General features: G+C 35.1%; 4 protein-coding genes and 1 non-coding gene across 5 annotated transcripts; 1 reads left to right on the top strand and 4 right to left on the bottom strand.

Moving 5' to 3' along the window:
- Positions 1 to 26285: 26285 nt before the first annotated feature.
- Positions 26286 to 29037, bottom strand: LOC107619686 (rho GDP-dissociation inhibitor 1-like). The gene is made up of 5 exons (XM_016321983.3): positions 28198 to 29037; positions 28038 to 28104; positions 27506 to 27724; positions 27295 to 27419; positions 26286 to 26614 (listed from the first exon to the last, which is right to left on the bottom strand). The coding sequence occupies exons 1-5, from the start codon at positions 28462 to 28464 to the stop codon at positions 26543 to 26545; spliced, it is 750 nt and encodes a 249-aa protein (XP_016177469.1). The 5' UTR covers positions 28465 to 29037; the 3' UTR covers positions 26286 to 26542.
- A 1295-nt stretch (positions 29038 to 30332) lies between these two features.
- Positions 30333 to 31984, bottom strand: LOC107636624 (sulfate adenylyltransferase subunit). Its single transcript, XM_016340124.3, has 3 exons — positions 31695 to 31984; positions 30869 to 31090; positions 30333 to 30764 (listed from the first exon to the last, which is right to left on the bottom strand). The coding sequence occupies exons 1-3, from the start codon at positions 31863 to 31865 to the stop codon at positions 30543 to 30545; spliced, it is 615 nt and encodes a 204-aa protein (XP_016195610.1). The 5' UTR covers positions 31866 to 31984; the 3' UTR covers positions 30333 to 30542.
- Positions 31985 to 41516: 9532 nt separating this feature from the next.
- On the top strand, positions 41517 to 45195 carry LOC107636634 (SWIB complex BAF60b domain-containing protein). Its single transcript, XM_016340133.3, has 6 exons — positions 41517 to 42390; positions 43321 to 43432; positions 43572 to 43743; positions 43851 to 44044; positions 44289 to 44448; positions 44833 to 45195. Exons 1-5 carry the CDS (start codon positions 41918 to 41920, stop codon positions 44421 to 44423), a joined length of 1086 nt encoding a protein of 361 aa, XP_016195619.1. The 5' UTR covers positions 41517 to 41917; the 3' UTR covers positions 44424 to 44448; positions 44833 to 45195.
- Positions 45196 to 58253: 13058 nt separating this feature from the next.
- On the bottom strand, positions 58254 to 61711 carry LOC148578603 (uncharacterized). The gene is made up of 3 exons (XM_088503119.1): positions 61049 to 61711; positions 59969 to 60042; positions 58254 to 58455 (listed from the first exon to the last, which is right to left on the bottom strand). Exons 1-3 carry the CDS (start codon positions 61709 to 61711, stop codon positions 58254 to 58256), a joined length of 939 nt encoding a protein of 312 aa, XP_088359245.1.
- An 8727-nt stretch (positions 61712 to 70438) lies between these two features.
- On the bottom strand, positions 70439 to 70546 carry LOC148578602 (small nucleolar RNA R71). Its single transcript, XR_015903030.1, has one exon. It is a non-coding gene; the product is annotated as a small nucleolar RNA R71 (small nucleolar RNA).
- Between the last annotated feature and the right edge of the window lie 1543 nt (positions 70547 to 72089).

The raw sequence follows: 72089 nt of genomic DNA, 5'->3' as shown, positions 1-72089 counted from the left end.
GAACAATCTCCGGCAACGGCGCCAAAAACTTGGTATGCGAAATTGTTACTCTGAGGTTGTAAAATTTGTTGTTCGTTCTCTCCCTGGCAATGGCGCCAACAACTGGTGCACAATACCATGGTCCAAACATAACTTCACAACTTTGCACAACTAACCAGCAAGTGCACTGGGTCGTCCAAGTAATAAAACCTTACGTGAGTAAGGGTCGATCCCACGGAGATTATTGGTATGAAGCAAGCTATGGTCATCTTGTAAATCTCAATCAGGCGGATATTAAATGGTTATGGAGTTTTCGAATAATAATAATAAATAAACAGAAAATAAAGATAAAGATACTTATGTATATCATAGGTGAGAATTTCAGATAAGCGTATAGAGATGCTTTCATTCCTCTGAACTTCTGCTTTCCTGTTGTCTTCATCCAATCAGTCTTACTCCTTTCCATGGCAAGCTTTATGTAGGGCATCACCGTTGTCAATGGCTACATCCCATCCTCTCTGTGAAAATGGTCCAAATGCTCTGTCACGGCACGGCTAATCATCTGGAGGTTCTCGATCATACTGGAATAGGATTCACCCTCCTTTTGCGTCTGTCACTACGCCCAGCACTCGCGAGTTTGAAGTTCGTCACAACCATCCCTTCCTAGATCCTACTCGGAATACCACAGACAAGGTTTAGACTTTCCGGATCTCAGGAATGGCCATCCATGGGTTCTAACTTATACCACGAAGATTCTAATATCTCGGACTCGGTCCTCTGTATTAGATATCTAAGAGATATTCATTCTAGCTTGTTTGCATGTAGAACGGAATTGTTTGTCAGGCACGCGTTCATAAGTGAGAATGATGATGAGCGTCACATAATCATCACATTCATCATGTTCTTGGGAACGAATGGATATCTTAGAAGCGGAATAAGTTGAATTGAATAGAAAAACAGTAGTACTTTGCATTAAATCATGAGGAACAGCAGAGCTCCACACCTTAATCTATGGTGTGTAGAAACTCTACCGTTGAAAATACATAAGTGATGAAGGTCCAGGCATGGCCGAATGGCCAGCCCCCGACGTGATCAAAGGATCAAAAGATAATCCAAAGATGATTCCAAAGATGTACAAAAGATGTAAATACAATAGTAAAAAGTCCTATTTATACTAAACTAGTTACTAGGGTTTACAGAAGTAAGTAATTGATGCATAAATCCACTTCCGGGGCCCACTTGGTGTGTGCTTGGGCTGAGCTTGAAGTTTACACGTGCAGAGGCTTCTTCTGGAGTTGAACGCCAAGTTGTAACGTGTTTTTGGCGTTCAACTCTGGTTCGTGATGTGTTTCTGGCGTTTAACTCCAGACTGCAGCGTAGAACTGGCGTTCAACGCCCTTTTTGCGTCATTTAAACTCAGGGAAAGTATGAACTATTATATATTGCTGGAAAGCTCTGGACGTCTACTTTCCAACACAATTGAAAGCGCGCCATTTGAAGTTCTGTAGCTCCAGAAAATCCACTTTGAGTGCAGGGAGATCAGAATCCAACAGCATCAGCAGTCCTTCTTTAACCTCTGAATCTGATTTTTGCTCAAGTCCCTCAATTTCAGCCAGAAAATACCTGAAATCACAGAAAAACACACAAACTCATAGTAAAGTCCAGAAATGTGAATTTAACATAAAAACTAATAAAAACATCCCTAAAAGTAACTAGATCCTACTAAAAACATACTAAAAATAATGCCAAAAAGCGTATAAATTATCCGCTCATCACTAGGGTTCTTTGTGGATCAACCTGCCTTTACGGATCTTCATTGGGTATACTTCAGTTTCTTCTTGTGCTTGCATTTAGAAAATTTTTTGATGAGTAGTACTAGTGTGCAGTGCTGAAGTAGGAATTTCAAAGGAATACAGTGTGTATTGTAAGATCAAAGCATATTGTGCTTCTACTAAAGTTTTGTTATTGAAATTCTTGTGTAGGGAACGTTTGTGCCTGCTATCAAAGGATCAAGCACTGATGAATAGCAACAGAAATGGTTGCCTTTGGCTTATAAGATGCAAATAATTGGTTGTTATGCCCAAACAGAACTTGGTCATGGATCTAATGTTCAAGGGCTTGATACAAATGCAACTTTTGATCCCAATACCGAAGAATATTATTTTGATCCCAACTTGTGATGGCTCTTGGGATATTCATAAACCTTTAAAGTTGTATTTTTTTTTTTGTTATTTGGCATTGTATTTGTACAATGAATTATGACAAACAATAGCATAAGAGTTCTATTGGTATAGTTTTAGGGAATACACAATTGTTTGTTGGATCCTTTACTTGTAATGAAATTGTATGAATTGAAAATTGAATGAAAAGTGATTTCTTTGAAATTTATTTTGGCTTGTTGTTTGTTTTCAGCTAATAGTATTTGGAGTATATTTTGTTTGCTTTGCACAAATATGTAAGTATAGGAATTAAGAACTCAAGCTGTAAACATCATGTAGGAAACAACACAGGAAGTGCATTATTTTAGAAAGCAAAATTTGATTCGAATTTCGCAGAAGTGCACAATTTTGTTATTCAAAATTACACTGCACAATTAAAATTCAACTGTACTTAAGTGCAGAAAATTAACATAGATTAAGCAGAATTCAATAGAATTTTACAGGAATGCACAATTTTAAGTGTAAAATTGCACAATACAATTGAAATTTATATGATGGATAACTTAGTTGTATAATAGCAGAAAATCAATAGAGAAAAGAATTACAATATAGCAAGTGCACTTTATTTGTATAACATAACAAAAAATAACATAGCACTGAGAAGTCTAATAAGTTTATCAAAAGACTCTAGTAAGTTTACCAATATACCCTAATAAGTTAACAACTAAGACCAACTACACCGACAATAGCTAAAATTTGTCCATAATATCTCATGCGAATGCTGCCTTTTTCTCGTCTAAACTCCAAAAGGTTGCCTTCAATTATGGATTCTGCACAAATTTCTTTGCAATTTGCACGATTTCTATTGTGTCAAAATCAAGACTCTTCAACGTTCGGCCAAGATTCACTTGCTCATTAACCCCAGACATTACATTGGCTAGTGCTTGCACATGCTTTCCTTGATCCTGAACCATAGCCTTAAAATTTTTAGCCAAGTTTGATAGGATTGCAGCATCATTGCTTTTTTTAGTTGCAGTTTGACGTCCTTGATTTATCTCACTTGATGAAGCAAAAGAGGTTGAAAAAGTATTTGGGTAATTCGCTGTCAGCAGCTGCTAAATTCTCCATGTCAACATCCTCTTTGTCCAAACCTAAGCCACCAGCTGTGGCTGCAGCAAATGTAGAGCCCAGAGTGACATCTTCTTCAGCATCTTTTCCACTGCATGCTTCAAGACCGGTAGCTTTATCCTTGCCGAAAATGTTCCCAAGATGTTCAAACAACAAAAATGGCTTGCCTGGAGTGTAAAGCATCACATTGTGACCCTATACCATATAACAGAGTATACATTAACAAATGCATATACGTACACTTACGTGAAAATTAAAATGTACTTGTAAGAACAATGATTAAAAGTGCAAAAAAACACACATTTCCCCAAGCTTCCAAAACTTATTTACTAACCACTTCAACACACATCTTTTGAGAATTCCATCCAAAGCCACTACGACCCAACATATCAGCCACATACATATGTTTTTCTTTCAAGCGCTTGCGTTTATTTCTAATGTGCTTCACAGTGAGACCACATCCAAGAAACTTTTCATTCATCTTATCTGCTAGCTTTTGAAATTCCCCTGGTTTAAATTGACCAGTATCGGCCCCCTTGCCTTCAACAATCAATTCTTCCATTAGGACCACAAATTGTTCAGTTTTTTGTTCAGTCCACTGGCATGTGTGGAGGCCATTTGCTGCTAGATAATCTATATGAACAATAACAAAAAAGAGCACCATATAGTAGAATTATTTTCAGGATTACACAAGAATTGCTATGACAATGACAACAAATTTACTAGCACAATTATAGTAGAATTTTCATCAACTTAATAGCAGATTTACAGCAAATTATTACTCACAGCAAACTAATACCTACTAACATGTTTACAGCAGAAAAGTACTACTTACATATGGGGTAGGACTATTAAAATAAATAATTACCAGCACAATATCAACATACTTCAACATTTTCAATAAAATTATAGACGTTTAACATCTTTTGAAATAATTAAAACAAACCCTTGTCTAGTTGTATCTTTAATTAGAATACAAGTCATCAAACCGAATTGGCAAATACATATGCCACAAGGGAAAAAACTCAAATGAATTCAAATATAATAATAGCCTAGGACAATTGCATACATAGTAAAACTAGCAAAGATAAAAACTCTATGTGCCACGTTCTCCTCTCTATATTTCCCACATTTTGGTTGCTAGATCCTCACGCTATTGAGTCTGCTCGTGGCTACTTTCCACAACATCAATTATATCGGCTTCATCAACTAAAGTATCATCTCCTTTGGGTATCTGTTCCAGTAAAAGAGTAGCATCTTCTTCGGAATCAACATCCATGTTCATACGAATAATATTTTGTAACAAACAATAAGCGATAATAATGTGGCTTGAATCTTAATAGGGTAGAACGACGGACTTTGTAGAATTGCCCATCATTTCTTAAGCAATCCAAAGCACTCTCAATCACATTCCTAGCTGAAGAGTGCTTCTTTTCAAATAACTCTAGACGATTTTATGGTGCACGGTGACCTTGAACCCACTCATTCACATGATAGCGAACATTTCTATAAGGAAATAAAAAACTCTACCATTGGTATAGCCAGCATCCACTAAATAATAAGACCCTAAAACAGAAGGATGGAAAAAAAAAAAGAAATACATTGTAAACTCATATTCCGATTGCAAACTCCTAAGACATTTGTGGATATTCTAGATTTCCTTATCCGATATCTAGATTTATCATTCTTCGGGACCGTGACATCTATGTAAGTTCTATCTAATGCTCTTAGACAACCTTATCAAATGTTAAAAAAAATAGTTATTACACACTAGATAAACTTGACCAGCAAAAATTTGAGCTATATACAAGACCTACCTTAAACCATTTCCTTCTGGGATCTACACAATATTTCGGTACAGAATCTGCCGTTGCAAATAATATACTTTGAACACGCAAAATCGAACACAATACCTTGTGAAAATACCTACTTATAGTTTCACCATACCTATAGAACCTAACATGTACGCTGCGATTTCTGGTATGGTGAGCTAATATGATTAAGAAAGTAGCTACTTGCTCGCCTATGCCAACATGACCATCTTCGTCCAACCCACCCTGAACTTGTGGCAATTCACACAAATTGGCAAATGCATTCAAATTCATTCTAAACTCCTATATGCAATTTTTACCTCCACCCGTCCCAATGATATTATCTAATGTATCTCGTCTTAATGGCAATGTGTTCACTCTTCGACCAATCGAAGAATGACTCTGCATTTTATTCCTCATATACATATATAAAGTAACTAAAAAAATAACATTAACGTGTCAAATTGCATTCTCATAATCCAGTAATATCCAACACATAGTTTAATTTGCTCGGAATGATCCATCATCACTTCCTAACAAACAATAAAAAGTAAATATATAAAAATAAATAATAATAAATATCCAGCACCAAAACATTCAAATAAGCTTTATATAGTGACCATAACAAATCCAAAAGAAGCAGAGCTAGCAACACTAAAGTAGGCTGGAATCAAACCGACATCTAAGAAGTTTAATATCTACTACCCTACAGTTACCATCAAAGACTTTTTCCACAAACTAATACTCTAAATTATAAAAAACAAAATTAAAAACTTGAATTCAATTATTTAAACTTCCAACTCCACAAAATAAAATATCCATGGCCCACAACGAATTCCATACTTATATAAAAGCCTCTGAATTTTCTCATTAATATCTCAAAACTTTCAAATTCATAAAAAATAACTTAAAATTCAAATCTAATGCAGTTTTAATTAGAAACTCATAAATTCTCTTGGTAAAGATGAAAGAAACCTAAACTATGTGCTTTTCATAAAACAATACGTTCCAAAATTGCTTGCCCCGCGTACAACATAAATAGCTTCCTTGCTGTTTGAAAATACAAGAAAGGCAACCAGACCATGACAAATATTATTGAGTTTAGTTAATATTCCTCATACCAACCCTTACAATAGTCAGATAATAGCTATAAATATTAACTAAACAACAATAAAGCCCACGATACTTCTAATTCGCTCATCATCCCGCTTTAATCCCAAAACAAAATTCAGCATTCACAATACTTCTATTCCCTTATTTGATTCACAGTCTAGCAATATTAGTTGTTCCTCTATTCACACACCACTATTTTTTCAAAACAAAATGTATTAAAGTTCATGGTAACAGAGCAAGGGAAGACAAAAGTTGAAAACTTGAGATAATAATAGAGAAATATAGCATAATCTCAAACTTTCAGTGGAGTTTTCAAGAACAGAAAAAAGGATAAAGAAGCTCCACAAAAGTAGCCGGCAATGAGGAAGTTCCACAAAAGATTTTGAGACTTGTTAGGTTTTGTCAAAGGTAGAAGAAATAGCCTAGAAGTTGAAATTTTAATAAGGGTAAATTAGTAAAAAAATAATTCAGATCAGTGTCCATCACTCTTTGTCTGTGTCTCATCATTTCATTGAGACATGAAATACGTGTATTATGTGTATCCCTGTGTGTAATCATGTCTTTCATTTTTTGTGTCTTACAAACCAAACAAGAGACACGTTCCACTGTGTTTATGTCTTGACCTGACATACACACAAACCAAACGGAGTGGTAAGAATTAGTGACCTGTGCATTTTGTGATGTAATGAATTGTGTACCATTTTGTGTTTGTGAATGTGATGTGGCGCTATGTATAGGTGGTTGATTATGAATGGAATGATGTAAATCAGAATCAATTGTGAATATATCATAATTGGTGACATGAGAAGGTATTGTGGGTATGTGATTGTGAGAGTTAGAAATATCAACTTGTTGTTTGTATAGAAATTTTTCATAAAATTGGACATTTCTTGAAATGAAGATTTCTTTAGAATTTAAATCAAATAGAATGTATCATTTGGTCCCTGATTTAAATTCTAAGAAAATATATTTTTTAGTTCTACTATCCAACTTTCTTTTATTTGCAATTAAAATAGTAGTATATGCAAGATAACCAAATAGTTTTCAAGTTTTCCAAATCAGGAGGTTCATTAAATAAAATTTAAAAAGAAGATTTTTCATTTAATTTTTTGTTAGGTACCCGATTGACGAGATGTACATGGCTGAAAACAAAGTGCCAAAAAAGTTTTAGAATATTCGATTGGAATATGAGAACTCTAGTTGTGTTGAGAATGGTTTGATACTTCTTCTCCATAACTCCATTTTGTTGTGAAGTCTCAACACAACTAGTTCGGTATTGTATTCCTTTTAAATCAAAAAAGATTTTTAGTCTAAATTCAGACCCATTATCACTTCTAATGCATTTAATTATTTTGTTGATTTGTGTTTGAATGAAATTGACAAAATTATGTAAAAGAGTTGCTGCCTTGGATTTGAGTTCCATGAAAAATAACTAGATAAATATACTTTTCTCATCCACAATAGCAAGAAAGTATTTATATCCATGTATAGAAGGAGTGGCAATAGGACCCCATATATCGACATGTATGAGATCAAAACTACAATCTATTTTTGTAACACTTTCGAAAAAGGTAACTTCTTTTGTCTAGAAAAATGACAAGAATCACATGGTGTGATAGTATTTTTACAATGAATGAATGGATTCAACTTTTGAATGCTATGTATTCTATCATGTGGTATGTAACTTAGTCTAAAATACCATATGTCTTCTTTATTATCTAATGCATGTATCATGCTTATTCTAGCAATGTGTGATATTACTTGAATTGGAAATGGAACCAATTCCTAATTTGTAGACAGTTTGATCATGTAAGGACCTTAATCCACTTTAGCTAAGTCAATCATCTTCCTGGTACTAAAGCTCTGAATCTCACACCTTGAGTCAGTTATAGAATACTTACAGTGCAAATTTTTAGTTAATTATGAAACAGAAATGATGTTAAAATTGAATGATGATGTATACAAGACATTCGTTAAAAATAAATCTTTGGTAAAAAAAAATGGTGCCAATGATTTGGGTTATGATTTGAGAGCCATTAGGCAGTTTAACTAAAATTGGCTTGATATGTCTATAACTGGCAAAGTTAGATAATGTGTGAGTGACATGATCAGTGGTTCCCGTCTCCATGATCCATTAATTTGAAAAAAGAAATTTCATTGTCAGCAGATAAGAAATATGTGTGCTCATTGACAAAATGAAAATGTTACCTCCTGAGTTGCTAGATGAACTGTTGGGATGAAGATTGGTGGAGCTGGCACCTTGAGGGCGTGTGTCATCCACAAAGCCAAGCTTATTCTTAGTCTTCAACGCAATTAACATTGCTCTTGATCATTCATTGTAGTTCTTAGTGTCCAATTTCTCAAAAATAATCAGAGTCCCTAGGGTTTTCCTATGGTGAAGAAAAACACACTAAAAGGATTGGAAAAATTCATACTAGAGTAATTGAGCAAGAGTATGAACATCAAATCCAGAGAAGCCACCATCCCTCAACGTTGGATCTGTCATGGAGTCACCAGAGAAATGTACAAATCAAATTCTTTCCTTTGCCTACTCGTTGATCGGAGTCATTGTCTCGCACCAAAGAAAAATATGGAGACGACACACTCTCATCAAACTCTATCATGTGAGTTGAGCGAAGGAAGGAGAAGAAGAAATAGGAAAAAAGGCTCACCACACCATGAAAAGAGCTTTGAAGTTATGTGCGTGATGGAAGTAAGAAAGAGAAACAAAAATGAGAGAGAGACTCTTTTGGTTAGTGACTGAATGGTAAAAATCACTTAATGAGGTGTTATTACAACTATATATACAACACTTTATCAATGTTTATCTACCTATAACAACCTATGCTAATTAAGTTAACTCTACTACTAATTATCCAAAATAGTAAGGTGATATTTTAAAAATTCCAAAATCATTTTAAAAATTACTAATAAAAAGAAAATTTAAAATATAACAAAAAGAAACATCCAAAACCTAACAAAAATGAGACATCCAAAATCTTTTTAAAATTCTAAAACCTAATAAAACGAGACATCCAACAAAATATTAGAAAAAGAATATCTAAAACTATTAAAAAATTATCCAAAATAAAAAATCTAAAATATAAGAAAAAGAAACATCTGATACTTAGGAGAAAGAAACATAAAAAAATAACAAACATCTAAAATCATTATAAAATTATTTTAAAATTTCAAAAAATATTTAAAAAAAATTATTTTAAAAATTCTAAAATTCATTTTAAAAATTTCAAAATTATTTTACAAATTTCTAATAAAAAGAAACATCTGAACCGTAACAAAAAGAAATATTCAAAACCTTACAAAATCGAGATATCCAAAATCTTCTTAAAATTCTAAAACCTAACAAAACAAGACATCTAATAAAATATTAGAAAAAAGACATCCAAAATCTGAGAAAAGAAACATCTAAAACTATTTAAAAAATCATCCAAAATAATAATAAAAAAAACACCTAAAATATAAGTAAAAGAAACGTTTGAAACTTAGAAAAAAGAAACATCCAAAACTAATAAAAAGAATCATCCAAAACTATGAAGAAGAAGAACAATGCGGCCAGAAGACCTTGGTGCATTTGGATGTGGAGTGGCATCGCTTCATTCGCAAGGGAGCGCAGAGTGCGACGGAGCACATCTAGGACAGATGTGTGGCGGTCTCAGTTGCTGGTATGAGGCGACGTCTCGGTGCGTGATGCACAATCTTCTTTCGGTTTCGACTGAGTGTGGCATCATGGCTTCGTGGTGGATGATGTGTGATGGTCGGTGGTGCAGAGGACGGCTACATTGGAGTTCACAATGGGCAGTCTCGGTCCCTGATCTGTGGCGGCATCGCGGTGGCTTGTCCTCATCCTTCTTCCGCTTCCAAACAAGTGCGCGTTGCGGCTCGTCGAGTGGGTGAGTTGCGGCGGCCAGTGGTGGAAGGTTGGCCAGCGGCATGTGCAGCAGTGCAAGTGGTACGTACTTGGTGGCTGTAGGTATGGAGAGAGTGAGAGTGAAAAAAGTTTATGTGGCTGTTTTTTTATTTGTAAATGTGACGAAAAGTAAAATTAGGGTAACTTTTTTGGGTGTTATTTTAAATTTAATTTTTTTTCTAGTTGACAGCACCACTAGTTGGTCCCTTATACTTTTGCAATAAAAATTAATAGTACTTATGGATTTATTTAAGAATAATGTACAAGTTAAAAATAATTTAAGCTAAGAGTATTTAAAAAAAAAAGTCTATCAATATTTTAGCTAAGACTTAATGTTATTCTTTTATGTGTTTCTTACATTGTTACTACATTTTTGTATTTATATGTTTTTGTAATTAATTTTTTTGAAGTTAGTTGATATATATATATATAGAGGACGGTTTCAATATTTTCCATACGCAATTCTTTGTATAGACGTTGGGGTGGACGTACACTAAGATGGAAAAGGCCCGCCAATATGCCCAATGTCCCTGCTACAATATGATGAGAGGCTATTCCCCCCGGAACAAAAGGATCAAAACCTTATAAAGATCCCCATTAGTACGTAAACCGATTGTATACCACCACTGATAAACACCAGAATAGGCAATATTCACTGGACCAAGAGCACCCCACGAGTAAAAGCTTCTACAGCCGGTTGACCAAAATGAGGATCCCAAATTGCATGAGCAATAGGTCTTACATGTAAAGGATCCGGACCGCCCAGATCCCACACGAGTGAATAGAAAGTTAGATCTACATTGGATCTCACCTGAATCGCCCCATCTATCCTCCTGAGGAGAAGTTTGGTTTCAAACCCCGGTTCGAACAGGAGAAGTACGCCATGCTAATGTGCCTTGGATGATCCACATCCGACCCTCGAGTGCAAAGGCAGAAGGGAGCTTGACTGCAAGACCCACCCGTCGAGCAGGGACGAAAGTCGGCCTTAGTGATCCGACGGTGCCGAGTGGAAGGGCCGTCGCTCAACGGATAAAAGTTACTCTAGGGATAACAGGCTGATCTTCCCCAAGAGCTCACATCGACGGGAAGGTTTGGCACCTCGATGTCGACTCTTCGCCACCTGCAATATATATATATGTAAAGGATCCGGACCGCCCAGATCCCACACGAGTGAATAGAAAGTTAGATCTACATTGGATCTCACCTGAATCGCCCCATCTATCCTCCTGAGGAGAAGTTTGGTTTCAAACCCCGGTTCGAACAGGAGAAGTACGCCATGCTAATGTGCCTTGGATGATCCACATCCGACCCTCGAGTGCAAAGGCAGAAGGGAGCTTGACTGCAAGACCCACCCGTCGAGCAGGGACGAAAGTCGGCCTTAGTGATCCGACGGTGCCGAGTGGAAGGGCCGTCGCTCAACGGATAAAAGTTACTCTAGGGATAACAGGCTGATCTTCCCCAAGAGCTCACATCGACGGGAAGGTTTGGCACCTCGATGTCGACTCTTCGCCACCTGCAATATATATATATATATATATATATATATATATATATATATATATATATATATATATATATATATATATATATATATATATATATATATATATATATATATATATATATATATATATATATATATATATATACGGCGTTTTTTTTTGTTAGACTAAATTCAATGAGTAAATAATTTAATTAAATTTAAAAAAAAAACTTAAAATATAAGAATTTATATTAAAAATAATTTATAAATAAGTTATTTTGTATTTAGATTTTTAGTTATAGAAATACTTGTTTAATAAATGAGAGTAATAAAATAGCTTCTAAAAAAGAAAAAAATATTTTTTATTTTTTAAAAAATTCTTAAATAACTTTTTAAAAAGATAAAAATATATTTTAAAAACGGTATTAAACAAAATTAATATGACTCATAATTCAAAATTTTAAAAAATAGTTTTTGTCACTTTCTAACCTAATTCTAAAAAATGTTAAACCTAACTCTTTTTTTCTAAGAGAAAAAGAAAAAAATATATGATGCATCAAATTTTTTTAGTTTTTAGTTTTTTGTTTGTTTGTATACTTTTTAGAATTTCATTGAGCAACTTATTAAACAATCTATTGATGACATTAAAATTAAATTGCTTAAAAATTCAATTTAAACACAATTATTGAGATTTTAGTTCTCGTGAACTATTGTCGAGCACATTTTAAAGTATCAATATTTCAAAAAAATTATCTTGAGTCTTGTTATTATATTATGTTTTTATTTTATTTTATATAATATTTAATTTTAATATACTCATAATATAATTTATTTTATACCATTACTTAATTATGTTTTTTAAAATAATTATAAAATGAAACTATTTTTATTGTAGTAATACATAATTAGATATATGAAATGTATGAAATTCTTTTAGGTGAATCAAAATAAAAAACTTTTTTGTGGTCTTCTTATTCAATTAGGTGCATATTAAAATTAATTATTAATATAAAATATATATTTAAAATGTAAAATATATTTTAAAAATCAATTATTCTATATTCATATATAAATATTTGTATAATTTAATTTATTTTTAATATATATTTTATTTTAAAAGTTGTAGAAGGCTTAGAGAAGTGGGTTGAATCTATAACATTTTTTTACTTTAATGAAATAAGCCTTTAATTACTGACTTTGACTTAGAATCTGTTTGAACTGTACAGCGAAAATTTTATGAGACAATTTCATTTTGTCTCATAAATATCAAAAAACAGAACTCAGAGAAAGAGAAGAAGAATGACACCAGCATGTATCCTGGTTCAGTTGCCTTGTGCAATGCAACCTACATCCAGTCTCCACCACAACAGTGGTGGAATTTCCACTATAGTCAAAGTATTACATAACCAATTTCACAGGATTGACACAATCCTTTCCCTCTCAAGTTCTATCCTAACTTGACTTGGTTATGCTAATACCTAACTCTCCACTCTTAGTGCTAACCTAACTAAGAAAGGGGTACCTCACAGGTACAAGATACAAGACTATAGAAACAACCTAAAAAAATATGAAATCACTCTAGGTTTTTCTCTCAAGTGTATCACTTTTTGGCTTTTTCTTAAGCTCTCTCTTTCAGCCTTTTACCTCTCAAGAAATTACAGAAAGATATACATTGAAAATAAAATAACAATTTGTAAAATATGAAGGAGATTAATACTTCAACAATCTCTGTTGCTATAAGATGAACCGGATTGAGCTAACACTGATCGAGTTCTTCTTGGCGGAATGCTTCTTTCTCTAGAACGCACTGTCCAAAATGCTAAACTTTCTCAGGAAGCTCTCTTTGAAACTCAGACTCTGGTTCTTTCTCCTTACTTCAGAACAATGAAATTTTTCTTATTTGTACCTCTTTCAAAATTTCTATCTTGGTTGCTTTTGAGTCAATTCCTTGAGCTGTGTGCTTCCCAAGCTTGTCATTTCACTTTCTTCAATTAACCCCCAAATTAGGGGTTTCAAATTTGGTTCATTTTACTTGACCGAAGACATCAGAGTAGCAAAGAGAAAGTTGTTTAGTGGTAAACCCAAATCTGAACCATTGATAATGTGCTTTGACTCCAAGAAACTTTGTGAACCATTGATTTACATCAGCAGAGATCAAAGACTTCTTTTTTCATTTAACCAAAAATGGTATCGCAGAAAGTTGGAGAAGGAGTGAAGAAATTAACATGCATGCAAATGGAAATAAATCACCTTTAACTTTTGACTTAGCTTACTGTGGTTTGATTTGGGTGATTAGACATTTGCTTTCTTTGATTAAGCTTTCTCTTTCTTTCTTCTTTGATGAAATGAGCAAGTGGAACGAAGCTCTCTCTCTCTCTCTCTCTCTCTCTCTCTCTCTCTTTTCTTTCTGGTTCTTTTACTAAAACAAACATGTGAACTTTGGATTTGGAGATCTTCATCTTGATGGAGTCTTCATGGGCTTGGGTTAGATTTGTTTTATTTAGCCCAGCTATTTTCTTTGCATTATTTTCTATGGGCTTCGTTGGTTAGAAAGACCCACCAGCAATGATTATGATTCCTTGCATTTGGGCTTCTGTTTCTTTATATGTTTGGCTTGCAATACTAAATAAGACCATCAAAACTAATTGGGTGTTTAACCCAATAAAATAATGTTTGTCATCATCAAATTAAAATTAGTTATATACATAACTCAACAATCTCCCCCTTGATGACAAACATAATTGTAACAATGATCAATGGGATTGATTTTGATTAAGGTTAAAGAACTTCTCTTTAAGTGATGTCACTTGCTTTTGTGTTGCTCCCCCTTTCCTTTTCAAGAGTTGATCCCCCTAGATTTATGCTCTTCTCTTCTTTCCTGTTTGCATGTACTCATAGGAAACACAATAATAGACTACATACACTATATTGACCATGGATGAAACAATCAGCAAGGTTTTCAAACAATTTAACTTCTCATGAACCTGAATCAAGGGATTGTGCAAACAACAAAATATCTATCCCAAAATTGAACAAAACATATCAGCAATAATAACAAATATCCAGCCCAAAACTACTCAAAAATTGAACAATACAGAGCATCAAGACTAGCAATGACAAAACAAAGCAACAAATCATGTAAAGCAAATTCACAGCAGCAAATTCACATGCTACTACTCCCCCTTTTGTCATCAAGGGTGGAAAGGCAGAAAACATCTAACTTGGAAGATGTTAAGACCTGCAACAAAGTGTCAAATTAAAGTTCAAATAAAACAAAAAAAACTAAAATTAAGAGCAGTTGTTTAACAGTTTACAATCATCCAAATAAAAAACTTAGAGTAGTTAAAGTAAACAAAAATAGTGTTTATGAGACAAAAGTGAACAGAAGGTTGTAGCAACATGAGACAATTTCAGGCATCCGAACCATCCTCTTTAGAATCAGTGTCTTCTTCAGGATCAGTGGCAGCATTGTCATCCTCTTGGAAATTATCAATAAATTTTAAGAAAACGGCCACTCTATCTCTAGATTTCCTGAGGAAGTTTTCATTCTTGGTGGCTAGTTTCCTTTGCTCCTTACTCATAGCAATCAAATGGTTTGACTGAGAGATAAACTCTTGCACCACATCCTTAACAACCCCATATAAAGCAGATTTGTGTCCAGTGGAGGCTGAAGTACCCGTGGTAAAAGGGGAGGAGATTCTTCTCGTTCATAGTCATCATCATCATCATCAAGAACCACCCTTTTAGAACGAGTGGGTCCCTTTTTTTGCTGTTTCACTGAACCACCAAAATATGCAAAAGGAAATTCTATTTTTGTGATAATAGCATACAAAACTAGAGTATCAGTATAAGACACCCTTTGATATGAGCCACTCTGAGGAAGGATGATATGGTTCACTATGCGGTGCAACTGAGCACGAGTGTAACCCAGGGATTTGTGAGTTGGAGTGATGCCATCAATCGAAGAAATATGTTTACATATATAGGCCAGAGCATCATTGAAAGAGAGACCTACCCCTTCATCCCACTTACCAGATGTATAGGCACATGTACCAACATCAGTGTATTTCAAAGAATCACTGATGGTTTCATTATTTAGAATTATGTCACGGCCTTTTACATAGGAATGAATACTCCCCTCATGGTAAGTCATGTTTGCATAAAATTCCTTGACTAAAATAGGGTAAACTGGTTTTTTTATTTTAAAAATATGGTTCCAGTCAAGAAAAATAAGATTACCAACAAACTTAAAACCTTTCTTTTTCAGATTTGGTAAATCAACCAAAAAGGTGGGACATAAGGTACGTGAGCAATGACACCCTCATAGAAATCATTATTCATGGTAGATCAAAAACGGTGAGGATTGTAGTTTGAGTGGGAGGTCATGAAGTGAGCTTTGTGTGTAAAAGGGTCTATGGAAGGCTCTTTAACAGATTTGAGAAGGATTCGAGTTTTACCTCTCTAAGGACGAGTAGGAACAGACCTAGGCTTAGGTCGAGATGGTTCAGGATCATGTTCCTCAGTGGCGGGACGCTTCCCTTTTGAGGTGCTGGGCTTGGAAGGTGCGCTGGTTGGAGCGGTTGGCTTGGAAGAAGGAGGCGTCCTTAAAGGGTTCTTTGTTCGAGCCATGGGGTCTGTGTGAGGAGGAGATGTAGGAGGAGAAGGTGAAGGTGTAAAGGTTTGGTCTTGGGAGCGTGTAGAGGGTTTCGATTTCGTTGGAAGCTTGAGAACCTTTTCACGAGGAGGCTTTTGAAGAATGGTTTTCTTCCTCATTAGGTTGAACCTTAGTTTTGAACGAGGAGAAGCACTAATGGTAGTGGGGGAAGAAACCAAAAGATTAGTGGAAGGTTTTGTGAGGAGAGAGATTTAGTAACTGCCAAAAAATAAGAGGTTTCTTGTACCCATGCATCTGCATCACTTTGACTAAACATATGAAAAGACTTGACATCACAAAAAGTGATTTAATTTTTTATTAAAAAAATAAAATTGATTTAAAATTGAAACCTTTTTTATTAAAATACAAAATAAAATGACAAGTGGACAATGTAACACTCATTTGGGCCCAGAGGTGGTTTAGTTTAAGGAAACATATTGGACCACACAGAATCTGAATTTTAAGGTTGGCCTAGATGATTCAGCATATGCTTAAAGCCCAGAAATTGAAGGTCAGAAAGATGGTTCTTCATTTGTCCAGAATTGTCTCATCCCAACATGTGAGACAAAAACTTCAACAAACACATCAGCAATGTGCAAACAATGAATCATGACCTAAAATTCCTGGATTAGTCCTAAGCTTGCAAAATATGTCTTCAACTAGAGGTTTGGTGAAAATATCTGCTAATTGGTCCTCTGATTTAACAAATTGAATGATAATATTTTCCTTTTGAACATGTTCCCTTATTGAGTGAAATCTCACTTCAATATGTTTAGTTCTAGAATGCAAGACAGGATTTTTAGAAATATTAATGGTACTCATATTATCACATAACAAAGGAATATTTTCAGCATTTAATTTATAATCAGCAAGTTGCGTTTTCAACCAAATAAGCTTAGAACAACAAGAAGAAGCAGTAATATACTCAGCCTCTGCAATGAATAAGGCTACTGTGGACTGCTTCTTACTTGACCAAACGTTTAGGGACTTCCCAAGAAAGCATCATATGCCTGATGTGCTCCTTCTATCCACTCTATCTCCAGTAAAATCTGCATCATAGTAATCAATTGCAGAAAAATTATCAATTTTAGGGTACCATAAGCCAAAACTGGATGTGCCATGAACATATCTAATGTTCCTCTTAACTGCTGAAAAATGTGACTCTTTTGGTTTTGATTGGAATCTTGAACACATTCCAACACTTTGTACAATATCAGGTTAGAAGAAGTTAAGTACATAAGAGAGCCAATCATTCCTCTATATCTAGTCTCATCTACATCTTTCTCAGTTTCACCCTTTTCTAATTTTAGTTAGGGTGCATGGGAGTTCCCATGGGTTTGGCATTTTCCATACCAAATTTCTTAACTAGTTCCTTGGCATACTTCTCTTGATGAATAAAAATACCATTTTCTGTTTGCTTAATTTGAAGCCCAAGAAAAAAATTAAGTTCACCCATCATACTCATGTCAAATTCACTTGTCATGAGTTTTACAAATTCAGTATAAAAGGATTTATTTGCTGATCCAAAAATAATGTCATCAACATAAATTTGGACTAGAATGAAAGAATCGTTAGAATTCTTAATAAATAGAGTAGTGTCTCTGATGCCTCTTTGAAAACTATTTTTCAAAAAAAATGAACTAAGTCTCTCATACCAAGCCCTAGGAGCTTGTCTTAATCCATAGAGAGCTTTAGAAAGTTTGAAAACATGGTTAGAAAATTTTTTATTTTCAAAACCAAGTGACTGTGCCACATGCACTTTTCTATCTATCACACCATTCAAGAATGCACATTTCACATTCATTTGATACAATTTGAAACCACAATAAGCAGCATAAGCAAGAAGAAGTCTTATGGCTTCCATTTGGGCAACAGGGACAAAGGATTCATCAAAATCTATTCCCTCTTCTTAGTCATATTCTTATGCCACCAATCTTGCTTTATTTCTAGCAATGCTTCCATCTTCACCCAACTTATTCCTGAATATCCACTTGGTGCCTATCACTTTCTTATCTCTTGGCTTTGGAACTAATGTCCAAACTTGGTTCTTTTCAAACTCATGAAGCTCTTCCTCCATTGCCTTTAACCAAGAGGGGTCATCAAGAGCTTCCTTGATGTTTTGAGGCTTTATTTGAGAGAGAAAAGTAATGTTTGTTTCTTCATTTATTTTTCTAGTGGAGGAACGAGTTTTGACACCTTGACAAACTCCTGAGGATAGTTCTTGAGGAAGCTCCATTCACGAGGTCTTGCGGACTTAGAAGCAGATTTGGTCACTGAGGGATTCAATGAACTAGTAGTTTCAGGATGTTCACCTGATTCATGAGACAAAACAGAATTGTCTCCTGCAGGATTTTCTACAGCTGCAGTTTCAGATTCATTTCATTCAAAAATTTTACTCTCATGATTTTGCCCTTTTTCATCATCCTTTTGAACTGATTACCTGCATCACAATCTTCCAAAATGCTTTGAACCAAGTTAGTGTCACAAAATGTAACATGTATGTACTTCTCAATTATTCTAGCATCTTGATGATAAGCTTTATATGCTTTACTATTTGTGGAGTATCCTACAAATAAACACTCATACGTCTTTGGATCAAATTTTTTCAAATTATCTTTTTTATTTAGGACAAAACATTTGCATCCAAAGATATGCAAGTAATTTAAATTTGGTAGGTGACCTTTCCAAAGTTCATAAGGTATTTTCTTCAAAAATTTTCTTATGATAGTTCTATTCAAAATATGGCAAGTTGTATTAACCGCTTCAGCTCAAAGGAATTTTGGAACATTACTTTCACAAAGCATGGCTCTTGTCATTTCTTGAATACTTCTTTTTCTTCTTTCCACAACACCATTTTGTTGTGGTGTCCTTGGACAAGAGAAGTTTTGTGATATTCCAAATTCTTCGCAAAAGGATTCAAATAATTGGTTTTCAAATTCAGTTCCATGATCACTTCTTATTGAGGAGATCTTTAAATCCTTTTCATTTTGAATTTTCTTGATAAAAATTTCAAAAGCCGAAAAGGCTTCATTTTTGTGTGCAAGAAATAAAATCCAACCAAACCTAGAGTAGTCATCCACAATTACTAAGCCATAGTGTTTACCACCTAAGCTTTGAGTTCTTGTTGGACCAAACAAATCAATATGTAGCAATTCAAGTGGTCTTTTAGTAGAGATGTCTTCCTTTGATTTAAATGAACTCTTTGTTTGTTTTTCCATTTGACAAGCATCACAAGTGATGTCTTTGTCAAATTTTATCAAAGGAAGACCTCTCACTAATCCTTTCTTGACAAGCTTGTTTATTTGAAACATGCTAGCATGGCCCAATCTCTTGTGTCATAGCCACTTTTCAGATTTTTTAGAGTGAAAACACACAACATTTTGATCCTTTAGTTCATCAAGAGTAAGTCCATACACATTATCACAATGCTTAGCGATGAACAATACATCATTAGTCTTTTCATTCACAACACAGCACTCCAATCTTTTGAAAGTCACCAAATAACCCAACTCACACAATTGACTTATACTCAAAAGATTATGCCTTAAACCATTGACTAAAAAGACATCATCAATGAAAGTAGAGTGATCATTACCTACTTTTCTAACAGCAACAATTTTACCTTTTTCATCATCTCCAAAGGTCACAAAACCTCCATCATACTTGTTTAGTTTGATGAATAAAGTTGACCTTCCAGTCATGTGCCTAGAGCACCCACTATCCAAATACTACATATCTTTCTTTTTCTTGGATGCTAGGCAAATCTGCATATGATTTCAATCAACCTTAGGTATCCAAATTAATTTGGATCCTTTGAAGTTAATCCACCTTGGTTGTCCAAGTGCATTAAGGTCACAAACAATATTGTAAATTTGGTTTTCTACTTTTCTTTTCTCAATGAAGCATTGTAAGTAAGAGTGACCAGTTTTCTTACAATTAAAATAATGATTTCTTGATGCATGTTGCTGAAATTGATTTGAATTTCGATGCTGAAATTCATTAAGGACCTGAGTTTTTCTGGTTTTTGGAAGATGTGCATTTCTTTTGATAAAGTAATTTTTGTTGTTATTGTTCTTTTTGTAAAAGCATTCAAACCAGAATTTTTGAAAGCATTTGGGCCTTTTGAAGATGAGGTTCTGTTTTAAAAAGATGGATTTTTAAACGTAACCTCATTTGTTGAAATATAGCTCAGACCCACCTTGTTTGATATCAGATCAGTTCTTGAAGATGATTCAGTTTTCTCAAAACAATAATTTTCAAATTCCTCTTCATAGGTGGGAATAAGTCCCAGACCAGATTTGTTGATAATTGATTTTGTTTTTGAGGAAGAGGCCATGAATTTTGTGGAAGAGTTATCAAAAACTGCATCGTCTTTTGTCACATATCCTAAACCATATTTTTTAAATAATGGTCTTTGATTTGCAAGTAGTTTGTCCAAGTTTCTTGAACCATGAGCAAACTTTGCTAAATCACTATTCAATCTCTTGATCATTTTATTTAATCTTTCGTTTTCAGTAATGAGCTCTTGAGAAGGATCCACAATGTGCTTTCCTTTTAGTTTTTCAAGTTCGGATTTCAGAAATCTACTTTCTTCAATAATATCCAAAGCACATTCAGTTTTCTTCACCTTTTCTTTCAAAAAATTATTTTCAGCTTTCAGCATTTCTTTTTCAGATTTGCAATTATTGTATTTGTTCAACAGTTTTTCAGAATTTAAAGTGAGATCATCTATGATAACATGTTGGTCATCAATGGACAAGTCATAGTAATTTACCTCATCAAGTTGATCTTCACCAGCCATGTAACATATTTGAGCTTCGCATTCGGAGTCTTCTTCCTCATCCGAATTGTTCTCATGATCCTCCCAAGATGTCATGAGCACTCTCTTCTCTTCTTTTCTTTCTTTTCTTTATCCTCCTTTTTGAGTTTTAGACAGTTGTACTTGAGATGTCCAGCCTCCTTGAAATGGTGGCAAATCACTTTACTCATGTCCTTCTTGTACTCCTTTGAGCTTGAACCCTTGTACTTGCCTTTGTTCTTTATTAGCCTTCTAAGTCTCCTAGCAAAAAACACAAGTTCATCATCTGAAAAACTGTCACTGGACTCACTTTCTTTTGATTCAACTCTTAACTTAAGGGCTATTCCCTTTTTCTTTGAGTCTTGGTTTGTGTTTGTGGTTTCATAGGCAAGGGGTTTCCCTCTCAGCTCATCATAGGTTATGGGACTTAGGTTATAACTCTCGGCTAGGACAGTGGCCTTTGTTTCCCATTCCTTTGTGAGGCTTCTAAGGATTTTTCTCACTAGGGTTTGTTCTAAGTAGGTTGTACCTATAGCATCGAGGTTGTTGATTATGATTGAGAAGCTCTCAAATATTTCATCAATACTTTCTCCATTCTTCATGTTAAACATCTCGTATTCTTTTCGCAGCATATCAATCGTCGTTTCTTTGACTTGCTTGGTGCCTCCGTGTGTAACCTGGAGTTTCTCCCAGATTTCTTTGGCTATCTTGCATCTTGACACCTTTCAATACTCCTCAAAGCTGATAGCACAGTGTAGAAGGTTGATGGCTTTAGCGTTCAGCTCGACTTTCTTCTTGTCATCTTCATTCCATTCAGTTTCTTATTTTGGAGTCACCACTCCATCAGCACTTGTCTTCGTTGGAATCTTGGGACTGCTCACAACAATCTTCCATATGTTGTAATCAATGAATTGGATGAAGATCTGCATCCTCTCTTTCCACTAGGCATAGTTCTTCCCATTGAAGAAGCGAGGCCTGTTGTTTGACTTGCCTTCTATTAGAGTGTAGGCAACTGTGGTTGTACCCAAGTTACTCGCCATTGGACCTTTGCTTCAAGCAGTGAAGCTTGATTCTTGAGACCTTGGCTCTGATTACCAATTGAAGGTTGTATAAGGCTTAGAGAAGTGGGATTAAATCTATGACCTTCTTTTACTTTAATGAAATAAGCCTTTAATTACTGACTTTGACTTAGAATCTGTTTGAACTGTGCAGTGGAAACTTTATGAGACAATTTCGTTTTGTCTCATAAATATCAAAAAACAAAACTCAGAGAAAGAGAAGAAGAATGACACCAGCATGTATCCTAGTTCAGTTGCCTTGTGCAATGCAACCTACATCCAGTCTCCACCACAACAGTGGTGGAATTTTCACTATAGTTAAAGTATTACATACACCAATTTCACAGGATTGACACAATCATTTTTCTCTCAAGTTCTATCCTAACTTGACTTGGTTATGCTAATACCTAACTCTCCACTCTTAGTGCTAACCTAAATAAGAAAGGGGTATCTCACAGGTACAAAATACAAGACTATAGAAACAATCTAAAAAAATCTGAAATCACTCTAGGCTTTTCTCTCAAGTGTATCACTCAGCCTTTTATCACTCTTTGGATTTTTCTTAAGCTCTCTCTTTCAGCCTTTTACCTCTCAAAAAATTACAAAAAGATATATATTGAAAATAAAATAATAATCTGTAAAATATGAAGGAGATTAATGCTTCAACAACCTCTGTTGCTATAAGATGAACTGGATTGAGCTAACACTAATCGAGTTCTTTATCTTGGGGGAATGATTCTTTCTCTAGAAAGCACTATCCAAAACATTGAACTTTCTCAGGAAGCTCTCTTTGAAACTCAGACTCTGGTTCTTTCTCCTTACTTCAGAATAATGAAAATTTTCTTATTTGTACCTCTTTCAAAATTTTTGTCTTGCTTGCTTCTGAGTCAACTCCTTAAGCTGTGTGCTTCCCAATCTTGTCATTTTACTTTCTTCAATTAACCCCAAATTAGGGATTTCAAATCTTGTTCATTTTACTTGACCGAAGACATCAGAGTAGCAAAGAGAAAGTTGTTCAGTGGTAAACCCAAATCCGAACCATTTATAATGTGCTTTGACTCCAAGAAACTTTGTGAACCATTGATTTACAGCAGCAGAGATCAAAGACTTCTTTCTTCATTTAACCAAAATGGTATCGCAGAAAGTTAGAGGAGTGAAGAAATTAACATGCATGCAAATGAAAATAAATCACCTTTAACTTTTGACTTAGCTTACTGTGGTTTGATTTAGGTGATTAGACATTTGCTTTCTCTGATTAAGCTTTCTCTTTCTTTCTTCTTTGATGAAATGAACAAGTGGAATGAAGAACTCTCTCTCTCTCTCTTTTCTTTCTAGTTCTTTTACTGAAGCAAACATGTGAACTTTGGCTTTGGAGATCTTCAGCTTGATGGAGTCTTCATAGGCTTGGGTTGGATTTGTTTTATTTAGTCCAGCTGTTTTCTTTGCATTATTTTCTATGGGCTTCGTCGGTTAGAAAGACCCACCAGCAACGATTATGATTCCTTGCATTTGGGCTTCTGTTTCTTTATATTTTTGGCCTGCAATACTAAATAAGACCATCAAAACTAATTGAGTGTTTAACCTAATAAAATAATGTTTGTCATCATCAAATTAAAATTAGTTATATATATATAACTCAACATATTTGTATCTACATAGTATTTTACTACTTTTTATTTCAAATTTCTAGATGTCATCAGACAGAGAGACTTACTAGTTGGCTCTTATTAAAGGCCTACTCTAGAAAGACACTCTTCACTAACCTGCCTATTGCCACATATAGGGGTGGCAATAGATAGGATAGGATAGGGTAGGATTTGGATCCAACTCTAACTCTACCCGCGGATTGAGATTTTTATATAAACTCAATTCTATCTTGTTCGCGAGTTGAGAATATCCCAACCCTAACCCACTTGTTCTTAACTCGCGGGCACCCGATCTTATCTGTGGATTACCAAAAAGATACTTGATGATAATTTAAAATAGAATTGATTTTTATGTAAAAAAAAAACGTATTAAATTATCAATTAATAATATTTTGTTAGTGGCTAAAAACAATTAATAATCTTTTGTTAGTGGCTAAGAATCTTTTGCATTTAATGAGAGTCTTTAGTTCAACATCTACTTAAAAAAAAAAAAAAAAACACACACACACACACGGTGCGGGTTGATCGAATAGGGTTGAGACTCAACCTGTACCTTACCCGACCTACACGAGAACCTACTCGCACTCTATCCTACCCGTTGTGAATGGGGTTGACAACCCTACCCGACCGGATTGGGTCGGGTTGAATACCCGCGGATAGGGTGCATGTTGCCACCCCTAGTCATATACTCCTCCATTGCTCTCTGGTAACAGTTACACCAGAAAATCTAAGTGGAATACAGCTAATAAGTGGTTACCATCACGAGTCCAATGGTTAAATCCCTAACATGGTTCTTGGTAACCGGGACTTGGCGCCAAGCTTTTTCTTTAACAGCACCTCCAAAACGGCACAAGCAAGCAAGAGCCGTGAAGGAGGAAGAAGCACGTGATCTCCCAAGTAGGCTAAGGGGTGTATATGGGTCGGGTAAAGGCGGGTTCGTCTTGATCCGGATTTGACCCTAAATAATGACCGGATCTATTTTTGATGCATTTACTCGGTCTTAAATCCGGTAAAATCTTACTACTTTCGGGTCACATTAAAACCGACTCTAAAACCAGTGAAGTCCGGTTCTTGATAAACTTTATGTCAAAAAATTATGATGCACTTATTTATAAAGAATAAAAAAATATACTTATTATCGAGAAGTTGATATCCATATTTGAATTTGAGTTTGTCCATAAATTATAATTTGGGTTAAGTACGATTTTGGTCCTTAAGATATAGGTCAAAAAATTTTTTCATCCCCAACTTTTTTTTGCATACAAAATTGTCCCTAAGATTTAACTTGGTTTTAAAATCGTCCCTAATGTTTGACTTGGTTTTAAATTTTTGGCAGCAAAAGTGGAGGCAGAGATGGATCGTGGATAGCTTGTTCTTCTTCTTCTTCCCTTCCCCCTTCGCAGGAGTATAAACACTCTCCTCTTATTTTTTTTATTTTATAATTTTTTTTGTTATAGGTAATTTGGTCCAAAATTTCAAGATTTAAGTAAAAAGGACGATTTTAAAACTTGGTTTTAAACCTTAAGAACGATTTTGTATACAAAAAAGGTTGGGGACAAAATAATTTTCGACCTATGCTTTAGGGACCAAAATCGTACTTAACCTTTCTAATTTCATGCTTCTTTGATCTATTTTCTAATTCAACAAGTGTGATTAAAAATAAAACAATAAACTTATAATTTGAAATATATAAACCTTTTTTAGTCTCCTTAAAATGTACATGGATCGGGTGAAACCGAATTCGCATTGAGCCAGATCTAACCCTAAATAATGATCGAGTATATTTTTTAGACTCTTATTCGACTCTAGATCCAGTGACATTACACCAAATTAGTTTCCAAAGTGTTCACATCCGAGCTGGATTTTCGGGCCAAACTGCACCATGTATACCCCTTATGGGCCTCATGCGGCCCGAACAGTAAAACATGAGCTCATGCATGAGCCCCGAAACAAGAAAGGTAACGAAGATGCCAGAGAGGGTGGCCCACTTAGGCCAAATTAGAGTCAACAAAACATACCGGGTGGGCTCACACACCCGTTAACCGCAAGATATTGGCAGGTACGAGGTTCCATCTTCGACTCCAGAAATCTTGAAGAGACGAAGCGAGGTACGGGTCATTGAACTGTGGCTCGAGCTCGAAACCAAAGAGGGTTCGAACCAAGGTTGCAGCGAAGGCTAGAATCATCTCAAGGTTCAAATATACATGCACGCAGTAGAGGCATGATAGCACCATGGGGTGCATGGAATTCCAAACAGTAGCTCCATTATGACGTAATCAATTTTTGTTTTGACAGTTGAGGTGGTGGTGGTTCCATTTGCGGTCTTTACGAGAGAAGAGGCAATGACGATGAATTATTTGAGAGAGAGTGAGGGGTGGGAAAGACCGAAAGAGGGCCTTTGCCAAATGCCAAGAGTAAGAGCTTGAAGTTTGCGAGCCAAGAGATGAAGGCGGCGAAAGTGCCGGCGAGGTGTAATGTAATGAGAAAAATGCTCTGCAGAAACTATTAATTCGAAGAGGAAGACTGAGTTTGAAAGAGAGCGAGCATATTTGTGCAACCAAAGAGGACATACTCGAATTTATCGACAAAATGATCTCCTAGAGAAGCATATAACTTTCTACCTACCTACAAATCCTCTAATCATTGTTAAGATTACTGGTCTCAGACAGGATTATAAATAAATAGTAAACAAATGGAAAAGGAACAAGTGAACACTGAAGGAGATTTCAGCTAAAATAACAATGACTAAGGATTAAACATCACTGATGGAGACTTCAGTTGACACCTATTGCCAGTCCTTTCGAATATCAAAAGTGTAGGTGATATCCAAGTATGACTTGTTGTCATCATCAACAAACTGAAAGAACAACCACAAACAAAACATCAAGTCAACTAGTGCATTGATCAAGATGAAGGACTCTACTAGAAGATAGGTTATGGACAAATTAATGACTTGCTGAGGCGCCAAAAAAGAAAAGTGACTAAAGAATTTGAACTTCAAATGAGTGTTAAATATATGCACATGAAGTCTGGCAACAACTTTATTAGAACATTTATTGGTTGTTTGATTGACATCAAGTCGGCATTCATTCATTCTCAATTCATTTCCAAACAAATCCAATTTGAACACAGACAAGAACTTAGGAGCTAAGTAACTATTCTTTTCTCAGATAAATTATGGTTTCTAATGCCTCATATCTACACAGCCTATCAATAAAGTTGATTGGCAAGTAAGAGTATCTCAAACAAATAATCTCTCTTCAACCCAACACATGATGATGCAAAAATAGAACACTTGAAGAAAGAGATTTAAGCCAAGAGAAAAATTAAATCCACATTGATGTCTTACTAAATCATGTTATAAATCATAGTGAGCCAATAATAATATCTAGCAAATAGGTTTGTGGGGAAAAGACTTAAAATTACACAACACTTCTCTTGACATTTTTATAGTAAATGCAGAAAAGTAACATTTTTAGACCAATCAATCCTAATTCTGAACTCTGAAGGAATAACACATTATATTGCTAAATCTACCTTAGTTTTGGCAGAGTATGATCCTCTAGCAAATATCCCAGATGGTGTTGTCTCTTCTGGCATCTCATGCGTGTAAGGCTCTGCTTGTGGGCTAAATGTTCCAATCATCTCTTTGGTACTGTCCACTGTAATAAGGCTTAACAGTGAGTTGAAGTCAAGAAACCTTTTTTTTTTCTTTTTGGCTCGGTATATGATTTGAGAGAGAACTTACCCTTGATACCAGTTTTCCACACAGTGTTGGTGTATTTGAGACCGGAAACTATGTTATGGCTAACCTGGAAAGTGAACATGAGCCTGTAATGGCTACCTTCTTTCAAAGTAAACCACGAACCATTGGGATTTCCTGTTTCTGGTATTGGAAGAACAATGTCAGGTCTACCATCTACCTTTATTGCAAGGCTCAGGATCTTCACCTCGGGCTCCAAAGTTTCTTATTTCGTCAATACAAAAGAAATAAAAAAGTTAGGTCCATAACTGATGAAATGGTTCCTCATTAGGTGAAGCTATAGAAACAGGGAAACAAGAAGGGGATTTGAGATTGTTGCCATTCACAAGAAACAACAATTCCCAGTTGAAAAACTATGACTTATCATTTGGGCCAGAAAGAATTATAAAGAGCCTGAATGAATTATAACAATGTCAACTTCTCTTGTGAATCTATGTCCAATTCAGCACATGAAGGAAAACAAAGAGAAACAGAATCACAAATCTAACTTGAAAAGGGAGCAAGGAGTGTTCATTACCTCCAACAGAATTCATGTCGACGCTTCCAAGAAGCTGTTCCTTCCACCTCCTCAAGCTCTCGTCATCCTAATGCATCAACATCATAGATCTTTCAGATATACATATAACGAAGCCAATAAGAAGAAGAACAAGAAGAAGAGGGAGAAGAAGAAGAAGAACCTTGTCCTTCTCGAGCTGCTCTTTCAAGGTGCACTGAGGGCCCAACTCAATCTTCCTGTCGTCGTCATCTTCTTCGTCCTCGGTGAGAGCAACCGAGCTCTCACTCTTGTACCTACTGAGACTCTGGCCTCGTTCATCGCCGCTTTCATCGTCAGTGGCGGCACCTTTCCCGGAGTGGTGGTGCGTGTCAGGGGTAGTTGCATCGTCGTTGCTCTTGTCCTCAAAACCCATGCTGCTTTTTGAAGCCACTCCAATGGCCAAAGACATCAACGCAGTTATAAGTATACTATATACGGCAGTGTTGCACTGGCACCAACGCCAACAACAACTACACTGCGTTCTGTCTTGCGTATGTTAAAACCACCTTCAACAACTTTGGGTGCTATTCTGCAACAAAGACTCGGATAGAAAGAAAGAAAGAAAGAAAGAAAGAAAAAGGCTAATTGGAATATGAGAAGAAAAATGAGCAACGCAAGGGAAGTGGCCAAGAAGGCACAAAGAGAGAGAAAGAGGGTCGGAGGGTGATCCGCAATTCAAAGATATTCAACTACAAATATGGAAACAATTGAGAGAGGGAAAATGGTTTGTGAGATTGGGCTTATGTTCGTCATCTATTATCTATCTCAATCTCATCGTGAAGGTCACTCTCGTAGTTGCAGGGAGCACTACTCTGCCATCTTTGAACGTTCTATAATAAATGGTATGTTAAAACAAAACGCATTTAAACGCAAGAAAAAGAAAACTACTACTCATGTTTGAAAACACACCATGGATAAGGGAATTTCATAATCATGATCTAAAATATGGTTGGTGAACTAAACATGGGTTTTGACTTCTCCAGTCCTTCTTATGGGTAATACCGTTATTATTGCTGTCAAACCATATCATAGGATTAGTCTCCAGTCTTCACTTTTCCTAAGCTGGATACCTAAAATAAATTTGAAGTTATAGATGATAACTTCTTACATCCCCCCTCAAATTTGTAGTTCAGGTGAAAGCGTAATAAGCGTAATATAAATAAAATTTCCATTCAATCTGCCATGCCTCTTTGCTAAAATGTCATATACTATAGGAATATATTTACCGCTAAATGCTAATAGAAGTCGAACGTATACAATTAGCATTTAGAGATATTGATAAGTTTTAATTTTTAATTCACATAGTTTTTGTGTATATATAGAACGGATCAAATTGAGTATCCTAGAATTTAATGTGCGTTGTGCTTGGATGCATTGAGTCCATTATTTTGGTTGAAGGAAAATGAGGACAGCACGTTGCCATTAACAAAATTGAAAATTCCCACAGATGATCATGGTCACACTTCCTCCAATAATCGATATAATCAGGCAGCATCTTAACACACATAAGGATATCATGTAAGTATATACAACAGATGGGATAAAATTTATAAATCATAAAAGGTAGACAAAATAATGCAGCAATCAACTCGAGCATCTTACAATAAATTAAAAATGAATCTGTTGACCTTCTAAATTCAAATACATCCACTACTCAAACATTGTGAATGCTCACGTCATTCTGATGCCCTGTGACATTCAAATTCATCCAGCTCAAATAGATTGGTTATCCTTGGTGAAGCTCAGTGATTGAGAGAGACAGCCATATAAACCATAACGGAAGATGGTGCTCTTAAATGTTAAAATTATGAGACACAGCTCACATGATAATGAAATAAACAAATAATTCCATGACAGACCATTCCATGTAAGGATTATACCCAAAATAATTAAGAATTGAAAAACAGAAATGATGGTAAAGAAACCAAGAGAGCAGTAGAGCACATACCTGATAGGTTCATAGATAAATGAGGATGTGCACCAGACATCTTTCCTGGGCTGTTTTTCAATTGCTTCAGAATGAAAAAAAAAAAAAAAAAAAATCCTCGTTGTGAGAACCTCCCCTGCCCACATACGAGAGCTTTGTCGAGCCGGCCCAAGTTAGTTGGATTAGGTAATACAACTTAGATGCCGGTGATAAAAAGAAACTAACTTCCAACTTGGCCTTAAAACTTTTATGCTGTTCTATGTATAAAAATTAATAAAAACAAAATCTGCATTTAACATTACAATCTAAAAGTAACTAACCACTACTAAAATGTAGTAACTCCAAAGTCATTTCAGAGACAAAATTTCTTGATTGCAACTTGCAAGCTTTTACAAGATCATAGGTCAACATGAGCATAATTTAGAACCCTAACTGAATTCCCAGGATAACAAAAAGGGTAATAAAAACCTAAGAAGCCAAAGGAAAAACAAAGTTACAAGAATAACATAGCATTCTGCATCAAGGAGGTGATGCCAAACCCGTAACAAACTTGTTACTCACTAGTCACTAGCCCATTTTCTAACAACATTCTCTTTAGCAGAAGCCTGCTGATACTCTTCCTTCTTGAAAAATCCACCAAAATCATGCTGCCTACTGGGAGAACTATTTTTCAAGACTTTCGATGTTACAAAACCAAGCCCATTTCTCACTCCCCGCAGTGCATACAGCAAGGGATTCAAAATGACAGCAACAAGCAAATCACCTTTAGCAATTAGGAGATACTGAAAATGAAGAGATATATTGAAATATAAGAGTTTCTATTATATCTTATATTGTGTTATGAATATATCAGCAGATGCAATGAGTAGAATCAGGAGCTTCTTACCATGAGAGTGATACCAAGGATCGTGAGAGAAGCATATTTTGCTTCTTGCCAAAAATTATCATCATTAGACCAGCCGAAATATCTACCCCAGCCAAACCAACCTCCTCCACCAGCATCACCTCCGCCCCCCAGCTCCTCTCTTCTCTTGATTTCTTTGTCCCACTTCTCAAGTTCATTCTTCTTCCCACTCAGAGCACCTTCTAATGCTTTTCTAGCTTGCTCCTGCCATCACAATTCACTTTCAGTTCCCTATTAAATTTTCCACTTTGACATTAGCATTGTTCTTCCAAATGTTACACATGACAGAAAAAGAATTGAAACTCAGGATTGTACTATTGTTGATTGCCTTGGCATCTAAATGTCATTTGATGACAAGAAATTGCAAATAGAAATTAAGTTGCAAGCTCAACATTATGGAGAGTGGTGACACAAATATAATTATTGAAGATAGTACGAATTGCGGAGTGTAAATAGGTAAATCCTATGAAGAATCTAATAACCCGGCAAAATCGGAAGATACTTATGAGGGGAACTTGCTTTGTAGGACAAATTGCAGGTGCAGTTCATTTCAGCCAATAAAAATTAACGACAGGAACTACTACAAGTTTAGAAATAGTATCAGACTCTAGTGTTATTATTATTTATCATGAGCACGCAATTGATGAACTGCTATGAAGCAAACACACACATATATATAAGCAAAGGGAACAAACAATGAGGATATTGCAAATTATTGTGGAAACTTGTATTATAAAAGATTGAGTAAAAATTTAACAATTGAGAAGAAAGCATGCAGTTAATCGGTATGACAGGGGAATAAAGAAACCTGTCTTCGATTGTCGGAGAAAAGGCAGAAGAATCTGCCATTATATCGGAGGGCCGGGTGGTCGAAGATGGAGTCGGGCTTTGTTTGCGTTAACAAGTGGTTGCGGTGGCGGGAGGAGTTGCTGAAAGTTAGGATTGGAGTTGGCGGGCTTAGGTTTACAATCCCTGCCATTCTCCGATGCCTTCTCTATCTACCACTACCGTCTACCGTCGCTCCCAAATACCTCTATTTACTTGTCGCTTTTGTCCAATCCGTCCTCAAGTAGATGGGAAAGGGTAAGAAATGAAAACAAGAAGTCAAGAACTATTAATCAACATAAATAATTACATCACAATATTACATACATAATTATTCAGGCTGAGTCCATTTTTTAAGTTAAAAACTAATAATTAAAAATTATTAAATAATAATTTAGTTAAATTTATTAAATTATTTAATAATTTTTAATTAATAATTTATATAAAGTTAATGAATTTTTATTTTTTTAATATTTATTTTTTAATTTCACAAATTTTTCTCAGTAATAATAATTAAATTCAATGTTACAAATACAATCAGTCTAATTAATTTCTAATAGAACTCGTATACTTTATATAGATTAATGTTTATTTTTTTGTGTGACTAGATTAATGTTAATTTTGATTATACCATTGTTATTTTAATACTTGTAAATTTTTAATAAGTTAAAATAATAATATTTAAATATAATAAACGCTAGACCAAATTAGTTTCTCTCATCAGTTTAGTGTGAATATTGGGTTAAAAAATTTTGATATGGAAGCAAAATAAGTGATATATTTTAACATGGATAATTTTTTGTGTTTTTTAAAATTGTGGGAGTACACAAATCGGAGGGTCCGATTTGTGTTTAAAAAGTTAAAAAATTTTTCAGAGTGTTTAAAAATTGAAAAAACTCAGAGTACACAAATCGGACCATGCGAGTTGTTTGATTTTAAAATTTTGCTTAAGAAATCGCATGGTCCGATTTGTGGTTGGACAAATATGAATTTCGGAAGCTAGAAAACGGACCATTCGAGTTGTTTGTTGTTGTCAATTTTTTTACTGACAAAGAACTCGCATGATCAAAGTTATGTTCCACTGACACCACATTGCTATGAAGCACTAATATTCCCCATATCCGAATTCAATATCACCTTTATTTCCATATTCAAATTAAAAAGTGCATTGTAAACGGTGGAGAGAGAACAATAAGACGAGTATGGCCTTAGACCATCTCTAATAGAAAATTTATTTTAGTTTTTATTTATTGTTTATTTGTCATAAAAAATAATTTTATATTAATTTTTGTATTATAAATAATAAATAATAAATTAAAATATTTTTTATTAAAAAAATTAATTTTAATTTCTGTTGTAATTTTATTTAATTAATTAATTAAAATAATTAAAATTACTATAATTACTTTTTTTTATAATAATATTATTTAAATTTCTCATTCAAAAATAATTTATTGTTAAAAAATATTAATATTAAAAAAATTATATATAACAATAATACATAATAATATAATTCAAAATTATATTAATTTGTAAAATTATATCACAATAAAAATAAAATATATAGCTAGTTTTGTAATGTGGTTAGCATTTTAAATTTTATAAATAAAAATAAGTAATCTAACTAAAAATTATTTTGTAAGATGTAAAACTTAAATTTATTTTTTTATGTAAACAATTTTAATTAATTATAATTTAATATAATAATATAAATAATATTAAATATTAATTTAATATAATTATTTATATTAATTATTAATTAATAAATTATTAATTAAATAAAAATATAACTATTTAATATAATTAATTATTATAATTATTAATAAATTAAATATGATGAAGTCATTTAATTTTTTCAATGTTAATTAAATTATTTAATTAATTATTGTTTAAATAATTAATATAAATTATTAATTAAGTATAGATATAATTATTTAATATAATTATTTAATTTATTATGATTTTTATATAAATATTTATTTTTATAATAACTTGCCACATGACAAGTTATTATTGGAGGGAGAAAGTCCTGCTCAGAGGCACTTATTCCTCTTGGATAACTTGTAGGGACTCGTTTCTTCTTCTCCAATAGTTGGCCCATGCATCTGTGAGAAAGAGGGCTTCAATTTTTTGTCCGTTGGAGGTGCTCTTACTAAAGTGAGAGATGGTATAAGTACCTAAAAAAAAAATTAGGCAACTTAAGAGCTGGATATACTAAGATTTAGAATCAGCTCTTTTCTTTAAATGGTGGTAGAAATTCACGAAAGAGATTATTCCTTATAGAAAAAGATCATGTGCACGTATAGTATTTTTTCTTCAATTTTATTGTCAATCATAGGGATCACAAATTTACGCACATTATCTATCTAACAGAAATCAATTACACCGGAATGTGAATTTTGAGATGAACTGGAATAAACGTTGAACTTCTAATTCAGGAGAAAACTTCACTAATAGAAGTATCAGTTGTTGAATTAATTTCATGACAGGTTACTGCTAGTTAGATTAGCTATTAGGAGTGAAGATATGTTAGTTTAGATGTTTGATAAAAAGAATATTTATTTTATAAATTACTTTGCTTAGGTATTTAAAATGAATTTGTTGTAAGATGTAAGGAGTTATAGCTATATTAAGGCTATAGAGAGTCTTAGTTCTCCATGATAGAAGGAAGTCGAGCTCATAATAATTTCCGATACACAGTTAATTAGAAATCAGCATGATGACATGTTAGTTAGATCATTTTTTGGAGTTTGCTAGGAGAATGCCAGTATGACACTAGTTAGTTAGAGATTAATTTAAACTTTATAGATATATATATATATATATATATACACACACCTGCATGTAGTTAGTTAGAGAAGTGAGATTTATCGTATAGAAATGTGAATCCAAGAGAACAATTCCTCTTTCTACGTTCATATCTCTCTGCTTTTTTTCTGTGCATGAGTTCTCCCTTTGCAAGCTCCTGAACGCAACCTTTTTTCATGGTGCGGTGAGCATGGAAGGAAATAAAATTTGAAATGCAATAACTGAAGAAGAAGCCGAATGATGAATCCATTGTTGTGATCAAATTGTTCATCCAACTTCCTGCTCGAAATAATCTTTGTTTTCTCATCTTGATCTACTCTTCATTCTTTTTTCTCTTTTCTTATCTCTATTCTTCTCCTTCACGTTTGAACTCATTCGATAGAGCTGATGAGAGTTACTCTATCTCTCATCTAATCATCACACTGATAGAGATTTGGAGGCTCCGATCACGAGATCAAACGTGAAAGATCCTGGATCTATCTCCAAACCTCTCGAAGAATCCAGTGAAACACAAATCTTGAGACCGTGTCATGGCCGACTCAAAAGTCAATTCGAACATGGAGGATCAACAATTCTCAGCTTCAAATCTTCAAAAATTGGTGAAATTGATGAATCTTCAGCTAGTACTGATGCATAATCAAAGGCCTCAAGCAGGGAAGATAAGCTCGAACCTGCTACAAGATGTTTCGAGTCCATTTTATCTCCAGTCTGGCGACAATCCAAGTATACCTCTCACAACGAATCCATTAACAATTCTAAACTATCCCTCTTGGTCGAAGTCAGTTTTGTTGTCCTTGAAATCGAAGAACAGGTTAAGTTTCATCAATGGTTTCCTTCTAAAACTGGATAGATCTGAAAATTCATTTCAGGCCTGGGACAGATACAATACTCTAGTCTTGTCTTGACTGTATGCATTTATTAGTAATAAAATTTTGCACAGTGTTCTATCATGCAATGTGGCATCTAGCGTGTGATCTCTGGAAAGATCTTAGGCACCGATTTTATCAATGAGACTTGTTTAGAATTGCAGAATTAGAAGAAAAAATATTTTCTATTAAAGAAGGTGATTCCTCCATCACATCTTATTTTACAAGACTCAAAGGCTTATGGGAGGAATTGAATGAATTCCAACCAGTTATAAAATGTGAATGTGATGACTCATGCTTATGCGGCATTGAGCTTATAAAAAAGTATAGGTCTCAGACTCATATTATTTGATTATTGAGAGGATTGAATGATGATTACTCAATGGCCAGGTCTCAGATCATGCTCATTAAACCATTCCCTGATGTGAATGAGGTTTATTCATTACTATTACAGCAGGAGCGCCAGCTAACACGCTCAAGCCATAATGATGGGAAGCTGCTAATAAACACAACCATGAACTTCAATAACTCCTTCAACAATCATTTTGGTGGAAGTAGGCAAGATAACTCACGTGGAAGGGACAGAGAGCGTTCTAACCGAGGGAGAGGCACTAATGGACGTGGTCAATTGAGAAAGTGCTCATACTATGAGAGGACTGGACATTTAGTTGACATATGCTACCATAAGCATGGGTTCCCTTCTCACTACAAGCATAATTCTGACTTTAAAACCATTAACAATGTGAACACTAATGAAGATTTGCAAAAGATCAGTGAGCCTCATTTGAAAGATAATGAGAGCTTAGACTACTTGTTTTTGAAGGAACAAAATAAGCTTTAATTGAGTTGTTCCACAACCATGGTGGCAAGCCTGCTCAAAACATCAATCTGGCTACTGAAATTCATGCCCCCATCCAAAGGTATATATAAAATTATATCTATCTCTAAACATAAATTGAAGTGCATAGATTGGATTCTCGACACAGGTGCCACGGCACATGTGGCTTGTTCTTTAAAATTGTTCACTAATTTTCGAAGAGTAAATCCAATCACACTTCAATTACCAAATGGTTCAAGAATTGTCACTGCCATCAGTGGGACAATTATTTTTCAACTGAATTTCAACTTCAAAATGTTCTATATGTTCCATCTTTTACTTTCAACCTCATTTCCATTTCAAAAGCTACTACATCCCTTTTATGCTAATTTACATTTAATGAATTGAATTGTGAGATCCAGAACAAGATGAGCTTGAGGATGATTGGCACTACTAAACTAACTGCAGGCCTGTATATCTTGGATTCTGCCCACATACATATGTTGTACTCACTCTCACAGCAACCTCAATTAGTAATAAGAAAGGTTGTGTTAATAATGTTGTAAATAAGTCAGATTTGGCAACCCTACGGTATAGTAGACTAGGACATATTTTTAACAATAGAATAGAAGTTATGCAAAAGCACTATGATTTTCTTCAGAGCCAAATGAAACATGTACCTTGTGAACCCTGTCATTTTACTAAGCAAAAGCGTCTTTCTTTCCCTCTTAGCAAAACAAAATTTGCTTCTTGTTTTGATATCATCCACATGGATATTTGGGAACCATTAGATATTGCTTTTAGTTAAGACCGTAAATATTTTTTTTCCATTGTGGATGACAAGACAGATTCACCTGGGCATATTTGATGAAAAGCAAAGTTGAAGTAGTGCATTTAGTTTCCATTTTTGTACAATTAATTGATACACAATTTCAAAAACGAATAAAATGCAAAAGTGATAATGGCAAAGAGTTCCTACTGCACTTTTTTTATAAATCAAAAGGAAGCATTCATCAAACCACTTGTGTAGAAACTCCACAACAAAATGGAGTCATGGAGCGCAAGCATCAAGATATGTTGAATATGGCTAGAGCGCTTATTTTTCAAAGTCATTTGCCTCATCATCTTTGGACGTTTGCTATAGCTCGTGCCATATATATCCTGAACTGTGTTCTTTCTAGCTCTATAAATGCATCAAGCCCCTTTCAAGAAATGTTCCACTCTTTACCTGAGATCTCTTATTTTTAAACATTTGGGTGTTTGGCCTTTGCTTCCACCCTTAGTGTTCACAGAAAAAAATTAGAAAAGCGAGCAAAAAAGGTTGTTTTTTTAGGTTTCAAAATGAACACTAAAGATTTTTTATTGATGGATCTATACTCAAAATTAAAAAGGTCTTTCTTTCAAGATATGTCATCTTCTATGAGGACATTTTTCCTTTTCACCAATCCAATACTTTTAATGATTCACATAGTGCATCTATTTTGGATACCTTGCCATTCTATCATAATGATTTGGTACATCATGCTTCTACACAGTCCTCATCTATTATGCCTCATATGCTGCCAGTTTCTTTACACATACCCTCAAGCACATAAGCACATCATCCTACTCATGCATCTTTAGATCAGCAGGCGTCACCCTCGCATTCTCCACACTTGCATGCTGATCACAACATGCCCACATTAGCTTCAAGCCCCCTATCCACCTCACTATCACATGATCATGTAGTTTTAGAACAACCTCATGTAGACCAGCATCTTAGGCGCTCAAATAGGATTAGAAAACCACCTGCATGTTTCATAGATTTTCAATGTATGTAGGTTCTATGTGAATTAGATTCTAATTCTAGTACCTCATCCTCATTTTCACAGCATCTTATCTCTCAGTTCATTCCATATGAACATCTTTCCCCGTCTCACAAAGCCCTTTCCATCGCCATCGACAACCTCACTGAACCTCAAAGTTTTGAGCAAGCTATTCAGCATGATTGTTAGTGCCAGGCAATTAGGGATGAACTTTTGGCCCTCGAAACCAACAAAACATGGGTCATCACCACTCTTCCAAAGGGTAAGCATGCCGTTGGGTGCTAGTAGGTCTTCAAGACCAAACTCAAGCTAGACGGCTCGATAGAATGCCACAAGGCCAGGTTGGTGGCCAAGGGCTACACTCAATTAGCTGGATTTGACAACTTTGATACATTTTTTTCTATTGTAAAAATGTCCACATTTCAAGTTTTGCTGGCTCTCACAGCTCAAAAGGGTTGGTTCCTTCCCCTCGGTCTCTCCGCACTTCCCAATAGTGTGTGCAAGCTTGAGCGTTCTCTCTATGGTCTTAAGCAGGCCAGTCAGCAATGGAATCATAAATTATGCTCAGTATTGAAGGCATCAGGTTGCACCCAATAGCAATTTGATCACTCTCTATTCACCAAAGGCAGCTCCACTACCTTCACTGACCTTTTGGTATATGTTGACGATCTCGTTCTTGCTAGAAATGACATGAAAGAAATTGAAAGAGTGAAAGCCCTCTTGGATGCCAAGTTTAAAATCAAGGACCTGGGGTTTCTCAAATACTTTCTTGGGTTTAAAGTTGCAAGGAGTAGCCAAAGCATCCTTCTCTACCAACATAAATATGCAATTGATCTCTTAGATAAGTTTGGCCTTTTGAATGCCAAGCCCACCTCCACCCCGATGAATTACACTGCTCCCCTTTCAAAGTGTGCTGGTTCACCCTCGTTTGACTTGACTCCTTATTGCAGGCTCATAGGGAGGTTGCTTTACTTGATGAATACTCGTCCAGATATTAGCTTTGCTGTTAACAAGCTCAGCCAATATCTGGATTGTGCCACGGACATGTATTTCAAGGTTGGGTTGCATATCTTGGAGTATATCAAAGGCGCTCCAGCAAGAGGAATTTTGTTCTCCACTACCTCTGACTTATGCCTGATTGGCTATTCTGATTCTGATTGGGGAATCTGCCCCAGTACAAGGCGCTCGGTGTCCGGGTTTTGTTTCTTCTTGGGTTCCTCTATTGTCTCATAGAAGAGTCGAAAACAGCTTACAGTGGCGCGTTCTTCTGCGGATGCAGAATATCGCACATTGGCACTGGCGACATTCGAAGGGAGATGGCTCACGTACATTCTCAGAGATTTGCAAGTCCCCTTATGTAAGCCGATTACCCTATTCTGTGACAATCAATCCGCGATTCACATTGCTTCAAACCCAGTTTTCCAGGAGCATACCAAGCATATCAAAATCAACTGCCACACTGTTCAAAATCGAGTATACGATGGTTCTTTGAAGCTGTTACCAGTCCCTTCCTCTGAACAAGTTGTCGATATTCTCACCAAGAGCTTGGCACCAGGGCCGTTTGCAAAGATTCATTGCAAGATTGGAATACATGACATTCATGTTCCAAGCTTGAGGGAGGTAGATAGAAGGAATTCGAGCTCATAATGGTTACCAATACACAATTTGTTAGGAATCAGCATGATGACATGTTAGTTAGATAGTTCTTTGGAGTTTGTTAGGAGAATGTCAGCATGAAACTAATTAGTTAGAGATTAATTTAAGCCTTGTAGATATTTATAGTCACAAAACACTATATATATATATATATATATACACCTGCATGTAACTAGTTAGAGAAGTGAGATTCATCATATAAAAATATGAATACAAGAGAACAAACTTTTTTTCTATGTTCATATCTCTTTGCTTCTTCACTGTGCATGAGTTTTCCCTTTGCAAGCTCTTGAATGCAACCTTTTATCACTCCAAGAATTGAATTCTTTAAATGGTTTGTGTAAATGGGGAGGTTAAATAGGAAAGACCGATTAAGTAGAATATATGTGATTAACTGCAAAAATAATGTTAGTGTATGATAAAAAAGATGAAACAGTAAAATGTGTTTAGATTAAAGAATTTTACAGATGTTAGGCAGTGCAATAGTGCCATGTACTCTGAAAGAGTTTTTTAAGAGTTGGATTACGATTTTAACATGAAAAAGAAGTTTAAAAAAAATAAGTCATTGGCTTTTATGCAATAGTGTGAAATATATGGTTGTACAAGAATGAAAAAGTCTTTTAGTAGTTAGCTATAGGTGGAAGAGAAACAAAGAAGAGTGAACGAAAATGAAAATGATAGACTAAAATATGTGTAAGAATATATTACAATTTTTTTTATTCACTTTATCTATCTGTTTTATTTTTAACTCTTATAATAAATTCTATTTTATTGTGTTGAGATATTTCTTTTAAAAAAAAATAATTCGGCTCGCAATTATTCTATTCAAAAGTTAATTTTCATTATCAAGAATTATAAAGATAAAAATAATTTGTAAATGTATTTATGAGAATTATAAAGATAAAAATAATCATTAATCCTACTATGACATTGTTTTGAAAATACTTATACTTGGTATGGTAAAGACTTTAATTTTTGAAAATAATTTATAAAAATTAACTTTTAAAATCTAATATTTTAAAAGTTATAGTATTTATATTTGATAAATAAAATTAAAAATATCTTTTAATAAATACAAACAACAGTAATTGTATTTAGTAATATAACATTAAAAATTAAAAATATTATAATAGATATAACTGTAATAGTAAATTTAAAAATTTATTAATATATGAGATTATATTAAACTTTTAATTTTAATAAATACAAACTAATTTTTAAAAATTCTATCTTAAATACTTTCAAAAGAATTTTTATTTTTAAAAAATGCAAATACAAACATATAATTTTTTATTTATTAAATATTAAATAAAAAATTTATACTTTTTAAAAATACAATCATCTCGTTACAAATTTTTATCAAACCAAGTCTTATTCTAACTACAACCACTAGACTTTCTTTTCTTATTTATTAGAGAGATGATTAGGAATAAATTTTAATTTTAATTTTAAATCATTTCAATCAAGATAGAAATAATTTGGAGTTTCTCCCATTGGAGTTGCTCGAAGTTACCAATAACACCAAGGAATGGAACCATAGTCTTTTTTGTTGGTCCATTAGATCCCGCCCCACGAATTCCAAATCCTTTTAATTAGTTTACCAAATTCCCCAAATCCTTAACCACTCGTTGATTCCTAGTTTCCTACATTTGGTTTCAAAGTTCAAACCATGCCCTCCTCTTTCTCGAAGGTAAAAAGAATTGAAGAAGAACAAAAAATTAAACAAAAAACTGAAATTGGCAATTGCGTAATTTAACATCGCTTTCACTTTACCCCACTCTCCTTCGTTAAAAGAGGAAACGGTTTCATTCGGGTCCTCCACTTTATCCATTTGTCTACTCTCATATCATTTCATCCTCGTCTAGTCGTCTTTAACCTCCCTACAAGATGCCATTGCAAGTTTTCTACCTTTTTATTCTTTTTACATTTTTACCCCTCAACCACTCCTCTCTTTTCCCCTTATCAATCCGTCAAAATTACTCTTTTACACCTGTCTGTCAGCAGAAAGCACAGAGTGGATAAGATCAGGGCATAGTTGTCATTTCATCGGCCATACCATTTATGAATCTGAACAAAGGGTATTTTGGTGATTTCGGTGTTATAAAGAGAGAGATAGACAGAGACGAAGAGAGAGAAAGAGACAGAGACAGAGAGAAGCAGCTAAGAATAGAGAGAGAAAGAGAAAGAAAGAGAGAAGGGTATAGCCGTTTGTTTTTCTGTTGGTATATGAAGGTGAAGTGAAGAAGAGAAAGAAATGGTGTCGGACCAGGAAATAGCGAAAGGGGTAGAGTCTCTGCTGCGTCACTCGGAACCAAACTCAATCACAACGCTGAACGGCGTTGTTCAGCAGCTGGAAGCAAAGCTAGGGTTGGACCTATCGCACAAGGCTGGTTTCATCAGAGACCAGATCGACCTTCTCCTCCGCCCACAGCATCAGCAACAGCAGCAACAACAACAGCATCAGCAGCAGCACCACCATCTACAGCAACCGTTTGTTTCTCCGCCATCCAAAGACCATTTTGCCCCTCACCATCAACCCCAACCACATTTCCCAACCACCCACTTTCCTCCCCATTTTGCCCTCCATCCTCACACCGAGATCAACTTCCAGCAACCGCCCCACTCCCACCCACCTCCGCCGCAACCCCCATCGCAGACTAAACCCCAACACTACCCTCACAATGCCGATGTTCTTGCCCTTCCTCAGCCTCAACCACCCAAAGAAAGGTGACATTTTTTTAATTTAGTCTTGAACTTAAGAACTGTGTTTTCTTCTTTGTTTTTAATTAATTTAATTTTTGTCGTTGTCGCGTAAACTAAGATCTTAGGTTCTAGGCTTTTGTTTCCTTAGATTTTGGGTTTAGAGTTGTTCGCTTTCGTCCGAGGTACTGTTATGAAGATGTTGGGTTGGTTTTCTGTTTCGGTGGCAGTGGGAGCATGGTCCCATTTTCTGGAAACTGCTAATGGTTGGGGGTTTTATTTTGCTATTTTATTGGAAGGCGTGGTTCATTTTTTTTGTTATAATTTTGTAGCTATTTACCCACTTGTTTTGTAAACTACTTGTTCTTGTCATGTCCTTTTCCCTATTACAACGCTATTATTTATGTTTATTGGAATACCCCCCTTTCTTTCCTTTCTCTGTCTCTACCTTAGAAAAATAGAAACTGCTCCCTTGTTGTTTTCAAGCTTTCTCTTGCTGCTGTTGTATAGTTTATATTATTTATTCTTATGCATTGACTAGGAATCGTTCTGTGTCATATTTTTTTGCATATTGATATCTGAGTATTTGTCGCTTGCCATTTTTTCTTTTAAAATGTGTCATTTATTATTCTGTGACAATTACAACTAGATTTACTCAGGTAGCCACAGCTTAGATAAACATGAACGATACCGGTGTTTTGCTTGTCCATGCTATACTGTGACTGTGGCTTTCTTCTATTCTTTATTTTTCAGTTTGATACCAATTATCAGAAGCGATAGTACTTGCTTATTGCCAAAGTACTGCATCCAGTTGCTTATATTTTTGCTTTTAAGTTAATGAAAGGCATGTGTTTGAGTAATCCTTCTGTAAAAGGGATAGTTCTTCATGACTAGTTTATGGGATGAATATCTATGACATGATTTGGTTGTATTATCCGTTACAAAATGTTTTAACAGTGTTTCAACCGGAGGCAAAAGAAGAGGCGGCGCTGGTGGACTTAACAAAGTTTGTGGTGTTTCTCCTGAACTTCAGGCAATTGTTGGTGAGCCGGCATTGCCAAGAACCGAGGTAATCTTTTTTACTCAAACTAGCATAATTAGTCAAGTGCATCCTGCATTATTTTTCGAAGCTTTAATTTTCATTTATGTGAAGATAACCACTATTTCATGAAAAGTACTTTGAAAAACTTAGATATATTCCAATTCAGATTGTGAGGCAGCTATGGGCCTACATAAGGAAAAACAATCTCCAAGATCCTGGTAACAAAAGGAAGATCATTTGTGATGATGCACTGCGTGTGGTATTTGAGACCGACTGCACTGACATGTTCAAGATGAATAAATTGCTGGCCAAACACATCATCCCACTTGGACCTACAAGTAAGTAAATAGCTAAGTAAAAAAAAAAAGTAGGCTGCATTATTATGTTTACAACTTCAATTTTGCTGATACTTTATCACTTATGTCTTTCACTTTTGTCACTTCAGAGGAGCCTCAAGCCAAAAGGATCAAGGTAGATACTGAACCTACAGTTGAAAGTGCTGAACAGCCTGAACCTGCCTCTTCTACCGTAATAATATCTGAAGCTCTTGCCAAATTTTTGGGCGCTGGGGAAAGGGAGATGCAACAATCTGAGGCCTTAAGACTTGTTTGGGAGTACATAAAGGTTAATCGTCTGGAGGTTTGTAGCCATGTCCAACCCTTGAGAGTTTAACACTCCAATATTTCTGTTGTGGTCATTTTCAATGAAACTGTAAACTTTTTTGAGCAAGTTTTTGGATTCAAATTGTGGTTGAAAGATGAAAATAAATAATAATAAAAAAAATTAAGGAAAGAAAATTTAAGAGCTGTTGTCACATTATGTTTTTGGGAAAAAAATTGATTTAAGAAGGTTGCTGATTGTTTTATCTAAAATTTGTTTGTAGGATCCTTTGAACGGAATGGTGATATTATGCGATGAAAAGCTTCAGGAGCTGCTTGGATGTGAAAGCATATCTGCTTTAGGGATATCAGAGATGTTGGGACGCCATCATCTATTTAAACAGTCTGACACCTGTTAGATCTGATCACTTCTTGTCATATAAGGTTAACCCTTTTTACACCTTTTAATTTAACATTTTTTCATTGTCCTAATTGGTGGTCTCTTTCTTATCATTTCCTTAGATCTGTTTCCAAAACCAGTTTCTCTAGTAGTATATCCTCACGATAAGTGTCCTTCGCTCTTTATACAAGAATTGAATAACATGGAACATGTAACTTTCAACTGTTTAGGTATCATGGATTCTTGAATTGGCATGTTACTTATCAGTTTCATCTCTAAATTCCATTTTCCCTTGATCCTTAATGGTTTATACTTAGCTCCCAACTCATGCCATATATGTATGTCATGGTGACCATTAAACATTGCTTGTTATGGCAACTGCATATAGAATTTGACAAATATGTTTTTCTGTGTTGTTCTAATTGCAGGGTATGGGTCTGCCCGAAGCTTTAGAAACCTGTTTCTACTTGTTGCTAGGTTCATATAGGAAGTTGTTACTTATTTGGCTGTAACTTGTTACTTTAATCACTTTGTTCGTTGACATATTTAGATTTTATGTTATCTGACGACAAAATATTAGGTACATTGCTTAGAATGACAATGTTATTGTAATGTTGCGCTAGGCAGTCAGGGCAGGGAAAGTAGTATATTTTGTATTTACGAAGTGTGGCCTTTCGTCCTGGCCCTTTAGGTTTCCCTGTGCATTTTATTTTGTATTGTGAGTTCTCAATGTCTAACATGACCAAAGGAAAACTGAGTTCCAATTACTAATACTATTGTACATTGAGATACACCCAAATGCACCTTGCTATTAGACTCCACACTTGTACAAATCGTGTTGCATAGACGTGATCCAATTATTGTCTTGCACCTAATATTAGATCTTAAAATCTTGATATTTCATACCTATCTTGTGGTTGTTAGATGTCTTGCATTTTCTAGACATCGCGTATGTAATTCAATAACTATGTAACAGTCATTATCTCCTAACTGATTATGTAAGGCATCAATTTTGCCCTATCACATTTCAATCCACATGTTATCTTTAAAAGTTAATTCATTTGTTCATTTGAATTTAGTAAAATAAATCTTCAATTAGGGGTAGTAATATGTATCCTATCTGCAGGTATCCAAACTCGATCTGCAATTTTATATATTTATATAAAAATGTTTCAAGAGATCTTTAGCCACTAAAAAAAGATGATTAATTGATAATTTAATATTTTTTTATATAAAAATTAGTTTTATTTTAGATTTTTTTTTTCAAAGATATGAAAATTCGAACCTGCAACCTTTTAATTGAGTATGGGGAGACTATACCATTTGAACTATTGTTTCTTGGCAGTTTTATTTTAGATTATTATCAAGTTATATAATAATATTATATTTTTTTAATAATTTGCGAGTAGAGTTGGGTACCTATAAGTTAAAATTGGATAGGATTAAAATCGAGATATTCTCAATTTACCAGTAGTATTAGGGTTGGATTCAAGCCTGCCCTACCCATTGTCAATTTGTCACCCTTATTTTCAATCAATTGTGAGAGCGCATTGATAACGCACCTTAACCAGGCCCATTATCTCTGAAGCTCGTACCGCATTAACGTCTAATGGAGGACACAAAAATCATCAAAAAGGAAAAAAAACGGAGGACGTAAAATGCCTGTATGCTTTGGACTTTGGCGTTTTGTGTAATCGTGTTTAGGGTGTTTTTTTTTTTTTTTTTTTTTTTGAAGTGTTTAGATATTTATTTTGCTTTTAAATATGAATATACTTTTGGATCAAATGAAACCTTAAAAAATAATAAATATTTAAATAAAATAGTATAAAATAATTTTTTATTTCTAACATATTAATACTTAAATCCAATAATGTTAACTCAAAATTTAAAATATTTATAAGCTTAATTAATTTTACATTTTTTTATTCTTAAACACATTGAATTAAAAAATATTAATATGAGAATACTTAAATAATTTATTTAATCATAAAATAATAGTAATATAATTATTTTAATGGTTGATGTGATTTATTTAAATTTTAAAATATGAACTAAAGTAATATTAAAAAATGAATGCTTTTTTAACAATTATACACTCCTAACGTGATTTTAGCTAACATCACGTTTGACAAAAGTCCTATGAAAATACAAAATTATATTGAAACCAACTTTGAATAAAATCTAATTCTACAAAATCAAATTAACACCATCATCCATTTACAAACACGACTCCAAACATAAACAAATTCCACCAACTTGTGAGTCACGTATCAACTATCAAAGAACAAATATCAAACCCATGTAACCTATAGTCGTGACTTGTGAGACACTTCTTTAGGAGGTTGAGACTTTGGATAACCTCAGATCAAGATTTCAATATGAACTTTGATGATGCCATGGTGCAATTAGGTGTGTGCTTGTGCGTTTGTTTCAACCTTCAATGATGCTTTAACGTTTGTTTCCTGAGATTGGGATTGAGAGACTAAAACTGAGTATTGAGTTTGGTGATTAGAAATTAGAATTAAAATTTCAATTGTAGAACACAAAATTTTAGTCTTTTTAGTACTTTCAGAAAGTAAGAATCTATGAGACTAAAATTTTTAAAGATGAAGATTGAAATTTTAATAATATACTTTTTTAAAAAATACTCTCTTTTAACTTTTTAAATGTCAAATGCTCAAATCTATCCCTTAATCTTCATATTTATCTTAAAATAAATATGATTCTGAGACATAACTAAGTCCTGTATATTTTACACCAAACACAATATAAAAACTTAATTTAATCTCAACCTCTTAGTCTCTGTCTCTTAGTTTTAGTGTCTCTTCCAAATAAATATTAAATAATCGTATTCAACAATCTACCAATCCTCACGTCATCGGTATTTAACTTTAGTTTCATAATAAGCAACTATGTTTAAGAAGAGTATATTTTAATTAAATGAGTAAAATTTAATCATATAATTTTTTACATTTTATATGGATACTTTAAATTTATAAGAACAATTTATTTTTCTGGTTTACTAATTTACGGCACTATAACATAATTTACATATCACATACTAAGCCCAAGTATATATCTTTTTAAATGGTCATAGTTTATAATTTGAAATAACCATTATATTATATTTAATAGTCTAAAAAATATTGCAACTGTTTTTTTAGCACATTAGCATTAGTCGAATATAAAAAACTAATCTCTCATTTGAGGAGTTCACGAATACCAATAAATATATATTAGATCATTTAAATAATATTACATTGAGTGGATATCGTTTTCACGAAAATTAAAAAATTGAACAAGTAATTATCAGATTAAATGCCTAATTAGATTAAAGTAACTTGGATTGATGAGGGCAAAATTTGTATCTTGTTTGAAATCTTGAGTGTTTGAAAGCCAATAAATTTAGATGTTGATTGGAAAAAGACAGTGACGTGAGAGTCGAGAACTTTGAAGATGTTTATACTCTTAAAAAAATCAAACCTTATTTATTTATTTTGAAGTATGCAAAATTTTTTTATGACAAATCTTTAGTAACTAATTTTCAATTTCTTGGTTCTTTAGTTTCTCTTTAATCAAATAGTTGTCAGTTAATTAATTAAAGAGTTTAAACACAAAAATTGATTTAATTTTTAATAAGATTTAAAAGTAGTTCTTAGGTCGAATTATATGTCACGTATTCAAGCTAGTATTGTCTAGTTAAACCTTAGAAGAAAACACAATTTTTGAAAGTTGTTCTAATCCTAATTATATGTCATTTATTCAAAATTAGAGTGATTGAAAATCATGCATGTGTCACACACTAATCGAACCACTATTCCTAGCCGAATTCAAAGAGTCATGTGAAAAAGTTTTCAAGTTTTAATTCAAATATCAAATTTTTTTTATTATAATAAAAGAATTCAAAAGATATTAGTATACCTTTCGATACCACTAATTCGAATAAAGAATGAATAACTTAATCATGAAATTATTGATCAATGCAAGACTTCAAAATAAAATAAACTTAGATTAATAATCCATAGAAAACATAAATAGAGCTCCTAACATTTTGACAAAGGATTAGTTACCCATGAAGTAAAGAAAGAAAACAAGAAAAAAACTATGCTGAGGAATCGAATGTCTGGATTTGGATCTGAAGATCTTCCTTCTGGATGCCTCTTGTGAACCTTATTCACTTATTTATATCCTAATTCTAGAATTCAAATTCAAAAGTAGTTATAATCTTATCTCTCGGAAAGAAAGATAAGATAACTAACTACTTACTTCAATTTCAAATCGAAACAATAATTCAAATCTAATTTAGAAACAAATCCTAACAACCAAATCTTTTATGTTTCTAGAATAAATTAATAACTAATCTTCTAGAATCTTGAATCTTTTGGATGTGATTAAGGTTTCTAATGATGTGTGTAATTGAGATTGAGCCTTAATAATCTTGCATCTTGGGAGTTGGACTTGTTAGAATGCCGGGCTTGCATAGAGAAATTTGGGCGTAAGCCCAAAATACACCTTTAGGAGATACATACGCCGGGCGTGGAGTGCATGTCCGCCAGGTGTGCATTTGGAGATGTTTGGGGCGCTGTTTTTCGTGTCCAATTGATGATGGTAGTGCGTGACTCAAACTAAATGTCCACTATAAATATATGAATATCGTTTTGAAGCTCTAGACGTTAGTTTTTTAACACAACTAAAACCGCCTCATTTGGACCTCTATAGTTCATGTTATGACCACTTGAGTGTGAAGAGATCAAGGTTGAGAACTTGTACGTCGGGCTTGTAATCATGCATGCCGGGCGTGTGGTCATGGCTGCCAGACATGCATGTTTTTCTTCCATTTTGAGCACGCTTTTGCTCCTTAAGCCACGTTTTTTCTGTACTTTTTTTTTCCTTGTGAAAAAACTTTGATTCTTGTTTGTTTTTTATCTAAAAACTTATGAAAATATAGAAACATTATCCTAACTCCAAATATTTGATTATTTATGTAATTCTATTAGAAAACATAAGAAATTTGATTTAAAACCTAAGAAAATGAATGGAAACAAACCCTAAAAATTGCCTAAGATGACGTGTCACCATCACTCTATATTATTATTGAGTGAAGTGACAATTAGGTCTTTAAAAATTTCGATTTTAGACAAATTAGCTCCTAAAAAAAGTACTAACTAAGTCTTCTACGATATTTTTGCCCTTTCTTAAATTAATCATGTAAAACTTAATGGCAATACTTTTATGTTTTGTTAACTACAGTGACGTGTTTGTTTATAAAAGATCCTTAAAGAGATGACAAATTTTCACTACAAAAAAAAACGTTGAGTACTATCAGAATTATCGGCAGATTTATCAAATAAATTCGCTGGTAATTAGTTTACCGTCGGATTGAATTTGACAATATAAATGGCGCCGAAAAAAGTTTTACTAGCAAATTTTACGTCGATTTTTTCAATTAATACACTGAAAATAAGTGGTTGATTATAGTCGAATTTTTTCGTCAGTAAATTTGGTGCTATATTATGTTTTGTGGTGCCCAATTACTGTTGGATTGTTTCGTCGATAAATTCCACGGTAATTTTTTCTTTTTTTTTGCACAATTAGCACACAATTAGTAGTCAAATTAAAATTTTTGTTTACAAAATTAGGGCACAAATTCAAAATTACTAGCAATCAACTATGATTTTATTAAATATCAATGATCTGAATATAATAAAAAGTAAAAGAAGTAGAATACAATGAAATAGACATAAAATAAATTAAATCCCTAAACCCTATCGATCCTAGTAATCATCGTCGTCATCTTCCTCCTGCTGAGGCGGTGGAGTTGGTGCTGATGTGGTGCCTCACCAGCAGCGTTGCCGCTGGTACCAACAGCGTCGTTGCATCCAGCATGCATCTGCTTGTTGTACACCTCCATTTGCTCTCGTAAATGTTCTAGCCACTCCACCTTTTCCGTCAGTTTCAAGCTATAGGCAATGGTGTCACCCACATGTGCAAGAAGCTCGTTGTGTGATCGGCAGGGCTGGTGGCAGAGACAGAGACAGATGAGGCTGCTAATGTGGAAGTGCGGAGGCCACTGGCGAAGAACGACCCCAACTCGAAGACGCGATTCTTGTAGGGCTCAGAGGAGGTCTCGCGCCAAACCCTATCAGGATCTACCACTGAGGCATTGGAGCCGAAGTAGTGCCCACTAGGCAACTGAAATTGCTGGGTCGTGGCTTCCAATCTCTGCATGTAATCCTCCTGTGTAACATACGTTGTGATTAGGATGACAGTTAATTGACTTTAAACCAAATAAATTTTAAAGTTAGAATTAATTGAAACTCACATAATGAGTCGCAGACTACTCATCAGAAAATCTCTCTTTGTTGGCATTCAATGTATGAGTATACTTAAAGGTCTCCGCTAATATCGCTTCACGATCAAACGACTTAGACTACACATATTAAAACCAACTAATAAAGTAAATCAAGTAACAATTAATTCAAGTAATAATGAACAAACATTGGCAAATAAATTACATACCAGCTTGCTCTTCGTCTTCATAAAAATCACTGACCCACTAGTATACTTCGACGACCTCGGCGAAGCCCTATTGGTTATGTTCGTCAGATGGCGACGCTTGATCCCTCATCAGTACTAAAATGAACGTCCAGTTCCTCCTTAAGAACTAGACGGAGCCAAATCATGAGGTGGTCACGCCCCTGACAAATGTCCTACATCATCTACTGAAGATATCATGTTTCCGATCCCATGTAAATTTTTCTTGCACAAAGTAATTCACAATATTAGTTAGTTGGAATAAAATATATTTAAAATATAGTTAATTCAACAACATTTGCATCATCTACTGAAGATATCATGTTTTCGATCCCATGTAAATTTCTCGTGCACAAAGTAATTCACAATATTAGTTAGTCGAAATAAAATACATTTAAAATATAGTTAATTCAACAACATTGGATTCTTATCGCCTACTTCTGAAATCATCACTCTCTGGTCTTAGCATGGATCTTCGTGTAGTTTGCCTATGGATTGTCGTACATGAACTTTATCACATTGGAGATCTCCTGTGTACGTGCATTGTTGTTTGGTGAAAAACTTAAGATTAGCAAATACATAAAAACACATAAAACTTAACAAATTTAAAATAGATTGCGAATAAAAGACATTAAAATAGTATGTACTCACGCATGCATCCCATCAAGCTAAATCCTCATCCGTATGATGGGCGGTGGTGGAGGGACATCTGGATAGGATGTATTAGAGGAATTACCCACCGCGGGCTTTATCACTGGAGCTGTAGGGGGCAGAAGGGGCATAGCAGAAGAAGCCATGTAGTTCAAATTCGGGACATTGATAAACTGTTGGTCCGCTGGACTCGCCTGTGACGTCACAGGGGTCGACAGGGTAGTCGAGATAGAGGGCGATAACTGAGCTGTCCCTGGAGATCCGGTGAAAACCCTCCCTCTCCACGACTACGAGATTCACTCGTTCTACCTCTGCTACCTGTCATCATGTTTGTAAAAAGAATATATTATTAACACTAATTAGCATATATTCAACACAAATCCTTCAACATTTATATTATTTCAAAAAAAAAAATTTGGCATAACTTTCCCTAAAATTGAACATATATCCACCTTTATGGTTCCCACAAATCCAACCAATCTCAATCGACAGTATCAGTCAAAACTCAATTAAATTCACAACATTTCTAATAGAATATATTAATTTGTTTATACATTGAAAAGGGAATATTTTTGTTTGAGTTATGCTCAGAAATTTCAGTAAATAATTATTATACATGTTCATCTAATCTTCATGAGGTTTATTTTTCAATAATGAGTTCATAATATATTACTTCATATTTATTTACAATAGTTTTATAATTCCTATGCTTTCATATAGATTAATACAATGAATACTCAATTATAACTAATCATTTACGTTCTCATTAATTCATAAAAGTGATTACATTGCATAAATTGCAAGACACAAATACTAGTACAGACAACATATGATGATTTAGGTAAAATATATAATTAATATAATTGAAGGTTGTAGTAAGCTTAGAGAAGGGGGGTTGAATCTATGCCTTTCTTTTAGTTACTGAAATAACCCCTTTTAAGTATACTTGCAATTCTGATTCTGTTTGAACTTAGCAGCAAAAATTTATGAGATAATTTATTTTTGTCTCATGAATATCAGAAAACAGAACACTGCAGAGAAGAGAAAAGTTAACACCAGCATGTATCCTGGTTCGGTTGCCTTGTGCTATGCAACCTACGTCCAGTCTCCTCCACAACAATGGAGAAAATTTCACTATAGTTAAAAGTATTACATACACCAATTCAACAGGATTGACCCAATCCTTTCACACTCAAGTTCTAACCTAACTTGACATTGGCTATGCTAATACCTAACTCTTCACTCTTAGTGCTAACCCAACTAAGAAAGGGATACCTCACAGGTACAAGATACAAGACACAGATATACCTAAAGAAATCTGAAAATAATTCTAGGCTTTTCTCTCTAGTGTATCTCTCAGCCTCTTTCCACTCATGGCTTTTGCTTGAGCTCTCTCAATATGCCTTTTCACTCAAGAAATTACAGAAAGATAAACATTGAAAATTAAACTACAATATGAAAAACATGAAGGAGATTGACTTCATCAATAGCTCTTTGCTATGTGATAAACCAGATTTGCATGTCTTTGATTCAGTTCTTCATTTTTGGTGGAATGCTTCTTTGAAAGAAAGCACTGTCCAAGTAGAGGAACTTCTTCAGAGAGATTCTTCATAGAACAAAACCTCAATACACTGGGTTATCTCTCCTTGCCTCTGAATGAACAGAAAATCTTCTTTTTATCTCCTTGCATGTTACTTGGTTGCTCTTCCTAGGTCAACTTCTTGAGCAGTGTGTTTCACCAACCCCAGCCGTTCACTTTCTCCCATTTTTACTTAAATTTGGGACTTTGCTTCTGACCTCTTTGGTTGACCGAAAACCACAAGTCATCATGAACAAAAGTCTCCAACGGTAAAACCTTATCTCAGCCCTTGAAAACCAACTTGGTCCCCAAGATATGTTTAAGACTGTGGATTTACAGCAGAGAAGAACAGACAACATCTTTTCCATGTATCTCAGAATGGATAGGCAGAACGTTGAAGATAAAGAGAAGAAGATCTGATGCATGTAAAAGAAAATGTGTTACCTTCAATCTTTTCTTAAGCTTGATTTGGTTTGAACTTGCTGATTTGACATCTGCCTCTCAAGCTTAATCTTTCTCTTTCTTGCTTATTTGGTGATTAGCTTAGGGGAGAAGCTCTCTCTCTCACTTTTTCTGATTTTTGACCAAGGCACAAAAGTGAACAATGCTTTTGGTAAGGTAAATGAGAGGGGTTTGCTTGCTGAAATCAAATCGGGCTTGGATCGGGTTATGATTTGCTTGGCCCGTTTTGATTTCTCAGCTTTGTTTCCTTTTGGGCTTCGTTTGAGTTATCAACCCATCAACCTTGTTTCATTTTCCATTCTATTTGGGCTGCTAAATTGAATTTTGGCCTGCAATGTTTAATAAATAATTAGCAACATACAATTATTAATAATCAACACTAATTATTTATTTTGCTCAAAAATAATGTTTGTCATCATTAATTAATTTAGTTAATTTCTTAACTCAACAATCTCCTCCTTGATGATAAACATAATTAAGCAATAACCAAAAGGAATTGAGTTTTAGTAAAGTTAGAAGACTTCCCTTTGATTTATGTTTCTTGCTTTAGTGTTGCTCCCCCTTTCTTTTTCAAGAGTAGCTCCCCCTAGATTTATGCTCTCCTCTTTTGTTCCTGTTTTACATTGTACTTGTAGAGAACACAGTAAAGAGCTGCACACATTTATCTTGACTAAGGGAGCTTTAGGCAAACAACACCACAATATCAGCCCGACATATCATGTCAAAAGTAAAAACAAAGTGTCAAGATTAATCAAGGGCAAACTAATATCATATGAAAGCATGTTTCAATAGGCATGTCACTACATTTTCTGCAGCAACTAAGTAGCAATGTATGTTCAAAACTATCAGCCGCATGAATAAAAAAATTCACAATTTAAGATTCAAAAATTAACATTCAGCATTCAAAAAAATCAACATTCAGCAAGCCGCTATTACTCCCCCTTTTGTCATCAAGGGCGGATAATAAGCAAGATCAATAAAAACATCACCCTAAACCCTGTAAGAAAGAGTTAGTGCACAGTCCAAAATATAAAGTAAACTAAACTTAAGAGCAGCAGTATTTAGAGTATTACAGTCATCCAAAACAGCAAAAACTAGTACAAAAGGAGCAAAATAAACAGAATTCATGAGACAAAATGGCAGCAGCAGCTTCATGTGGCAATCCTAGGCATCCGAACTAGTTCCTTCCGAATCAGCTCATTCTTCAACATCAGTGGCAGAATCTTTATCTTGGTTAAGATTATCAATAAATTTCATAAACACAGCCACTTGATTCCTTGACTTTCGGAGGAAGTTCTCATGTTTGCTGGCTAGCTTTCTTTACTCTTTGCTCATAGCAATCATGTGATTAGATTGGGAGATAAACTCCTGAATAACATCCTTGACAATATTCAGCAGAGCAAGTTTTTGGCCAGTAGAGATGGAAGTCCCCTCAGTGGAAGGAGGAGAAGATTCATCAGGAATGAACTCTTCATCATCATCATCTAGAACCACTCTCTCAGATCGAGTAGGTCTTTTTTGTTGTTTCACTGCACCACCTCCCTTTAGATATGAATGTCTATTTTCATAATCCTCATTAGTTAAGTCAACACCAAAATGCTCAAATATGCAAGTTAGAAACATGCCATAAGAAAGTGCTTTGTCTTTTTCACTTCTAACAGAGTCAAACATGTATCTAACCATCAAATATGCAAATAAAATTTCTGTTTTGGTGAGAAGGGCATATAAAACAAGAGTGTCAGTGTAGGAAACCCTTTGATATGAACCACTTTGAGGAAGGATGATGTGATTGACAATTCGGTGCAACTGAGCACGTTCATATCCTAGGACTTTGTGAGTGGGTGTAATGCCATCAATCAAGGAGACATGTTCACAAATATTAGCCAAAGCATCATTGTATGAAACACCAACTCCTTCATCCCACTTAACAGAAGCATAAGCACAAGGCCCAACATCAGTATACTTCAATGAATCACTGATTGTTTCGTTATTTAAAACTATGTCTCGACCCTTTACATATGAGTGAATAGTGCCTTCATGATATGTCATGTTAGCATAAAACTCTTTGACCAAAAGAGGATAAACAGGCTTTTTGATGTCAAATAGATGATTCCAGTCCAGAAATTCCAAGTTTTTAACAAAAGGAAAGTCTTTCTTTTTCAAAGTTAGTAAATCAGCAATAAAAGAGGGACATAGGGTACGGTACCTAATGACACCTTCATAAAAGTCATTGTTCATGGTAGACCTAAATCTAAAAGGATTATAGTTGGAGTGTGATGTCATGAAGTGGGATTTATGAGCAAAAGGATCAATGTTAGGTTCTCTAACAGATTTAAGAGGAACTCGAGTTTTACCTCGCTGAGAACGTAATAGAACAAACCTCGACTTAGGTTGATGGGGCTCAGAGGTAGGTTTAGGCGCTGCTGGTCTTTTCCCTTTTGAAGAACTCGGCTTTGATGATCCAGGCCTTGAAGGAGGTTCCCTTGGAGGAGGAGTTGGCTTGGCTGAAGATGGAACCATAGATGGGTTTTTAGTGCGTGCCATAGGATCAGTCCGAGGAGGTGAGGTAGGAGGAGAAGGAGAGGGAGTGAAGGTTCGGTCTTGGGAGTGAGTTGAAGGTTTTATGGGAAGCTTGTAAAATTTTTCATGAGGAGGCCTTTTAGCAATGATTTTCTTCCTCATTTGGTTAGTTTCAGGCTTTTGAGGGAAGAGAAGCAGTAAAGATGGTGTAGGAAACCGAGGAGTTGTGGAAAAGTTAACGGAGGGAAGAGAGGGAGTGTTGGTAACCGTACCCAAAAGAAATTTTTCACAAACCATGCAACTGCATCACCTTTTGATATGAATTGAAAAGACATGACCTCATAAAAAGAAAGATTTTATTTGATTTTAAAATAAAATAGGAAATTAATTTTAAATTTTTAAAACCCTTTTTGAACAAAAACAAAAAAATTAAATCAACCTGAAAGCCTTTTTGGACAAAAATCTGAAACACACAAGATAACAAAAACAAATGTAAAAAAAATGTAACATTCATATTGGGCCCAGAGGTGGTTTGAATTAAGGAAACATATAGGACCACCCATGATTTGATTTTTGAGGTTGGCTCAAATCAACTTTCATTTGCAATAAGCCCAGTACACGCTGATTGAAGGGAACGTTCTTCACATGCCCAGAATTGTCTCATACCTGTTTATAAGACAAAATACTCCAGCAAACACATTAAGTAATTTTCAAATAAAGAATCATGGCTTAAAATTTCTAGACTATTTCTAAGCGTGCAGAATTTGTCCTCAGCCAGTGGTTTAGTAAAAATATCTGCCAATTGCTCCTCAGATTTAACAAATTGAATGCTAATATCCCCCTTTTGTACATGCTCTCTTATTGAGTGAAATTTCACTTCAATATGCTTAGTCCTAGAGTACAACACTGGATTTTTAGAAATATTAATGGCACTCATGTTATCACACAGTAAGGGAATATTTTCAGCATTTAATTTTTAATCAGCAAGCTGTGTTTTTAACCACATAAGCTGAGAACAACAAGAAGAAGCAGCTATATACTTAGCCTCTACAGTGGATAGAGCCACTGTTGGCTGCTTCTTACTTGACCAAACATTCAAGGACTTTCCAAGGAAACAGTATAAGCCTGATGTGCTTCTCCTATCAACTCTATCACCGGCGAAATCTGCATCACAATAACCAACTGCAGAAAAATCATCAATCTTAGGATACCAAAGACCAAAATTGGAGGAGCCATGAACTTATCTAATGATCCTCTTAACTACAGAAAGATGTGACTCTTTTGGTTTGGATTGGAACCTTGAACACAATCCAATACTTTGCACAATATCTAGTATAGAGAAAGTTAAGTACATAAGAGAACCAATCATTCTTCTATACCTAGTCTCATCCACATCTTTCTCAGTTTCTCCCTTGTCTAATTTTGAATTAGGGTGCATGAGAGTTCCCATAGGTTTGGCATTTTTCATACCAAATTTCTTAACTAATTCCTTGGCATACTTCTCTTGATGAATGAAAATACCTTTTTTAGTTTGTTTAATTTGTAGCCCAAAGAAAAAATTAATTTCACCCATCATACTCATGTCAAATTTACTTGTCATGAGTTTTCCAAATTTAGTATAAAGAGATTCATTGGCTGATCCAAAAATAATGTCATCAACATATATTTGGACTAAAATGAAAGAATCATTAGAATTTTTTATAAAGAGGGTAGTGTCTGTGGTGCCTCTTTGAAAACTATTTTCAAAAGAAAGGTACTAAGTCTCTCATACCAAGTTCTAGGAGCTTGTCTCAAACCATAAAGAGCTTTAGATAATTTGAAAATATGGTTGAAAAACTCTTTATTTTCAAAACCTGGTGGCTGCTCCACATACACTTTCATATCTATCACACCATTTAAAAACGCACATTTCACATCCATTTGATATAATTTAAAACCACAAAAGGCAGCATAGGCTAAGAGAAGTCTTATGGCTTCCATTCGGGCAACAGGGGCGAAGGATTCATCAAAGTCTATTCCTTCTTCTTGGTCATATCCTTGTGTCACTAGCCTTGCCTTGTTTCTTGCAATGCTACCATCCTCTCTTAGCTTGTTCCGAAAAATTCACTTGGTGCCGGTCACTTTCTTTCCACTTGGCCTTGGAACTAAAGTCCACAGTTGGTTCTTCTCAAACTCTTGGAGCTCATCTTCCATTGCCTTTACCCAAGAAGGGTCACCAAGGGCTTCCTTGACATTTTGAGGCTCCATTTGAGAGAGAAGGGCAATGTTTGTTCCTTCATTTTCCTTTCTTGTGGAAGACCGAGTTCTAACCCATGAGAGACGTCCCCAATAACAAATTCCTCAGGATAATTCTTCAAGAATTTCCATTCCGAGGTTTGGTGGACTTGGAGGCAGATTCAGATACCAAGGGATTCTGGGTGCTGCTGGCTTCAGGATTTCCTTCAGATTCATGAGACAAAATGGAATTGTCTCTTGAATTTTCAGCAACTGCAGCTTCTGGTTCAACTTGAACAGAGTTTCCATTTTCATGATTTTACACAGTTTCATTATCCTTTTGAGCTTGATTCCCTGCATCACAGTCTTCCAAAATACTTTACACCAAGTTAGTATCACAAAATATAACATGTATGGACTCCTCAATAATCCTAGCATCTTGATGATAAACTCTATATGCTTTACTAGTTGTGGAATATCCTACAAACAAACACTCATACGCCTTTGGATCAAATTTACCCAGATTATCCTTGTTATTTAAAACAAAACATTTGCATCCAAAGATGTGCAAGTAGTCTAAGTTTGGTGGGTGACCTTTCCAAAGTTTATAAGGGGTTTTCTTCAAAAATTTCTTTATGATTGTTCTATTCAAAATGTGGCAAGCTTTGTTAACCGCTTCAACCCAAAGGAATTTTGGAACCTTATTCTCACAAAGCATAGCTCTTGTCATTTCTTGTATGCTTCTATTTCTTCTTTCTACCACACTATTTTGTTGTGGTGTCCTTGGACAAGAGAAGTTGTGAGATATTCCAAATTCCTCACAAAAGGATTCAAATAAATTGTTTTCAAATTCAGTTCCATGATCACTTCTTATAGAAGAGATCTTCAAATCCTTTTCATTTTGAATTTTCTTGCAAAAAGGTTCAAAGGCCGAAAAGGCTTCATTTTTGTGTGCAAGAAATAAAATCCAACCAAACCTAGTATAGTCATCCACAATCACTAAAATATAATGTTTACCACCTAGGCTTTGAGTTCTTGTTGGACCAAATAAATCAATGTGTAGCAACTTAAGTGGTCTTTTAGTAGAGATGTATTCCTTTGGTTTAAAAGAACTTTTTGTTTGTTTTTCCATTTGGCAAGCATCACAAGTGATGTCTTTGTCAAACTTTATCAAAGGAAGACCTCTTACTAATTCTTTCTTTACAAGTTTGTTTATTTGAAACATACTTGCATGGCCCAATCTCTTGTGCCATAACCACTTTTCAGATTCTTTAGAATGAAAATAAGCTACATTTTGATCATTTAGTTCATCAAGAGTAAGTCCATACATATTATTGAAATGCTTGGCAACAAAAAGTACTTCATTTGTCTTTTCATTTATAACACAACATTCAAGCCTTTTGAAAGTCACTAAATATCTTAAGTCACACAGCTGACTTATACTCAAAAGATTGTGCTTTAAACCACATACCAAAAATACATCATCAATGAAGGTAGATTGTTCATTACTTACTTTTCCAACAACAATTATTTTACCTTTACCATCATCTCCAAAGGTCACAAAATCTCCATCATACTTGTTTAGTTTGATGAAGTAAGTTGACCTTCCAGTCATGTGCCTTGAGCATCCACTATCCAAGTACCACATATCTTTCTTGTTCTTGGATGCTAGGCAAATCTGCATGAAAAGCTTCAAGTAACCTTAAGCATCCAAATTAATTTGGATCCTTTGAAGTAATCCATCTTGGTTGCCCAAGTGCATTGAAATCACAAATAACATTGTAAATTTTGTTTCCTACACCTCTCTTTTCAATGAAACATTGTGCATATGAGTGACCAAATTTCTTGCAATTAACACAATGATTTTCTGATGTGTATTACTGAAACTGAGGTGAGTTATTTTGCTGGAAATGATTAAAGGGTTGAAATTTTCTGGTTTTTGGAAGAGGTGCATTTCTTTTGACAAACTGATTTTTGTTAAACTTGTTCCTCTTTGCAAAAATATTTTCACCAGAATTTTTTGAACCTTTGGACTTTTCGAATATGAGGTTTTGTTGTAAAATGGTGGTTTCTTGAAAGCAACCTCATTTTTCGAAATGTACCCCAAACCTGGCCTGTTTGAGCTAGGTTCGGTTCTTGGTGAAGGCTCAGTTTCACTTGTGTATACTTCATCAAGTTTTTCTTCAAATGTTGAAACATATCCAACACCAGATTTGTTTGATGTGGATTTAGTATTTGATGAAGAAGCCACACATTTCATAGAGGAATCATTTAAAACTGCACTTGGCTATATAACCTAAACCATATTTTTCAAATAATGGTCTTTGGCTTGCAAGTAATTTGTCCAAGCTACTTGAGCTTTGAGCAAATTTTGCTAAGTCACTATTCAGCCTTTTAATCATATTATTTAGTCTTTCATTTTCAGAAATTAACTCATGAGAAGGATCCACAATGTGCTTTCCTTTTAATTTTTCAAGTTCAGATTTTAGAAATCTGTTTTCTTCAATAATGTCCAAAGCACATTCAGTTTCCTTTACTTTTTCTTTTAAAAAATCATTTTCAGCTTTTAACACATCTCTTTCAGATCTGCACCCATTGTACTTATCTAGCAATTTTGAGGTGTTTAGAGTAAGATCATCAATAATCGCATGTAAATCATCTATGGACAGATCATAGAAATTTACCTTATCAAGATTATTGTTTCCAGCCATGAAACAGTCTTTATCTTCACCCTCAGAGTATTCTTCCTCATTCGAGTCGTTCTGAAGATCCTCCCAAGCTGCCATGAGTACTCTCTTCTTTTCCTTCTTTCCTTTGTCCTCCTTTTTGAGCTTTGGACAGTTTAGCTTGAAGTGTCCAACTTCCTTGCAATGATGACACGCCACCTTGCTCAAGTCCATCTTGTGTTCCTTTGAGCTTGAACCCTTGTATTTGTCCTTGTTCTTCATCATCCTTCTAAATCTCCTAGCAAAAAACATAAGCTCATCATCTGAAATACCATCACTAGACTCACTCTCTTTTGGTTCTATTTTTGACTTGAGGGCTATTCCCTTTTTCTTTGAGTCTGGGTTTGTGTGTGTGGTTTTATAGGTAAGGAGTTTTCCTCTCAGCTCATCATAGGTTATAGGGCTTAGGTTGTTGCTCTCGGTTAGGAGAGTGGCAGTGGTTTCCCATTCTTTTGTGAGGCTTCTAAGGAGTTTTCTCACTAGGGTTTGTTCTGAGTAGTTTGTACCCATAGCATCAAGGTTGTTGATTATGATTGAGAATCTCTCAAACGCTTCATCAATGCTTTCTCCATCCTTCATGTTGAACATCTCGTATTCTTTCTGTAGCATATCAATCCTCATTTCTTTGACCTGTTTAGTGCCTTCATGTGTAACCTGGAGTTTTTCCCAGATTTCTTTGGCTGTCTTGCATCTAGACACCTTTCGGTACTCTTTAAAGCTGATAGCACAGTGAAGAAGGTTGATGGCTTTAGCATTCAGCTCCATCTTCTTCTTGTCGTCCTCATTCCATTCAGCTTCTTCTTTTGGAGTCATCACTTCATTAGCACTTGTTTTTGTTGGAATCTTGGGACCGCTCATAACAATCTTTCATATGTTGTAGTCAATGGATTGGATGAATATCCTCATCCTCTCTTTTTAGTAGGCATAGTTGTTCCCGTTGAAGATGGGAGGCCTATTGTTTGACTGGCCTCTAGTGGGGGTGTAGGCAACTGTGGTTGTGCCCAAGTTGTTCGCCATTGGATCTTTGCTCCAAACGGTTAAGCTTGATTCTTGAGACCTTAGCTCTGATACCAATTGAAGGTTGTAGTAGGCTTAGAGATGGGGGGTTGAATCTATGCCTTTCTTTTAGTTACTGAAATAACCCCTTTTAGGTATACTTGCAATTCTGATTCTGTTTGAACTCAGCAGAAGAAATTTATGAGACAATTTATTTTTGTCTCATGAATATCAGAAAACAGAGCACTGCAGAGAAGAGAAAAGTTAACACCAGTATGTATCCTGGTTCGATTGCCTTGTGCTATGCAACCTACGTCCAGTCTCCTCCACAACAATGGAGAAAATTTCACTATAGTTAAAAGTATTACATACACCAAGTCTACAGGATTGACCCAATCCTTTCATACTCAAGTTCTAACCTAACTTGACATTGGCTATGCTAATACCTAACTCTTCACTCTTAGTGCTAACCCAACTAAGAAAGGGATACCTCACAGGTACAAGATACAAGACACAGACATACCTAAAGAAATCTGAAAATAACTCTAGGCTTTTCTCTTTAGTGTATCTCTCAGCCTCTTTCCACTCATGGCTTTTACTTGAGCTTTCTCAATATGCCTTTTCACTCAAGAAATTACAGAAAGATAAACATTGAAAATTAAACTACAATCTGAAAAACATGAAGGAGATTGACTTCATTAATAGCTCTTTGCTATGTGATAAACCAGATTTGCATGTCTTTGATTCAGTTCTTCATTTTTGGTGGAATGCTTCTTTGAAAGAAAGCACTGTCCAAGTAGAGGAACTTCTTCAGAGAGCTTCTTCACAGAATAAAACCTCAATACACTGGGTTATCTCTCCTTGCCTCTGAATGAACAAAAAATCTTCTTTTTATCTCCTTGCATGTTGCTTGGTTGCTCTTCCTAGGTCAACTTCTTGAGCAATGTGCTTCACCAACCCCAGCCATTCACTTTCTCCCATTTTTACTTAAATTTGGGACTTTGCTTCTGACCTCTTTGGTTGATCGAAAACCACAAGTCATCATGAACAAAAGTCTCCAACGGTAAAACCTTATCTCAGCCCTTGAAAACCAACTTGGTCCCCAAGATATGTTTAAGACCGTGAATTTACAGCAGAGAAAAACAGACAACATCTTTTCCATGTATCTCAGAATGGATAGGCAGAACGTTGAAGATGAAGAGAAGAAGATCTGATGCATGTAAAAGGAAATGGGTTACCTTTAATCTTTTCTTAAGTTTGATTTGTTTTGAACTTGCTGATTTGACATCTGCCTCTCAAGCTTAATCTCTCTCTTTCTTGCTTCTTTGGTGATTAGCTTAGGGGAGAAGCTTTCTCTCACTTTTTCTGATTTCTGACCATGGCACAAAAGTGAACGATGCTTTTGGTAAGGTAAATGAGAGGGGTTTGCTTGCTGAAATCAAATCGGGCTTGGATCGGGTTATGATTTGCTTGGCCCGTTTTGATTTCTCAGCTTTGTTTCCTTTTGGGCTTCGTTTGAGTTATCAACCCATCAGCCTTGTTTTATTTTCCATTCTATTTGGGCTGCTAAATTGAATTTTGGCCTGCAAAAATAATATTTGTCATCATTAATTAATTTAGTTAATTTTTTAACTCAACAATAATTTATATAATAAAATTTATATCTTCAAATATCATAAGCAAGTAAATTAAACTTAATAGCTGAAATAATATTTGATATAGTCACATAGAAAATGCTATTTATTAATTATTTAGGCTTTAACAAGGGGATATATCTTCAATGGTCTAAACTCACCCAACACTTAACATGAAGTCTCCACCCTAATTAACATTCCATTCTTCTAAGGCGTACAATTAGCATATGATAACCAATTTTACTTACTAACTACAAATTAATATATAATTAAATCTTAAAATTAACTTAAACAAAGAAAAATAGTGAATATGGAGGGAGATGCAGTAGTAGCGACAGCCGCTGCTGGTGAAGCGCCGCGGTGGTGCTAGGCGGCAACGGCGTGACACGAGAGAGAGAGAGAGAGAGATAGAGAGAGAGAGAGAGAGAGAGAGAGAGAGAGAGAGAGGAATGGGCTGGTTTTAGAGAGGGGGAGAGGAGGCGGTGACAGGATCCGGTGGCGCTGGCGGGGCTGACGGAGCGGCGGGGAAAGGAAATGGTTTGAGATAGAATGGAAAAAGAGAGGTTAGAAAGAGAAAGAGAGATTTCGAAATGAATGGGGAGATGGTTCGCGCTTCGAATTTTAGGTCATGTTACCATTGGATTTACCGGGGAATAAATCCGACGGGGATAAACCCAACGGTAACACATTGCTGGTCACCAAAATGCAGCGTTCCACTAATTGGGTTTACCGGCGGAAAATCTGCCAGTAAATTCTTCGCTACATTCCGCGCCTATTTTTCCGTTTTTCCTCAAATTTTACCACCAAATTTACCATCAAAAACAGAAATCTGCTAGTAATGATTTGACCTGACGAATTCCACACTAAAACCGTCAATAAATCTGTCAGTAAAGCCGACGCTAATGTGCGACGCTAAATCTGACGGTATTCAGCGTTTTTCTTGTAGTATTTAGAGTGATATTTCACCTACTTCATTAAGATTCATGGTAAATAGAGAGTAAATAATGAGGATTATATAATAAATTAGAAGATAGTGAATGTTTCAATGTCTGAAATGACATCGTCTCTGTGTTCATGTTGTAACACCCTAATTACCCTAAGCCTTACCTCATGCCGTAAAGCAAAGGTTAATCAAGGGTTACGACAATTCTAAGGCTCATACATAAATATAAATATATATATATATATATATATATATATATATATATATATATATATATATATATATATATATATATATATATAAGCAATAATAATTCTAGAAGCCCGATGAAGGAAATAAGCTCTAATACAGAATTACAAAGCGTGAATGTTCACATGAAGCTAAAAGCGTAAAAGATAAGATCCACTATGTAAGGTAACAAGATATATGTAATTATATAAGAGTATAATAATATAAAGATCTAACCATGGCTCACGGAGTTTGGGCCGACTAGTTAAATACTGACATACAAAGTTTTGAAAGTAAAACAGCTTATACAAAGTATCACTCTCACGGTAAGCCTCTAAGGCAGAAGTAAATACAAAAGTGAGAGTACTTATCAAAATAACCAAAATGACAACAAAATAGAATAAGATCATCCGCTCTGCTACCATCAAGCAACTCACTGAGGTGGGTTACGACCTGCATCTGAAAAACATCAACAACGTATGGAATGAGAACAGGGGGTTCTCAGTATGGTAACAGTACCCAGTAATGTAAGATGTAAGACCCCGGGATGCTAGAGGCAATCCTAGAGCTTCATACCAAACAGATATCTAAACTTAACGAAATAAATAACTTAAACCACAAATAATAAACAACGTATCTAATCTTAGGAAATTTCTAACTAAACTAGTCACCGCTGTCCCACAGCCTTCACCAACCTACCCTCCGTGCGATCCCATTGCCACCGCCTACCTAACCTCCTTAGCACCAGATAAACACAGATAATGCAAGCAAGGAAAACACAGGTAGTATTCAATTATATAACAAGTAATTCAAGAAACAAGGAGGCATATTATACAATTAGACAAACTCAAGCAATCAAAGCAAGCAAGCATATAGAAGATGCATATGATGAATGCTTGTCCTATTGGCTGTGATATCACATGTCGGTTATAGTGCCAAACACGACACAAAATCCAGACGGCAACTCCCGGATTAGTCTCTCTATTGCGCATACTCAGGAGGAATAATTCCGAGGGATAAGCGCCTTACTACCTTCTCCTTTCAAAGGGAAACATTCCGAGGGAGAGTGCCCTACCACCTTCCTCTGGATGCCGCATGATTTCGTGGGTTAGTGCCCTACCACCTTGCAACCAGAGAGAAACCCATGCTCAGGAGAAAAATTTCTGAGGGATGAGTGCCCTACCACCTTCTCCTTTCAAAGGGAAACATTCTGAGGGAGAGTGCCCTACCACCTTCCTCTTGAGCGATAAATATGAGTGAGAAGCCCAGCTTCAGCCTCACATCTGAACGTAGGCGGGAGACTGCCACAGCCCCTACAGTGGAGAACAATGCATATCGTAATCACATATTCAAACTCAGAGGCCACTCCTCATAGCACACTTCCACTCATACTCATTCCATCAACCATGATCAATCATTTCCAAGTTTTCAACTCATCACAGCCATCATCAATTCATAACTTTCCATTCCAAATTCACTAGCTCATCAGTTTCTTAATTCGTTGTCGGGAATCACCAATTTCAATACTCTTCCTTCTCTTTCAACCAATTTCATCATCAATACACCAGAAACCTAAACCTCCATTCATTAACTTTTCAAAGTAAAATCCAACTCAAATCTGCTAGGACCTTTCCATTATTTTGGTACCCAAAAATAAGCCAAAGAGTCTTAAATAGGTGTCACAGAAGTGTACAAACTCGTTGGAAAAGTGAAATAGTCAAAAATAAAGTTTAAGTTGAAAAACAGGGCGTGTGCGTATGCACAGGGGTGTGCGTACGCACGCCCAGAGAGATTTTTAAAACATGTGCGTACGCATAGAGGTGTGTGATGAGTGGATAATTTATACGCTTTTTGGCATTGTTTTTAGTATGTTTTTAGTATATTTTAGTTAGTTTTTATTATATTTTTATTAGTTTTTATTTAAAAATCACTTTTCTGGACTTTACTATGAGTTTGTGTGTTTTTCTATGATTTCAGGTATTTTCTGGCTGAAATTGAGGGACTTGAGCAAAAATCTGATTCAGAGGCTGAAAAAGGACTGCAGATGTTGTTGGATTCTGACCTCCCTGCACTCGAAGTGGATTTTATGGAGCTACAAAAGCCCAATTGGCGCGCTCTCAATTGAGTTGGAAAGTAGACATCCTGGGCTTTCCAGCAATATATAATAGTCTATACTTTGCTCGAGATTTGATGGCCCAAACAGGCGTTCCAAGTTAGCTCAAGAATTCTGGCGTTTAACTCCAGAACTGGCACAAAAGCTGGAGTTAAACGCCCAAACTAGCACAAAAGCTAGTGTTTAACTCCAAGAAAAGTCTCTACACATGGAAGCTTCAATGCTCAGCCCAAGCACACACCAAGTAGGCCCGGAAGAAGATTTCTGCATTAATTACTGATTTCTGTAAATCCTAGGCTACTAGTTCTCTATAAATAGGACCTTATACTATTGTATTTTGGAGAGATCTTTGGACGTTTAGTCCCTAGACCTTGGAGGCTGGCCATTCGGCCATACTTACACCATTATCACTTTTGTATTTTCAACGGTGGAGTTTCTACACACCATAGATTAAGGTGTGGAGCTCTGCTGTTCTTCATGAATTAATACAAGTACTATTGTTTTTCTATTCAACTCAAGTCTATTTCTTCTCCAAGATATTCATTCGCACCCAAGAACATGATGAATGTGATGATTATGTGACACTCATCACCATTCTCACCTATGAACACGTGACTGACAACCACTTCTGTTCTACATGCAAACAAGCTTGAATGTGTATCTCTTGGGTTTCTAATCTAAGATTGGAACCTTCGTGGTATAGGCTAGAATTATTGGCGGTCATTCTTGAGATCCAAAAAGTCTAAACTTTGTCTGTGGTATTCCGAGTAGGATCTGGGAAGGGATGACTGTGACGAGCTTCAAACTTGGGATTGTTGGGCGTGTGACAGACGTAAAAGGATCAATGGATCCTATTCCAACATGATCGAGAACCGACAGATGATTAGCCGTGCGGTGACAATGCATTTGGAACGTTTTCACTGAGAGGACGGGAAGTAGCCATTGACAACGGTGATGCCCAACATAAAGTTTGCCATGGAAATGAGTATGAATGATTGGAAGAAGGCAATAGGAAAGCAGAGGTTCAGGAGGAACAAAGCATCTTCATACGCTTATCTGAAATTCCAACCAAAGAATTACATAAGTATCTCTATCTTTATTTTACGTTTTATTTATTATTTAATTATCAATTCTCCATCACCATCTAAATTAGCCTGACTGAGATTTACAAGGTGACCATAGCTTGCTTCAAGCCGACAGTCTCCGTGGGATCGACCCTTACTCACGTAAGGTATTACTTGGACGACTCAGTGCACTTGCTGGTTAGTTGTGTGGAATTGTGACAAAGTGTGATTCATGTTTAAGAGCTCTAAGTCCTTTGGCGCCATTTTTGATGATCACAATTTCGTGCACAAAGTTTTTGGCGCCGTTGCCGGGGATTGTTCGAGTTTGGACAACTGACGGTTCATCTTGTTGCTTAGATTAGGTACTTTTCTTTTTATTTTTCAGAATTTTTAAAAATGAATTCTAGAGTTTCAAGGTGATGCTCTTATCATCACAAAAGCTGATTGATTCTCATAAATTTAGCTGCTGAATGTAATGTCCTGCTGAAGCTTAGCCAACCATGTCTAATCTTTTTAGACTGAAGCTTTAGACTAACATTGCATGATTCCCAAAATTCTTATTTAAAGTTTTGAATCCCTTTATTTTCTTTTCCATATAAGTTTCGAAAATAAAAAAAAAATTATAAAATAAAAAAATCAAAAATATTTTATGTTTCTTGTTTGAGTTTAATGTCAATTTTTAAGTTTGGTGTCAATTGCATTCTTCTTGCATTTTTCGAAAATATGCAATATGTTCTTCATTAATCTTCAAGTTGTTCTTGATGATTTCATTGCTCTGATCTTTAAATTCCCTTGTTTTGTGTGTTTAGTTGTTTCTCATATGCATTCTCAATTTGTTAATGTCTCTTATATGAAAATTTTTAAGTTTGGTGTCCTGCATGCATTGTTTGTTTGATTTGAGTTTCCTAAGATTAATTATATTTTGATTGTTTCTCATCATTGAAAAATTCAAAAAAATTTCTCAAAACTATGTCTTTTCAAGTCAATAATACAGAGAATTGAAGATTCAGAACATTCAGCAGAGGAATCAAACAGAAAAAGCTGGGCGTTCAAAACGCCCAGTGAAGAAGGAAAACTGGTGTTTAAACGCCAGCCAGGGTACCTGGCTGGGCGTTTAACGCCAGGATGACACTAGAGGGAAGATTTTGTTTTTAATTCAAATCTTTTTCAAATTTTCATAATTTTTCAAAATCAAATCTTTTTCAAATCATATCTTTTCAATCATATCTCTTTAAAATCAATTTCTTTCCATTTTTTTATTATTTTTGAAAATCCTTGTTATAATTAATGATTTACTTCAAATTTTCTAGTTGTTACTTGCCTACTAAGAAAGGATCAAAAGTTTTAATTCTAGAGTCATATCTTCTAATTTCTTGTTAGTCAAGTAATCAACTTTAATTTTAAAACTTTCTTTTTTTAGTTTGATTTTCAATCATATCTTCTCAATCATATCTTTTCAATCACATCTTTTTCAAAATTAACTCTCAATCATATCTTTTTTATTTCTAATTTCAAAATCTTTTCCAAAAATCACTTAATTTCTTTCCCAATCTTAATTTTCGAAAATCTCAATCAAATTTTCAAATTTCTTTTTATTATTTCAAAATCTTTTTAATTTATTTTCGAAAATTCTTCCCCTCTTCCCACATCCTTCTATTTTAGGGACTAACACTCCTCATCAAGGTGCAATTCGAACTCTATCCTTCTTTATATGTTCGAATTCTCTTCTATCTACCTCCTCCTTCTATTCTTCTTTTCCTCTGACACCTCAAGGAATCTCTATACTGTGACATAGAGGATTCCCTACTTTCTTGTTCTCTTCTCTTTCATATGAGCAGGAACAAAGATAAAGGCATATTTGTTCACGCTGATCCTGAACCTGAAAGGACCTTGAAGAGAAAGCTAAGAGAAGCTAAAGCACAATTCTCTCTAGAGGGCCTAACAGAGCTTTTCAAAGAAGAAGAAACCATGGCAGCCAAAAACAACAATTCCAACAATGCAAGGAAGGTGCTTGGTGACTTTACTGCACCTACTCCCGACTTCTATGGGAGAAGCATCTCAATCACTGCCATTGGAGCAAACAACTTTGAGCTTAAGCCTCAATTAGTTTCTCTAATGCAACATAATTGCAAGTTTCATGGACTTCCATTGGAAGATCCTCATCAGTTCTTAGCTGAATTCTTGCAAATCTGTGACACTGTCAAGACCAATGGGGTTGACCCTGAAGTCTACAGACTTATGCTCTTCCCTTTTGCTGTAAGAGACAGAGCTAGGACATGGTTGGATTCACAACCTAAAGAAAGCCTGAACTCTTGGGAAAAGCTAGTCAATGCCTTCTTGGCAAAGTTCTTTCCACCTCAAAAATTGAGCAAGCTTAGAGTGGAAGTCCAAACCTTCAGACAGAAGGAAGGAGAATCCCTCTATGAAGCATGGGAAAGATACAAGCAATTGATCAGAAGGTGCCCTTCTGACATGCTTTCAGAATGGAGCATCATAGGTATTTTCTATGATGGTCTGTCTGAACTATCCAAGATGTCATTGGATAGCTCTGCTGGAGGATCTCTTCATCTGAAGAAGACGCCTGCAGAAGCTCAGGAACTCATTGAAATGGTTGCAAATAACCAATTCATGTACACTTCTGAAAGGAATCCTGTGAATAATGGGACAACTCAGAAGAAATGAGTTCTTGAGATTGATACTCTAAATGCCATATTGGCTCAGAATAAGATATTGACTCAACAAGTCAATATGATTTCTCAGAGTCTGTCTAGAATGCAAGAAGCAACATGTAGCACTAAGGAAGCTTCCTCTGAAGAAGAAGCTTATGATCCTGAGGACCCAGCAATGGAAGAGGTGAATTACATGGGAGAACCCTATGGAAACACCTATAATCCTTCATGGAGAAATCATCCAAATCTCTCATGGAATGATCAACAGAGACCTCAACAAAGTTTCAACAACAATAATGGTGGAAGAAACAGGTTTAGCAATAGCAAGCCTTTTCCATCATCTTCTCAGCAACAAATAGAGAATTCTAAGCAGAGCCATTCTGACTTAGCAACCATTGTCTCTGATCTAATCAAAACCACTCAAAGTTTCATGACTGAAACAAGGTCCTCCATTAGAAATTTGGAGGCACAAGTGGGTCAGCTGAGTAAGAAAATTACTGAACTCCTTCCTAGTACTCTCCCAAGCAATACAGAAGAGAATCCAAAGAGAGAGTGCAAGGCCATAAACACAACCCACAAGGCCGAACCTGGAGAGGAGGAAGAGGCAGTGATCTCCACTAAGGAAGACCTCAATGGACATCCACTGGCCTCCATGGAGTTCCCTGATGAGGAACCATGGGAATCTGAAGCTCACACAGAGACCGTAGAGATTCCATTGAATTTACTTTTGCCATTCATGAGCTCTGATGAGTATTCTTCCTCTGAAGAGGATGAAGATGTTACTGAAGAGCAAGTTGCTAAGTACCTTGGAGCAATCATGAAGCTAAATGCCAGGTTGTTTGGTAATGAGACTTGGGAGGATGAACCTCCATTGCTCATCAAAGAACTGGATGACTTGACTAGGCAGAAATTACCTCTGAAGAGACAAGATCCTGGAAAATTCTCAATCCCTTGTACCATAGGCACCATGACCTTTGAGAAGGCTCTGTGTGACCTAGGGTCAAGTATAAACCTTATGCCTCTCTCTGTAATGGAGAAAATAGGGATTATTGAGGTACAAGCTGCTAGAATCTCACTAGAGATGACAGACAATTCAAAGAAACAGGCTTATGGACTTGTAGAGGATGTCTTGGTAAAGGTTGAAGACCATTACATCCCTGCTGACTTCATAATCCTAGAGACTGGGAAGTGTATGGATGAATCCATCATCCTTGGCAGACCCTTCCTAGCCATAGCAAAAGTTGTGATTGATGTTGACAAAGGAGAATTGATCATTCAAGTGAATGAAGACTCCCTTGTGTTTAAAGCTCAAGGATACCCCTCTGTAACCATGGAGAGGAAGCATGAAGAGC

This window comes from Arachis ipaensis, chromosome B1 (assembly GCF_059453495.1).
Source record: "Arachis ipaensis isolate K30076 ecotype BB chromosome B1, ASM5945349v1, whole genome shotgun sequence".
Lineage (NCBI taxonomy): Eukaryota > Viridiplantae > Streptophyta > Magnoliopsida > Fabales > Fabaceae > Arachis > Arachis ipaensis.
Note: the sequence above shows the minus strand (reverse complement) of the source record. Positions and strands in the feature narration are given on the sequence as shown.

Bases quoted from the DNA above. Each gene is read 5' to 3' on its own strand.
- LOC107619686 (XM_016321983.3), bottom strand. From the start codon at position 28,464: ATGTCTTTGGCCATTGGAGTGGCTTCAAAAAGCAGCATGGGTTTTGAG. The intron at 27,725-28,037 runs GTAATGAACACT...TGACGAAATAAG, and splicing joins CGACATGAATTCTGTTGGAG to AAACTTTGGAGCCCGAGGTG. The intron at 26,615-27,294 runs GTAGATTTAGCA...TTGTTCTTTCAG, and splicing joins CATACTCTGCCAAAACTAAG to TTTGTTGATGATGACAACAA.
- LOC107636624 (XM_016340124.3), bottom strand. From the start codon at position 31,865: ATGGCAGGGATTGTAAACCTAAGCCCGCCAACTCCAATCCTAACTTTC. The intron at 31,091-31,694 runs GTTTCTTTATTC...TTGTGATGGCAG, and splicing joins TCTCCGACAATCGAAGACAG to GAGCAAGCTAGAAAAGCATT. The intron at 30,765-30,868 runs GTAAGAAGCTCC...CTTCATTTTCAG, and splicing joins TCCTTGGTATCACTCTCATG to TATCTCCTAATTGCTAAAGG.
- LOC107636634 (XM_016340133.3), top strand. From the start codon at position 41,918: ATGGTGTCGGACCAGGAAATAGCGAAAGGGGTAGAGTCTCTGCTGCGT. The intron at 43,433-43,571 runs GTAATCTTTTTT...ATTCCAATTCAG, and splicing joins CGGCATTGCCAAGAACCGAG to ATTGTGAGGCAGCTATGGGC. The intron at 43,744-43,850 runs GTAAGTAAATAG...TTGTCACTTCAG, and splicing joins CATCCCACTTGGACCTACAA to AGGAGCCTCAAGCCAAAAGG.
- LOC148578603 (XM_088503119.1), bottom strand. From the start codon at position 61,711: ATGAGGATTGATATGCTACAGAAAGAATACGAGATGTTCAACATGAAG. The intron at 60,043-61,048 runs GTAAATTTCTAT...CTTTTCATGCAG, and splicing joins GAAACAATAATCTTGATAAG to ATTTGCCTAGCATCCAAGAA. The intron at 58,456-59,968 runs GTCAACTTACTT...CTCATGGGTTAG, and splicing joins TCAAGGCACATGACTGGAAG to AACTCGGTCTTCCACAAGAA.